The sequence below is a fragment of the Meles meles genome, chromosome 11, assembly GCF_922984935.1.
Source record: "Meles meles chromosome 11, mMelMel3.1 paternal haplotype, whole genome shotgun sequence".
Classification (NCBI taxonomy): Eukaryota; Metazoa; Chordata; class Mammalia; order Carnivora; family Mustelidae; genus Meles; species Meles meles.
The window spans coordinates 91,073,356-91,145,023 of NC_060076.1; the positions used below are offsets into that span (position 1 = coordinate 91,073,356).

The window sequence follows — 71,668 nt, forward strand, 5'->3', positions numbered from 1 at the left end:
TGTTTATAAAAAATTAAAAAATTTAATTTAAAAAAGTAATCAGTTGACTCAATATAAAAATAATACATTTGAAATTATATCGTATGTTAGCCTTTGGCAATTCTTGACCATGAGGCAAAAGGAAGGATCTAGAAGATGTGAAGGAGAAAGAGAAAGTCTGAAGACGAGTAGAGAGTAATTTAAAGGGAGGAAATTATTCTAAAATAATAATGTATTTAAATAAAGTTATTTTTTGAATGAATCAAAGAAAAAATGTTCAGTGTGCCTTTTTTTAAAGCCTGTGACGTAGAGTTCATCAAGAGACCTCACGTAGGTGAAGGCATCTTGCCACGTTTAGCGCCGATGCCCATCTTTCAGTATGTGAGATTTTTAACTCAAACAATCCAGGGACACTGGCTTTAACCCAGAAAGGTGATCTATGCGTGAGCTCCTCCAAACTGCTACACGGGGATTATTCTCCTGAGCGTGGGTCCCCAGTCTCCTCCGGGGAGTAATGATGTCATGTTTGCAGAGTGCTTTGAACCTTCTCAGAAGAAAGGCAGTGTGTGTGTGCAAAGTCAAGACATTCTTCACACACTATGTAAGACAGAGCCTTCATTTTTTCTGTTTCGTACTTTGAACACTGCCCCTCGAGCCAGGCTACGCTATAAAAGAAAGAGAAGATCTTCCGTGACCTTCGCAGATTTTCTCTTGAATGTTCTGAATAGTCTTTATGCCAACCAGCCCTCTCTCCCTCGGCTCTTTGTTCTTTCTTGGCATCTTTGGCAAAGCCGAGAGAGCAATGAAGAAATGCAAAGAGACAAAACTAAACCACTCTCCATCCACCCTGCATCCCAGAAAGCTGCCTCTCTGGAGTTCCCCAAGAGAACCGAAAGAACTGAATTAAAAGATCTGTTTGTATAGTCATTCTAACCCAGTGCATAAACACAGCAGGCCTCCTAAGTATTTGAACCATAATTTTTACCCTTCAAGGTGCTTACTTCTGATGGCAGGAAAGGAGTACATTTTGACTGCAGAGAAGAATGGTGGTGATATTGGTTGGTGATATTGGAGTGTTCGTGTTAAGAAGGTGAAAGATAAACATTCGATCTAGGGAAAATCTCAGGTATGAATCTTCTCCCCAACCCCCTTATCCCAATCCCTGTCACCCTATCACCCTCTCCGTCTCTGCCTCTAAAGACCTCTGATCTGTGCTTCCAAATGGCCATTATCCTCTTCCCAAAGCAAATCCAAGTCAATTTAGGAACAAGTTCTGGCTGGGGTCATCAGCCATCAATCATCCTTCCATTTGGGTAAGCAAGAGCCCCCCCCCCCATCTCTAGAAGAAAGTCCCTCCCAAAGGGTGAAGATTTTTATCTCCTTCACATGCAAGAATTGTCCATCCAGAAAAATCATCAGACCCAGCCCAGAAATCTGCTGTAATAAACACACCTTCTGAGAGAGCTCCATTTCTCCTGGATCAGGGCAAATAGTTCTTAAGATCTCAAAGTAGAATTCTAATCTCTAGGAGGTGCTCATTCTAGTCCCACGGTGGTGGGCACAACCGCAACTGTGCCTTGTGATCCTATCAGATCAGCTGAAATCACGATTCATTTATGTTCAAAAAACATACCTTCTCTCCCACACAATTTATCCAAGGGTTCCTTTAAGATTGCCACGGAAGACCCAGCTCCTGCTGGAAGTGCTTCTCCAAGGACAATGGAATCCCCTTAACATTCTGATCCGTCTGTCCACTCATTCCTGACTTCTGACTCCAGGAATCATTAAGTGGTCTTTCCTCTCTTAGACGGCAAACTCTGTCATGCCGCATAATTGAGTGGGCACTCGATAAATGAATGCTATAGTGCTCTGAGGGATAATGCACTTCCTATTGGCAGCAAATCCGGGAGAAACTTCCTTAGAAGAAAGCACTGTCAATTACCACTTAACAAGCCTGAATTTTGGCTCCCAGAGAAGAAGCAAACAAAACAGTAACAACTCACCCCCAACAGCAGCCGCATCGCTATCTGGTCCCTGCCCTCCAGTCCCCTGGCAAGTGGCTGGCCCCGTAGCAGGGCCTTCTTGGTAGACTGACTCAGAGAGGCGGGAGAACGGCGATATGTAATCCATCACTGATAGGTAGACGCCAGCTGGGTGCCTGACCGTCTGGCTCTGCGGAGCTGCTGACCTCCCGTGGTCTTTGGCTCTCTCGCAGCTCCCACATCGAGCTGGGATGAGAGATGTCAGGCCGGGGAGCAGGAAGTGCAGAGAGGACAGGGAGGCCATTCTGGAACACTAGCAGGGGATTTGCTCTTTCTTCTGCCGAGGCTGCCCCAACTTCCCTGTCTCCCCATGGGGAGGCCTCTTCCAACCCGACGGCACTGCCTGACGTCTACGCTACCCTGGGCCAGGCCGGAGCTTCAGGCTGGACACCAAGTGACTCACAATTAGAATGCGAGTCACCTAGGAAGTTCACACCCAGGCCCCATTTCCAAATTGGTTATCAGATTGGTCTAGAGTAGGATTTCAGTGTGGATATTTTGGAAAGCTCTCCAGGGGATCTGCATGTGCAGGCCCACTGCTCGCCTCCATTCCAACCCTCGGCCCGCCCTGCAATTCCTCTGCCTTTTACAGGGGGCGCTGAAGACAACAACAACAATAAACGTCACTGATGATAATAGTACCTCGCAATTCCTGGCCTTTTTTCTATGCCAGCACTGCTCTAAGCGCTTTACTCATAAGAATGCCCTGAATTCTCATAAGAAGTGGGTGCATTTGTCATTCTTATGTTTCAGGTGAAAACACTGAAGCATAGGAAGAGGTCAAATAATTTGCCTGGAACTTCAGAGCTGGTTGGTGATAGAGGCAGGCTTTGAACCCAGGAAGACTGGCTCCAGCACCTTCTCTCCTAACCATTCACGTACACTGCCTCTCCGTATTCAAAGCACAAAGGCTTTCAGCAATCACAGAGGTGCCCTGGGATCCTGTATGGACATAATCATCTACTCAGAGAACCGTATTTTTTTTTTTTTTAATTTGACAGAGAGAAATCACAACTAGGCAGAGAGGCAGGCAGAGAGAGAGAGGAGGAAGCAGGCTCCCCGTGGAGCAGAGAGCCCAATGCGGGGCTCGATCCCAGGACCATGGGATCATGATCTGAGCCGAAGGCAGAGGTTTTAACCCACTGAGCCACCCAGGCACCCCGAGAACCATATTTCTGAATACACGTATTTGCTCCCACTACCCCGACCAGAAACTTTCCGTGGCTTACTAGCTGTTCACGGGATACAAATCCAAACAACATACAAACACCTTCCTCGACTGCACTGGGCTAACCCTCTGGGATCTCCTCCCCCCTTCAGCCACTCTACCCTCCAACAATAGGCTTGAGAACGAGGACGGCCCCCTCCACACTGCAGATATGGTTGTTATCGGCATTCCCACTCCTCAGGAGTGTGTTTCTGAAACAATTTAGAGATGCTAAGACGAAACCTCCCCCAAGATCAGGGTTGGAAGGAAGCATCATCATTTAGAAACTCAGCCCTTCAAGGGGGTGACCAGCAATCCAACATGAATGTACACCAGACCCACAACAAGAAAACATAAGCTACACCAACTCTCACCTTCACAAAACTTAAAGCTTAAAAATGGAACCATCATGATGACATGATATATACTTACAGACCCTGCTGCATTACTCACAACTTGCAGATTAAAATTCTCACATTCTAATGAGCGTTTCCATTCAGTTGGCTCAGGAGTGCCACAAAGCCCCCATTTCCTTAGCAACCCCTGCTGCAAGAATGTTTTAAATGCTGCGGTGCTGCATCCCCAAACCTCCGTGAATTACAGTTACAGTGAACATGAATGATCCAAATTGGGGCCAGAATCTTAGGAATTAGTTATCACGAGTTCCTGGAAAATAAAGTGAAACTGGTCCAGAATTTCATTCCTTCATTGAAAAACAGGTAAACCCAAACCCAACACTTTGCAAAATCTAGGACGCCCGCCAGTACACAGTGCGACTGGACTGTGGATGTCCTATAGGGGTCTACTACAACTGAAATGCACACTACTTGCAGTTTTCTCTCCTTTTTCCAGGTCTGTAAATCTCCCCACTGCCCTCTGAGCCTGCACTCACATCCGTTTTTCTACTGGGCGAGACCCAGCTTGTGCCTTCTTTGTTCAGAGAGAGAACATCTTTCTGTTGGGCCACCTAAGTTCCAAATCATGTCCCCTGACCCTACTCGTTACGTACGACACGTTACAGAATCACCTGATTTCTCGGTCTAGCTCAGGATGTTTTAACTGTGATACCACTGACATTCTGGACCGATGATTCTTTGTTGTAGGGGCTGTTTGTTTTACAGCAGCCCTGGGCTCTACCCACTGTAAGTCAGCAGCACCTGGGTCATTCCCCCCCACGCCCCAGGCAGGACAACTAAAAAACTTCTCCAGACATTGCCAAATGTTCCCCAAGGGCAGGATTGCTCCCAGTAGGGACCACTGGTCAGGCCTCATGCTGAACCCATTTTGGAGTTTCACTCCAGCTGTAAACACTTTCCCGTGTTTGGCCACATTTTCCCCCTCTTTCTGAAATTGTTCAAAAGCAGCCTGCAAAAACCGTCCTTGGCCTTGGGATTTCTAGGCGATTTTCTTAGAATGTAATCCTCAGTAGGGGCTCCTTTGTACTGAGTCCATAACAAACATTTGATTTCAGATGAGGTTGGGTGGGGAGTTGACTTGGCCATGACTCAAAAGAAAGCAGCTGTTAGGACAGTCCTTCCTGGTACCTGCATTCCTTTTGTGAATTGCCTTCAGGAGGGAGGCGACGGCCATGTTACTTCCACTGGAAGGTCACACCTGAAGCTTTGCCTAATGACTTACAGGACCTACCCTACATCCCTCAAGAGGCCACCTCTCGAAGTCAGATACTTGTTACTAACAGAAAACTCGGTCCAAACGGACATAGACAACAAAGAGAATTTACTGGCTCAGGTAAGCGAGAAGTCCTACAGAATCAGAGCTTGCGGGAGAAGCTGACCTCCAGTCGGGCTGAAGGTCAAGTTTGGGTGCCATCTCTCTGAATCTCTCAGCCTCTTCTCCAGGAGTCCGGTGGCCTTCAAACGGGCTCCCGTTGTCATGGTACAATCACCGTTCAAGTTCTGGTCCAAGGTCGGTATACCACATCGCTTCCGAGAGGGTGCCTTTCTAATGAAGCAGAAGTCCTGAGAAGTCCTTGTAGCTGGACAGGCCTGAGTGAGATGCTTGGGGCTGAGGCGTCCCACCCATGGGGCCAGGACAATCACAGGGGCTGAAGGAGGTTATGCTGGGGACTTCAGAACAGTGGTTCTCAAAGTGTGTTCCCTGACCACTGGCATCAGCATGGTCTGGAGACTGGTAGATACGGATTTTCAGGACCCATCCCAGACTTGCTGAATCCGGCACCACAAGGTGGGGCCCAGCCACCCTTGCTTGAATAAGGCCTCCAGGCGATTCCACGGAAGCTGAAGTTTGTAACCGGCAAGCTGGTTTAAACCATCAAGCCCTCTCCACGAGGTCTGGACGGGGTGAATTTCATGCACTTCACTGGGCTGTCACACCGACAGACAAGGATATAGTGGAGGCATCAGACGTTACAAAATCCTTTAAAAGGGGAAAGTTCATTTCACGTCTTCCTGTGGCACCGCCATGGGGTAAGCAGAAATTCAAACTAGCAACTGACCCGGAGATTACTCCTGCTTCCCTTCCCGGCTGGCAATCGCGGCTTGAGGCAAAGCAACACCCAACATCACACGTGCATTTTCTGTGCGCCCTCCCCTACTCACTCCAGAGAAACCGGACAAACGCACGATTGCATATTTGAGAAAAGTAAAGCTACTTGGCTGTTCAAACTGCATCGAAGAAGGCATTCTCTACAGAAGTTTCTTAGTCATGGCTCATCCTGGGAATCAGCCGGAGTAAGATTACATACGCAGCCCTTTGGTATGATACCCAGAGAGTTACGACCTCCAAGGGAGGAGCTGAGAACCTGCACGTTTTGCAGACACTGCCAGGAAGCCTTATGGATTATGCAGGTTTCTCGTAAACACTATTCTAAGAGATATGTCCAAAGGGCTGGGGGGAAACATCTCACAAAGGAATTCTATGAACATTTCTGAATGCAAATAACAGTTTCTTCCTGGTCCCCTCACTACCACAGCCCCCTAATTGTTCTTGCTCTAGACCTACCTGCTTCCGAACTCCATCATTCTTCATACCACTGCCAGAGTGAATGTTCTAGAATGCACTGGTTATCAGAGCTCCAATCAAAACCTACCACAACCATGGTTTCCTCCAGGGAAGAGAGCTAGATGTGTTCCCAGGGAAGGACTTAGCTAGGTGTTACTGCCAATATTATATTACTTGGAGGCAGCAGTGGGCTCATATATGTACATTTTTTATTTATAGAAATAAATTAGCAAATAAAGAGAGACATAACTGTACCAATTATAGTAATATCAATACAATTCTATGCCCTAAGAATAAAATTAAATACATGTTTTTAAAGTAAAGAAACAGAGTATGTCAATATTTCTGGGTACTCAGAGTATGTTTTTAAAAATTCTTTTTTTGGGGGGGGCGCCTGGGTGGCTCAGTGGGTTAAGCCTCCGCCTTCTGCTCGGGTCATGATCTCAGGGTCCTGGGATCCAGCCCTGCATGGGACTCTCTGCTCAGCGGGGAGCCTGCTTCCTCGTCCCTCTCCACCTGCCTCTCCGCCTGCTTGTGATCTGTCAAATAAATAAATAAAAACTTAAAAAATAAATAAATAAGGGGCACTTGGGTGGCTCAGTGGGTTAAAGCCTCTGCCTTCGGCTCAGGTCATGATCCCAGGGTCCTGGGATTGGGCCCCGCATCAGGCTCTCTGCTAGGCGGGGAGCCTGCTTCCCCCTCTATCTCTCTGCCTACTTGTGATCTGTCAAATAAATAAATAAAATATTTTTTTAAAAAATAGATAAATAAAAATAAAAAATAAAAATTATTTTTAGGGACACCTGGATGGCTCAGTCAGTTAAGCATCTGCCTTCAGCTCAGGTCATGAAGTCAGGGTCCTGGGATCGAGCCCCACATCAGGCTCCTTGCTCGGCAGAGAGCCTGCTTATCCCTCTGCCCGACGCTCCCTGTTTGTGCTAATAAAGAAATAAAATCTTTGTAATTTCTTTTTCTCTGCATTTTATAATTACTCCTTTGTGAATCACATAACTTAATAAATATTTCAAAATTTAAAAGAAGAGCCATTGCCCATCCTCACCGTGGCCTACAGGATGAAGGCAAAGTGTTCTCCTGACATCGCACAGGTCTCCGCATAAGCCCGTCCCGCCTCTCCTTCTTAGCCTTCTTCCCCACCATTAGTCCCCTTGAAACTCACCCTTGAAGAATTCTGCATCTCTTGCATTTTCCTTGAATACTCTTTGGCCTCTGTTCCCTGTGCTCACCCCAGTCTCCCTTCCCCATTCACCCAGCGCATTGGCCAGGTTAATGCCAGGTAAGGCTCAGCTAACAAAATCCCAGGAGATGAACCCGACACAGGTTTATTTTGCATTCACTCTATGTAAAGACGCTTCCAGGTTCTCCTCCAAAGACCCAGGTAGTAAATATCTTAGGCTTCATGAGCAACATAAGATTTCTGCTGCATATTTTTCTTCTTTGTTTTGTTCATTTATTGTTTTTTGGGTGGGTTGTGGGTTTTTTTGTACAATCTTTTAAAAAACATACAAACCATTCTTACACTCATAGGCCATCCAAAAACAGGCCACTGGCCGTTTGCTGACCTCTACTCTCTCTGACCATTGCCAGATACGTGCAGATAGCGCAGAATTACTCATGAAGTCATTCACACTGGGTTCATGAGACCGTCGTATCTTGCCCATTTCTTATCATTAGACAGGACAGCAGACGAAAAGCGAGGGTCTCATTCAAGAAATGAAATGCCCCACTCTGCAAATGACACCCTGTGACTTCTCGCAAATAACTGCCCCAAATTCATCCTTCGGTGGGGCATTTCGACCATAGTGGGGCAGAAAGTACAACACTACCAAGTGATCATGACTTGGTCAAAATGACGACTCTGCTCAGCTCCGAGTCAGCTGCCCTGGGAAGCCTTTTCTGACACCCTAGTTCCCCAGCCAGATGAGTTACCCTCCCCCTATAATCTCACAGAAACTTGAGCATCCCTGGGCTGTGCCTGCCCCTACCAGATCCTGAACTTCCTCCGGTTGGCATCTCCGTATGCCCACTGCAGAGCACAGGGCTACCTCCCAGGGATGCCTGAAGCCTGTTGCCTCCACAAAAAAATGAATGTGACGGACTGTGGGAGTGAACGCTTGCCTCTGCATTTCCCTGAAGGCTTCTGAATTGAGCGGCGTCAACCTTCCTGAGGCCGGCTGGTTCAACCACACCCATCTCCTCTCATGATAAATTTCTTGTTTTGGTTACACGGTTATTTTCTGTATTAATTAAGTTCATTTCTTCTTATAATTGTTTTCTCCTATCACTGCTTTGCAGAGAGCTGGTCCTTGAGGCCACAGAGCGCTCTGACCTTATGTGGCTTAGTTTTGTTCTCGGCTCACAGGTCAGAGGGCAGGCACAGAGAGGCACAGTGATTTTCCTAAGTTACACAGCCAATTAGAGGTCCAGCTAAAAGTTATGGTTTGGTTTAAACAACGAACATACCAGATTGAACATATAGCTTCAGCTAAGTTCACCAACAGTTTATTTATATCCCTTGGAGGGGCAGAAAGCATAATACATGTTCGTCAACTGTAAGTCTATTGTACTATATCAGGGTTTAGCTTGTAGTACCCATGCATTGATCTCTGAGAAAAATATGAAATGCAAGCCACACGGACTGTTTATTAACACTGTGCTTTTCCATATGGATTCTACTCACCTCTCTACCACCTTTCCTCATCTGCAGATCTTTCGGAACCCTGAGAATACTGAAGGCAACGTGCCCCAAAGGTTTTATCATCACACCTTAATGCCTGTTAGGAGAACAACACCTACATGCATTTTCGCTACCCAACGGCGTAAAACAAATCTGAATTCAATTTCACACGCAGCATGTGCACGGCTCTGTGGTTGGAACTAAATGTACAATCACGGAGTGGGCAAAACAGCATTCGGAATGAGCGATAGTGTAACCCTCCACCAAAACAGAGTTAAGCCCCTTAATGTTTATCAGTTAGCAATCCTGATGCCCCCTGTCCCCACTAAAATGTATCCTGATCTGCAATTTTCCTTTTCTTGCCATCTCCTGGATACAGTGAGGTCCTCATAAACATCCCCTCTGATGGCTAGCCTTGACAAATGCCTAGAAGCACCAGGGCAAAGAGAATACAGATAAGCATTTCCCACCACATCTCAGATCACCAACAGAACACCTCCAGAACACGGTCCTACAGAAACTGGCAAAGTTCGGGTTATTTTCAATCTGAAAATAACTTAAAAATAAAAGAAAAAGGGAAAGAATAAGAAAATATGTAAACTCTTTATTAAGATGGAGAAATGGCTCATCGTGCCCTCCAACTCTTGCTCGGTGCATAATAGACCACCCGAGACAATGCACCTCAGCCAGGCGAAAGTGTGCTAGAAAACTGAAGTAAACACACACACAAAACAAATTACAGGCTCAGGTCCTGCCAGGCACAAAACAAGAATCAGTCCTTAATAGGAATCTTGCCGCTACTTCCTTTTTCCCCAAGCCTTATAATTAAATGTTACAAAGTGTATCTAGAAGAATAAACCTAGGTTCCCCCTCCCCCCAAACAAGAAAAGGTTAAGCTTTTAATTACAGGCCCTCAAACTATCATTTTGTGCAATTAGCAATTAACTCTAATCGTTGATGAGTGAAGGCAGGGCTGGGCTGGCAATCTCCCTCCTCCCAGCCTGGGTTATTTCAGTCCCGTTCTAGCCCAGAGAACAAGCCACACACTCACACACACACACTCTCTCATTGAAAAACACATTCAATTTTTAGCGAAAACGGCATCTCAAAAAAAAAAAAAAAAGAAAAAGAAAACGGCATCTCGGCGTGCGACTGAGACAGGCACCCCGAACCCCACCTCGGAGCAGCCCAAAGGTCTCGAGCCCGTCAGCTCCATCACTTTGAGGTGGAGGGAGGAGGCCTGAGGAAGCCGCTACCTACCAGCCTCACAGTACCAGCCTGCCTTTGGGGCGCAGGAGAGGGTAGCAGAGAGGGAGAGAGAGAGATGCCTGCTGCCTTTGGAAGCCGCGGGTCCCCCGGCCGCCGGCCCCGTTAGCGGACAGGCGGTGGCAAGAGCAGCGCGAGTTGCATCAGCGCTAACCGCTGCTGCCGCTGCATTCGCGGCCGGCGGCCGGGAGGGTACAGTGAGGACTGTAGGGAGCGCACAGCTGCTGCGGCGGCAGGTTCCCGAGATCAGGAAATTAGGGCAGGCACCGGGGATTGGAGGCGAGGGCGGCGCGCGAGCCAACCAGCGGCCGCCCCGGGCCCCCGTGAGCCCCGGGCGGACGCGCGGAGCAGCCGGGCCCCAGGAGCAGCCCGGGTGGCAGCGGCGGCCGCGGCCACTCACGCACGCACACACCCTCCCGCACCCCCGCGCAGGCACCTGGCTGCCCAGAGCTCACAAGAGCAGCGCGTCGGGGGGCAAAGGAGGGCTGAAGCCGCCGCTCCCCCCACCCCCCCCCACCCGTCGCTGACCACTCCCCCTCCTGCCCCCTCCTCGCCGCTCACCCCGCGCTCCTGCAGCCGCCGGTGTGGGTGCTCCGCGGCCGGCTCCGCTCTCTTCTGCCTTCTCCTCCGCTCTCGGCTCCCCACCCCCTCTCCCTCCCTCCCCTCCCCTTCCCTCCCCTCCTCTGCAGCGCCTGCATTATTTTCTGCCGGCAGGCTCCGCTTGCAGAGCTGCTGCGGCCCGGGGAGGTGGGTGGGTGGGTGGGTTGGCTGGTGGGGAGGAGATTGTGCAAGTTGTAGGGGAGGGGGTGCCCTCTTCTTCCCTGCTCCCTTTCCCCCTTTCCTAACTCCTTCCCCTCCTCCTCCCCCTCCCCCCCTCCCCGCCCCCACCTCCTTCCTCCTTTGCGAAGGGCTGGTAACTTGTTGTGCGGAGCTAGCGAGCGGCGGCGGCGGCACCATCCAGGCGGGCACCATGGGCACGTCCGCGCGCTGGGCGCTCTGGCTGCTGCTCGCGCTGTGCTGGGCGCCCCGGGAAAGCCGCGCCACCGGAGCGGGTGAGTGAGGACGCGCCCCTCCGCCGGCTGCCCGGACCCAGCCGGGGCGCCAGGGGGCCCCGAGACGCGGGTCTCCTTTTGCCCACCCCCCTCCTAGGAGGCGCCTCTCCGCTCTGCTCGCCTTCTTTCCCTCCCAACCCTGGTGGCGCCTCTGAGCTGACTGTCAGCGCCGCGGCCACGGGGAGCCGGGCTTGGGGGACAGCGGGATTTGGGGTGTCCTAAAGCCTCGCCTGAACTAGTCTTCATTCCCTTACACTCTGTCCCCCAAAGCCACTGTTTTGCCCCGTTTTTCACCCCGCTTGGCCGGGGCTGGGCAATGTGGGCTTCTGAGCCTCTGAACAATGGTTCTGTCTGCTCTGCCAGGCGGAGTGTTAGGAAGGAGGCAGAGGGCCGGGTCGGGCCGAGCGGGGCGCGGGAGCCCGGGGCACGCTCCTGGGACTCGAGGGAAGGTGGGAGTGTTTGGCGGACGAGGGGGGGCGCCCCCGGGGACGCGGGGCGCCGGGTGCGGGTCCCGGCGGCGAGTCCCGGGTGACGGTGAGCGGGCGCACGTTCGATGGGCGGCAGCCGGGAGGCTCCAGGGAGCCACTTCAAGTGCGCAGCCTGCGCACCCGGACTGCGACTCCCCGGGCGCCGGTGGTCTCTCTGGAGTAGGGGTTAGAGGACGAGTGCGGTCTCAAACAGGACTCCCCGCTGGGTGTTTCGCCTCTTCTGCCCGCTCCCCCCCCCCGCCCCCCTCGCGCCGTGTTTGTAAACCTCTCGGGTCTCCAGTGTAGCTGAGCGGGGGGGGAGGGGAGCGCGAGGAAGTCTTAATCAGGTTAGTTTGCTGATCTTCGTTCCCGGTGAGATTTCCTCGAGGAATTGAGTCCTAATCTAGTGACTGTGTAATTAGCCTTCATTCCAAACAATAGATCAAAGGGAGTAGCGCGAGAGAGCTGGTGTGTGGCGCTGGGGACTACTGCCGAGTGCCCCGGGTCTGCCGCACTGGGCCCGGGGGCCCCGTCCTCGGCCACTCTCCCAGTTGGAGCCGCACAACTTTCCTGGGCAGAGGACAGGAAGCCCTTCTGACGGATTCGGTCAGAGTCCCGGCGCGTCCCTGAAGTGATCTTGACAGGACGCGCTGGGCCCTGCTGGCCAGCTCCGGGGAAGTGGACAGAAAGCTGCCCCCGATCCGAGCACCCACTCCAGAGTCCTAGCTCCTACCGCCCGGTGGCTCCGGAGGCCCGCCTGCCTGCAGTCACGTGGCTCCTGAAGTGAGCCAACTTTAAAGTGTGCGGTCAAGCAGTCTCAGGCCATACCTGGGGGTCTGAAGCCTCCCAGTGCCCCCCCTGCCCTTTGGCTCAGACTCTCCCCAGCGAGCGTGTGAAGCTGGGAAGGGCTTTTCTGCCCTTTGCGATTGGCTGGCCGCCCGATCACGTTTGGGTCGGTCACATGGCTCCGCGAACTCAGCACATAGCAGCCTGAGAAGTGTGATCAGTGAGGGAACTTGTAACACACCGGACAGGCTCCCTCGCACTGTTCTCCCAAAAGCCTTCCCTGACCTGGACTCCTGGAAAAAGGCGAGTCGTGGAGACAGCCTCTGATGGGTAACAAACCTCAGAGCCTGGAAAAGGCCTGCCTACAAGAATTTTCAGACTGGAACATTAATCATTAATGGATGAGCAATACTAACTTATTAAACTAAACGATTTCTCAGAATAGTACCATGACTTGTATTATACTTTTCATAACATTTCAAAAGACTAAGGTATACCAGAAACTCTTGATAACCAACCTTCCTGGAGGTGAGAGAAAGGGTTTTTTGCTGCATGTTTTCTTTTAATGTAACATGTAATAACTTTCCCTTGGAGGTTAACTTTATTCTATAGAACGCTGCGAATGCCCTTGTACTGCTGAAATGAGTTAGTTGGCCTTGTATGAGGTAGGTGAGGGTCCCTTCGACTCCCCTGTGTCACATGTGAAATGTGACATGCTTGTGAATAGTGAGAAACAAAAGCCCATGCAAGACATAAATTGTCAAAAGAAAGGGAGCACATCATTTTCCCACCAGATTGAATCTGGGACTGGCTGAGGAGGTACTGATCTTACACCAACCCAGACTGACTCCTCTCTGAAGTTCAAAGCCCCAGGGTGTGTGAGTTGACCTTTTGATCCTGGTTTTGTATACATCCCTTCTTCCCACTCCACTTCAAAATCCCCCCCCCCCCCCCCTGCCAAATATGCTCATGGTACTGGTCTAAAATACTCTAGGATGGGGCAGGAATGTTCTCAGATTCTGACCAAAAACTTCAACCAGGCTAACAAGACAAGCTGAAATTCAGGAGTGGAGTTGCACTCCTGCTTGCAAATCCTTGGGGATTCTAGTACATTTCTAGCACATTTCCTCCAGCCTAAGGTAGTCAAGATTAGGATGTGGGCTACCACATACTCATTAAAGCCAGAGCCTAGAAGAACCAAGGTTTGAGGAGGGCTGTTCAGAAATGGTTAGCAACTAGCAAAAGAAGGGGCGCCTGGGTGGCTCAGTGGGTTAAAGCCTCTGCCTTCAGCTCAGGTCATGATCTCAGGGTCCTGGGATCGATTCAGCTCAGGTCATGATCTCAGGATCCTGGGATCGAGCCCCACAGCGGGCTCTCTGCTTGGCAGGGAGCCTGCTTCCTTCTCTCTCTCTGCCTGCCTCTCTGCCTACTTGTGATCTCTGTCTGTCAAATAAATAAATAAAATCTTAAAAGAAAAGAAAAGAAATGGCTAGCAACTAGCTGAAGAGGAGACAGAAACTTCTCTGACTGTGGGGAAAGTTTCGTGAAGCTAGCAGTACTAGCCAGCTTAACCCAGAGGGAGAAGAGAAAATAAACTTAACTTCCACCCCCTTGCAGCAAGGGAAACTGTGACAGTGATCCTAATCCTCATTCAGACCAAAGAACAAGCATGGGAACCCAAATTATTTAAAGGAGGATCACCAGGCAAGTGACAGCTTCCTGAAGTCTGAGTGCACCTCCCTCCCGTGAATGGGCCTGTTGCTCCTTTCACATGACATTTAGCTAGAATGTCCATCCTGTGTTGTTTTGATTCTCGGCTTTTACTGCTTGTGTCCCCAGATTTCTCGTGCGTGTATAAAGGCCAGGTTCGGCAGTGCAGCCCAGGATTGCAACTGTGCCATGATCAATTGCATGCTGAAGCACTTAGCATTTCTAGCAGGGTTAATTATGGCAGTCTCCATGCTTCAAAGAAGTGAGGCCCTGATTTAAGTGTTTCTGCCTTTTATAAAGTTGAATAACCATAAATTCGATTTCACTTGAGCAGTTTTACTACCATTTTAGAAGGGATGAAAAGTAGCTCCAAGCCCCTTCGATTCCGGAATTATCAACCTGGTAACTTCACAAGAACTCCCAGAGTAGAACATGGCCATAATCAAGGGAACAGGGAGCCCCCAGACACATGGCGTTGGGTTTCCATCCAAAGGCCGAAAGACTCAGAGCACAGCATACACGTACAGATAACTCATGTTAAATACCTAGACTGTTTTCTATTTCTTACAGGATGTGAGTGATGCTGTCCTTTTTGGTAGAAGGAAGAATGATCAAGGATAGGCAGTCACCTCTTTGACCTTAAGTCACAGTTAAATTTACTTTGGATCCTGACTGTTCTTTGGAAAGCTACCTTCCCATTCTAGCCTATGAGAAACCAAATGCCTCCAAGGGCTATGATAAGGTCTGCAATGATGTTTATGATAAATGTACCTGCCTTAGGAGAGCATCTCAGGGTGGGCTGCTCTCCAGATGATTAACTGATAGACTCAAAATTGCTTACTATGTTCCCTTCTCCTCTACGTCCATCTCAGAAGAATTCTTAGGGCACAACACGGACAGTACTTCCAAGACAAAGGGTCCAAACGTACCTTCTGCACAGGTGATGGGCAGGATGTACCTGTTGAACAGAAGCAGCCAGGGACAATTTTTTGTGCCCAGCTAAAGAATTTTTAGCTAGCAGATTTGAGGACTGACAGCTTTTTAGCTTTCAGGCTCAGTGTGACTTACCTCTATCAGAATCCTGCTTGATAATTTCACTCTGCATTTTTCAGTTAGAATCAGTGTCTCTTTGCTAAGCTCTTCTGTTGGCTTAGCAATAAAAACTCTAAGCCTGGTTAATACCACCTGGTTAGACACACTAGCCATGCTGCAGGAACTAAAGCAGATGGCAGGGGATACCGTAAAGTTAGCATACTTCTCCCTTCATGTGATGTGTCCTAGGAAAGCTTGGGCCTGCTGGTTATTCAGGGGCTCTAAGTTAAGCAAGAGCATGCATGCCTCCCAGGTGCCATGAGATTAAGGACAGAGATTATGCAAAAAATAAAAGTGGGGGGGGGAGCTTAATGTTTGCTTGGAGAGCCTTGGATGACTTTAAATTTTAGAAATGCTTCAGAGCCAGTGGAGAAGGGGAAGGCTATGCACACTCTTGCATTAAGAAGTAACTTTGGGGGCACCTGGGTGGCTCAGTGGGTTAAGTCTCCGCCTTCCGCTCAGGTCATGATCTCAGGGTCCTGGGATCGAGCCCCACATTGGACTCTCTGCTCAGCAGGGAGTCTGCTTCCCTATCTCTCTGCCTACTTGTGCTCTCTGTCAATTAAAAAAAAAAAAAAGAAGTAACTTTGGAGGCAGAAACTTTAAGAAACTGGCTGGAGTGGTTGATCTTGCCACCAACTTGGGTTCTGGGTTGGCCCTACTGGCTAGGAGCCTTTATGTATACAGATGTGGTTCGTGGGGCTTGCAATTTGCCAAGCAAGAGAGATGATAAAACCTCAGTTGATAGATAACATTTGCAAACTACTTCACCTGTTAGATCTCAATTCTTTTCCCCCCAAACACTGGGTTAGCGCGGTTCCTATTTTATAGACTGCCTCTAATCTTTCCTTTTCTAAAGAAGCCTTCCCAAGATCTCGGTTATTAACTGATCTGTAGGTTCACGAAGTAGGTGGTAGATTGACGCCGACATTCCTCATATTCTGCTTAAAACACTTGACATCCATCTGCGGAGCACCTACCGTGCGCCATTTGGCACCAGCAGGCATGGCGGTGGGCGTGGACACAGTGACTAGGGAGTTGGTCCTTTCTTTCATGGCATTTGGTCTAGTGGGGAAGTCAAATCAGGAAATCAGTGCTCCAACTACAGCCTGGTGCAGAAGCTCTGGAGAGGAGTGAGCAGACCCAACATTGAAGCCTTAATCATAAAATCACAAAAGAGGCATCAAAGATAGCAGGTGAAGGTTGCTGGAGTTCCCACCTGCTCCCTCTGTTACACAAGACGATGTTTCCCAGTTGTCACCAAGAACATAGACTCTAATGCGACAAAGCTAGGTACGCTTCCATCTCCTCAGATGACCTTACGAAAGTGATCGGATTGGAGCAGGAACGGGTTGCGGCCAACATTCCCAAAGAGCATGAAAGCGTGTCCCAAGTGAAATCCAATTCCCACGTATCAGATTTACGACACTACCAGTTAGCTGCCACTACTGTTCCCTGCGTCCCGGAAGCTCGGTCCTCACAGGAAAATGAGGCTGGCACGCCCACACTAACACACTCGCTCTGACAGAGCAATACGGGAAAGCACACGGGTTTTAAATGACCAAGTGCCATAAGGATAATGCACTTCTGTGGGCACAGGGAACTGGACTCTGTAACGCAGAGTCTTCCAGAGTATTCTAGCTGGTCAGACAACAGGTCACAAGCTTCAGGTTCAGAAAAGCTGGAAAGAATGCTTCAGAAAAAGCCTAAAATTCAAACCAGCTTTATTAGTGAATTAGTAAATCAGCTGAGCCATCCAGGAACACTCATGAGCGCCCTAAGACTCTTGAGACATCAGGAACCTGGTCCCAAGCTACAAAGATACATTCTAGGCCCTTCCTTAGGGGGGATCCCCATGTGTAGAAACAGAAACGGGCAGATAGGGCAAGCGTCTCCGGACATGGCTGCTGTGTGACCAGCGGGAAGGAGCCAGACCACACTGGTGGGGCAAGAAAAGACTGGAGGGCCTCCTTCAAGGGGAGACCTTGGTGCCCACTCCAGTAGAGAAGTACACAGCAGGGACAGGAGCAAACCAAGACCAAGCAAGAGTGAGCGCACAGGCCTGGGGATCCCTGGGTGTACTCGGAGCGGAAAGCTGGTGGGCACCAATTGGGAAAAGTTGGGGGAAGGGGGAAGTAGGTGGGGAACTGAACTCAGCCCTGGGGCCAGGGAGAAGCCAAGACGTGATCCCATCCTGGGCCCTTCAAGCCACTCTAGGTTGCTTGAATCGCCATCTTGATATGGGACCAAGGGTTTAGAGGAAGTGATGGAGCCCCTCAAGGATAGGGGCTTCTGGCAAAGAGAAACATCTTTTAGAAGAACCTCTTCACTGTGCATGCCTGTTAAGACATCTAGATTTTACCTACCTAATGGGTACAGATGTTTCGCCTCACACTGTCACCATAACGTCTGTTGCAAGTGTGGCATTTACGCCCCATGCCCATCCGGCGATGGGCGTGTGGCTTATGGGGCCAGGATGACATATTCCAACCCTGAAATTGACCCAGTCATTTCCATGGTGGGCTGGATCGTAGCCTCTTCTCCTTCAGGCAGTGGTTTCAAAGTATGGTCGGAACCAGCAGCGGTCAGTACCATCTGGGAGTACAGGAAGGCAAGCTTGGGCCCCACTCTGCTCCTGCTGAACCTGAAATTCTGGGAGGAGGGGCCCAGCACAGGTTCTAACAAGCCCTGTGGGGACTCGGGTGCAAATGAGAACAGGAGCGCCCCCGACCCAGCACTAGCCGTCTACCACCCACAGGAACGAATAACTTGCCAATATGCTCCGACTTGACCAATGTTCCCTAGACTAGAAAGCCAAGCCCTGGCGTCCTTCTAGGAAAAACCCTGCTGAGGACACTCGAGTAGCTTTTTTTTTTTTTTTTCCCTTATGAAAATGGGGCAGGGAGGAAATGCTGCCTTGTCTTTCAATAGTAAGACTGTGTTAGGATAGTATCATCTTGGCAGATGAAACGGCCTAATTCTGGATCGATTTAAACAGACTCTACTACCCAAATTACCAAAAGCAGAAGTGACAGAATATTCTAGCAGGAAGTTGTCCTGAGTTCGAGGTGCTCTAGGCTGTGTGCATGCTCAGTGCCGAGGCTTCTGGAACCAGACTGCCCAGCGTTCAATTTCGCTTTCTGCGCAGGCTGATCTCGGGGAAGAACCACTCTACCCCTGTCCATACTCCTCTTTCCCGATACATTAAAGGCAGAGTCGTAGCGCTCAGAGTGTAGAATTTAGAATTTAGACAAATTGAAAGTCTTAGAGGCGTGTTTGGCCAACAATTTTAAGAACTTGTTTACCCAGGGTTCTTAAGATCATCTCACCGATGTGCGTGGAGAAACTGACAAGTGAACGGTTAAGATTCACTTCTTTCAGCGAATCAGAAGGATGAACCGAAGTGTTTAACAGCTTCTAGCTGGTTCTTCCAAGTGCTTTAGAGGCTTACGTGAAGGCCAGAGCACAGCCTTTGTGCCTGACCGCCGGGGCCGTCTTCCTTCCTCCCTCTCACTCACTAACCTCTCCAGAGAGAAAACCACTCTGCTGACTCGCAAGTCTGCTTGTCCTGAAGTGAGTTTTAGCCTATGAATAGAAAGATTGGCATGAAAGTAGCAGCAGTAGTGAGCCTGACTAAAAATAAATGCCCTTGGCGGCCCCGAAGTGGCAAACCAAGTGGACTGAAGAAATTCCTCTAGATAACAGCCTTGTGATCCGGCAAGGAGGAGAGGGAGAGCCGTCGGACTCCTTGGGCCTGCTGGTCCCCGTGGAGCGGCAGCCGGAGCCTCTGGGTGCAAGTTCAAGTTCAGGTCTGCGCCTGATACCCAGAACCTCCCTGTAGTCTGGGCAGCTCCGAGCCCTCTAGGGAAATGCGTAGCCCACGTGGAAGGCTGGGTATTTACTAGAAGGTCTATGCAGTTCTCCACTGAAGCTTCCCTATTGCTCTTCCCTGTTAACCCTCTCAGGGACAGTCAGACAGTAGCAGACTGACTTCTCTATGCATGTAAACCCCCGAGTTTCTTGGAGCCGGTGACCTGCCAACATGGCTGGGTAGCAGCGCTCACTCCTTAAGTAAGCAAGGCTCCTGGGACAAGGCACCTTGACGTCAAAAGTGGCAGCATCTGATTCTCCCCGTGCAAGGGACAGAATTAGCAAGTTAGCCTCTGACACTCCTGGGCCTTCATTCATTACAAATGCAAACAGCTGTGACGAGGTACATGTGTGTCAAGGTGCCAGCGACATCCAACCCCCCCCCCCCCACACTGACCCAGAGGGGCAGGGATATTTGTTCTAAGTATTAGAGCTTAAAGAAAACCCAGATCGAGGCCAAGAGTTCGATTTCTTAAAGCGATAGAAAGAACCCTTTCCAAATGCTTACACAAAACCCTAGTATTGAAAAAGAAAGCCTTCCTGGTTGAAACAGGCAAAACACACAGGGTTCTCCACAGTCACGGTCTTTCTCCCCCAACTTCAACCACACTTTTGGTGCTAAGGCATTCCTATGGAACCCTGTGGCTTGGAGGAACCTGCTAAAAATCACATTTTCCCCACTGTTCACCTTTCTGAGCAGATAGGTCTGGGGATACCGGCTGCCTAGAGCTTCTACTTCTAGGGTCATTTTTTGAGGCATTGGTGGTTTAGCTTAGTCTAAGAATTAAAATCACCAGGGGAGGGGGCAGGTGTCTGGGTGACCCAGTCAGCTGAGCATTATCCCACTCTTGGTTTAGGCTTAGGTTGTCATCTCGGGGTCATGAGATCGAGCCCCACGTCAGGCTTCAAGCTCAGTGCAGAGTCTGCTTAGAACTCTCTCTCCCCCACCCTCTCCCCCCTCCTCCCTTCCTACCCTCTCTCTAAAATAAATAAGTCTTGGGGGAAAAAAAATCCACAAAAGCACCTCGGGGGGATATGATTTCAAGCTCAGCCTGTTCCCTTTATGAAAGGAGAATGCTGAACCTGAGATCTAACTGTCATGGATGAAAATAGACTTTGGGTCCACAACCCTGTAATCCCCCAAAGCTCTGGAAACCCAAAGCTTCTTAACTTGTTTGGTGTTGTCGGTCCTCCTGGAGGCTCTGTAAAACGGCATTCCCAGCTGAGCCCCCGCCGAGGTGTGAGGGAGAATCTCCCCGAACCTTGGACAGAAGACGCACAGCCCTGCAGTCTGGCTGAGGTTCCAGTACCGGGGGGGGGGGGGGGGGGTTCTGGCCACTTTGCAAGGCGGGGAGTTAACGGAACCACGAGCGCTTTCTGCCCGGGAGCAGTCTGTCATAACAGAGTACTTAGATAACAAGGAACTGAAGCACAGCCATCAGGCCTATAGTCTTTACTCATCTCTCTTTAAAGAGAGGGTCCTTTAGAAAGGCAGCCAGATAGCCCCTGTGACCCCCACCCGCTCATCTAATCAAGGAGAAGCAACATGCAGTATCCTTCTTCCCTTCTCCCCCGCACCGTTCTCCCTGGTAATGCAGAGCCCTGCGTGTGTCCTGGCGAAAACACAGCTTTAGGGTAACTGGGCAGAGGCTTTAGGACAATCAGGCCGAAGTGGCAGTATCTCAGATACGCAAAGGTAGAAATGTCTTACGGTATTTTGTCTTTTTGTCTTACGGTATTGGAATAAGCACCGAGAGCATGCTTGTCTCTCTGTCCTGAATCTGCTCAGTATTGACTTGGAAGCAATGCTTCTGGGATTTTAATATCATTGATTATTGCGCACAATTAGTTTGCTACAACTAGGTTCAGAGACCCTCTTGGAGGTGCTAGTGAGCCGAACGCCAGCCTTATTTTACCTGTGTGCCTGTATTTGATGGCAGGCTGGCTTGAGTGTCTAGGAAATCTGTAGCTTCCGAAGTCACTTTTAAGATCTTCAGTGCCTAACCCTGAAGGGGAAAACCATCATTTGACACCTAATTTTATGCCCCTGTCCAAGCCTGATTATGCTCCTACTTTTCTGATATCAGTATCTGAATTTCTGTCTCTTTTTCACTGAGCAAACTTTGGCACTGAAAACCTTTAAAAATAATTCAGAGCCAAAGATCCAGACGTAGTGAAAAGAAGGACCACATGCAGCCCAATGTTCATAGCAGCAATGCCACAGTCGCCAAACTGTGGAAGAGAGTAGCGATGCGCTTCAGCAGACGAATGGATGAAGATGATGTGGTCCACATACACAATGGAATATTACTCAGCCATCAGAAAAGATGAATATCCAACTTTTGAGTCAACATGGATGGGATTAGAGGAGATGATGCTGAGTGAAATAAGTCAAGCAGAGAGAGAGTCCATTATCATATGGTTTCATTTATATGTGGAACATAAGGAATAGCATAGAGGACATTAGGAGGAGGAAAGGAAAAGTGAGTTGGGGGGAATCAGAGGCGGAGATGAAGCATGAGAGACTATGGACTCTGGGAAACAAACTGAGGGTTTCAGAGGGGCAGGAGGTGGGGGGATGGGTGAGCCCAGTGATGGGTATTAAGGAGGGCACGGATTGCGTGGAGCGCTGGGTGTTACACGCAGACAATGAATCATGGAGCACTGCATCAAAAACTGATGATGTACTGTATGGTGACTACCATACACAATAAAAAAAAATAAACTTCAGAGCCTCCTAACGGCAGCCTGACTGTTCTCTCCAACTAGATTTCCATCGGTGTTGTCTGACGACAAATCGCTCGCTTGCTTCTTTTTAAATGAAGTGTTCTAAGTAGGTTCTTAGCACAGCCCTCAAAAGGTCAGGGGATAGAGAACTGAAGCCGGGGTCCTGCTGCAGCTTGCCCCAGCACTGAGAACACGGAGAAGCTCTTGGGATTACAGGGATGGGTGGGGGGAGGCAGCCGCTTCTCCTATTCAGTTGAACGGTATTAAAACCAGCCCCTGACATTTCCTGCCAACCTCTGTCCTCCTCAATCCCTGATATCTTAAGCCCAGTAAGATACTTGTGGAATGAACAAATGTATGAAACAGAGGTAAGAAATGCCACCGAAATCTACTGCTTTCTATCTGGGTCCCAGCTTCACTGGACTCTTGGGAGCAGAGTGGCACACACGGTTTAAGAAAACACTGCGTTCCCGAGAACACCACCACCCCCGTATGGCAACCCTGACTTGGACCGCATTCTCATCTCCTGGGAGTTAGCCACAAAGCATAGGCTGCCCCCGGAGAGCCGGGAGTAGCTGACAGTCGGGAGGCCAACGGGAGTGTTGTGTGCCCAGCACAAGAGTTCCAGCCCGTGCCTGTCACTGGCGCGTCTGCTCTTAAACCAGCTGCCGATGCTGGAAGGTGGCAGGAAGTCGGAAGGCTTTCTGCTTAGAAGGCCTCCCTCTGTCATCTGCAAGAGCTCTGGGGCACCCGAATATTTGCAGTCTATGTCTGTTAAGCAGCTAGACCCTTGCCTTGTCACTCAAAGAAATCACCCCCTCCAGACGGGCACACGTGCTCATGATAGGAAACACCCGAACGGTAGGTGTCCCGTGCCAGGCAAGAACAAAAAATGAAACTAAGTGCTCTGCTTACAAGGATTCGTTCATGCCACCCTGTGAATTAAACATCCATACATCGAGCATAGGAACGCGGAGAGTTAGAGGAACAGAATCCAGTCTGTGGCTCTCCCTCGCTTTTTTTCTCTTCCGTCGCTAAGAAGGGTCTCCCTTTACCTCTCAACTGTCCCTTCTTCATTTTTATCCCCAAGGCATTAGAAAAGCAAATCTTTTTCTAATTAGACCTCAAAATCGAAGACAAGGAGCCAAGAATTCTACCTCTATTCTGCCCCCTCCTTGTGGCCCCTTGTAAATCTCCCTCAGTTTGCCTATAATGGGAACCTCATCCATAACCATATAGAACGTGGCCAAGAAATGCTATGAAAGGATTCGGATTTGGCTGTATTATAGCTACACACATGAGTTCAACAAATGAGGGAAATGAGGCCACGGGCAGGTGAGTCCCACCCAACTCCCCATGGCCTCTGGGCCATTGAGGTGCCTTCTCTCTTGGTCTGGCTCCATTGGCCCAGAATCACTACTCCAGCCACCATGACCAGTTTTCAGGAGTCAGAAAGGAATGAAGGAAAATGGGCCCCCATCCCTTTGACAATATTTCCCAGAAGTTCTATCTTACCATTCCTATTTTTATTCCACTAGCCAGACCTTAGCCCCATCCCAGGCTGTGCCCCACTGCAGGAGAGGCTGGGAAATCTAGTCTTCTCCAGATGGCGTTTGCCCCGCTAAGAACTCAATTCCTGTCCATCACTGCCCCTGTGCCCACCCAGCCCTGGCGACTAGAATGTCCTACCCTGCTGAGTCTGCAGCTGTCCCTCCGAGAGGGACCGTATCCACGGGTTTTGGGTAACTTGCATCTCTAACTTCCCATGCTTGCTTCCCAGCTTAGCTAAGTGCTCCCTCTTGATTTTAGGAAGAAAAGCCAAATGTGAACCCTCCCAATTCCAGTGCACAAACGGCCGCTGTATTACGTTGCTGTGGAAATGCGACGGGGACGAAGACTGCGCTGACGGCAGTGACGAGAAGAACTGTGGTGAGTAAGGAGCCCAACAGCGTCCCGGGCCACCTCACGAGGGTGCGTGCACGTCACTGAACGTGATGCTCTTATCTTAGCTTCTCAAATGTATCGGGATTCTGAAAATAAGAGGCCGCTCGTAAGAACTGCTTTGAACCAGGGTCCGGAGAGTCTATACACCCTGGTCTAGAGCAGTCTGGTTTAGTGTTTGACACGGGACTACCAGCCTGAGTGTGGAATGTTGACCATCGAGTGCGGGTCCTTGGAAATGGCAGGACCTGGTTTATCGTAGTTCAGGCAGACATTCGGTATGGGAAGCTAGGAGAAGGGATGGGAGGACTAGAAGTAGAGACAGAAGCTTGCGTAGAACAGACTTTCTTTTTATAATTCTCAAGTAGCCCTGATCCCCCCTCCCAAAAGAAAGCATCTATTGTAGGCAGAGACTTTTTAAGTCATGAATAGTAAGAAATCCCCTTAGGTTTCAGCAGGTTCATAAACTCCTGACATAGAAACTCCAGGCCAGGACAGATCACAGATCAGATAAGGATTTTTTAAAAAGTCTCTGCCTATAATAGATGCTAATTCTAAAGCTTTAGACAGGGCGGAAGACAATCTTTCCCCAAGAGAATGGGGATAGACCGTCATGCCCACTGGTATGCACATACCCACAATGATCAAAAGACCATGGTGAGAGATGCCTTACGTTGAGCCACAACAGCTGAGAACTGCATGTCAACATGGCCTTTAGGTTCCCTTGAATACACGATGAAGGTTATTTTATATCCTTTTGTTCTATGGTGTAAAAATCCTGAAACAAGATTGTATGGATGTCAGTGACAACATGGTCATTTGCCATCTAAAGGATGTTATATAAAGATGTCCCCTCTACAGACTAGAAATACAGGAGAAAAATAGAAGGTAAATGTAGACAGCTCCAAGTGCCTTCTCGTTTCGCCCTTATCTGCTTCTTCGTGTGTCTACGAAAATGGCAGCGCGTCAGCATCATGGTACTTGTCTTATGCTGAGCAACATCATGGGTGCTCACAATGAGAAAACCCATTGTTCTTAGAAAGTAATTATTCTCCTCATGTTTCAGAAGCCTGCTTTGGCCATCTGACTACCTTAGTAGCAGCTAACCTGGGTCATCTTAGGGATCACCGCTGGCTCTTCCTAAAATAGTCTCCACATAAATAACTTCTAGACACATGGCAGAAGGGTTTGGAAGAGATAAGAGGGTAAATATATGTACTCGAAATCCCATGAAATGGGAAGAATTAAATATATTCTTGGCCAGCATTGGTCTCTGCCTCCTGGGTATGCAGGTAGAGAAGGAGAGTGGGAACATTGCTCAGGGAAGCTCTGCAAGTTTATTTTGAGATGTTCCTCCCTGGAAGGGAAAAGGGTGCACAGTTGCTTAAAACTCATAAAGCCGCTTAGTATTTTTCCTGTTCGCCGTCTTGATATTGAACTGGGCTATAGTTTCAGCAGAGCTGTTTCTGTCAAGCATGTCAACCAGCATTTTTAGTCAACTGCAGCTTAGAATTCACAGGTCATATGTTTCCATCAGCACCCTCCTCCCCAACTCAGTCTCTTACAAGCGCGAGGCTCGCCGGATTGATGAGTAACTAGACCCTCTGAGCGGGTAATTGGTAGACCTCTTCCCCCGTGGCACACCCACATTTCTATCCATCTCTTAAGGCCCAATTCAAACAGCCTTTCTTTAACCTCCCAGTCTGTGTTCAGAATGGAGAGATTGGAACTCTGGCAAGTGGCCGCTTAGGGAGACCCTCCCTGCGGTCTCTGACTACTTGGTGGGCAGGTGACCAAGCTGCCGAGATGGCTTAGGAGAGTCCGGATTGATGCCTGTCTTCCCGGCATACTTCTCAGTGTCCCCACTCCGCTGATTGCCCCAGTTTGGACAAGTTGCCTGGTCACCAGAATCAGAGGAGAAAAGGCCTGCCCTCGTTGGAATTAGTAGCAGAATTGATACCTTTCTCAGGTGATTTGTCCCTCTAGCCCTCATGTGGGGACACTGGCAGCCCCACAGCATCTTCTGTGACTTTTAGCTGATGTTACTCCGTCTCTTGGATTCTAAATGCGACCTCGTTTATACCCGGGTTTAAACGTTCTCCCTGGGTTGTACGGTAAGGAGCAACCCCTGTCTTACCATGACTTCCATATCTCCCAACTCTCTCAAATGACCATTTTGCTCCTCTGGAGAAAAACAAAAAACAAAAAAAAACACTAGATTTTTCTAGTGTCCGCCTGGATATTGGCAGTTTAGCGTGGCGGGCTCCATTCCGTTGTTGGAGTAAAACGTGTCAACAGGCAATTTCACCCCCAGTGGGGACATCAGCCCTCGGGTGCCTACGACTTTAACCGATGAACTTTCGTAGTGAAGAAGACGTGTGCCGAGTCCGACTTTGTGTGCAACAATGGCCAGTGCGTCCCCAGCCGGTGGCAGTGTGACGGGGATCCCGACTGTGAAGACGGCTCTGATGAAAACCCAGAACAGTGCCGTGAGTGATTTGCTTTGGACCGTAACTCTCCCAGGCTGTTTCGTGTTTTGTAGCTCTACGTCTTATTTCATCCAAAACTTGGTTGTAATTTCCCTTGGCCTGCCCTGATGTGTGGGCCAGTGGACTCCGAGGTCAGTTCAGTCATTAACAAGTTGATGAGTGTCTTTGAAAGAATAGTGTCCCTAGTCTAACAAGACTGACATTCTCTTGGGTAGCTTCTCTATTGAATGTTGAAGACCAAAGCCAGCCAATTTGATTAAGAACTCCTTGACTAGGTGCATAGATTTCAAATATTTGGTAATCATGACTCCAAGCAGATGGTACTCTGGTCCTGGAAGCTAAGTTGAGGTAGGAGGTTCCCCGCTTTGGGCCCAGGATAAGCTTTTAGATGTACAGCTTATGTTATACACACACACACACACACACACACACACACACACATATACACACATACGTACACGCACACACACACATATATATAGTCCATTACTGAAGGGGTAAGGTGGCTAGAAATAGGGTGACATCGTGATTTTTTAACAGACCTCTTACCTAAGGTTATTAAAGTAGGGTAAAGCTTATAGCTTATTCTTAAATAAGAAAAATGTTATAGGTATGCCACTGCATATCTGTGTCCTTAGGCAGATAGCCAGGAAAAGGTCTGTGACATCACAGAGGATGAGGATTTGGGACAGGTAAATTAGGATCCTTTGAATGTCATGGTGAAGAAAGTCTTGGAATTCATTTCGAAGCTGCCGAGAGCTGTTGAAACACGAAAAGTGCCAATCTCGTGGGAACCAGGTTTAGGTCTGAAATAAGGATGACAAAACTCAGTGGAGCAGAAAGGAAGATAAATGCATCAATTTCAGTTTTCGAGGCACGGAATCAGGGGAGCGATAAGAACACTGGTCACGGCAGGTCCAGTCACCCCCGGGGAAAGCGCGGTTGCCCAGAGACACGGCCCTGAGTTTTAGCGGAGGGTGACCCAGTGAGGTCAGGAACCAGGAGGGGGTCCCCGTTTCGGCAAAGCTCATGTAAGTCACCAGGAACCTTTAAAGGAATCTAGTCAGGAGGCTTCCCAGGTGTTAGGTCATCTAGCCTTTTGGGAAGTGGCCATTAGGTGACCTTATGTGGTATCTGACAGATAACAAACAAGCAAAAAAAGGTCAAGGAGCAGGCCCGCCAATAAGCCTAACTGTGCCAAATAAAACAGAAGCCAGAGCTAAGCACGCCACGGAACCTTGAAGGAGTAACGCGGTCGAGGCTCTCCGGGGTCCCGCCGGGCGGCACCAGCTGGCATGGCTTCCACTAGTAGGTCGCATCTCACCCCTTCGCCAGGCCACCGAGGGACAGGTGTGAGCCCGGGCAGGCAGCGCGGGAGCAGCTGTGTGGCACGGAGGCGTGGGGGAGGCTCTTTTGAGACTGTGTATCATCAACAGATATGAGAACATGCCGCATAAACGAAATCAGCTGTGGCGCCCGGTCCACTCAGTGTATCCCCGTGTCCTGGCGGTGTGATGGCGAAAATGACTGTGACAGTGGCGAAGACGAAGAGAACTGTGGTAAGAAGACTGGCGTCGAGTGGCTTATCCCCGAGACCCTTTTGCTCAAGGAGAAGGGTGGGCAGGGGGAGAAGCTCCCTCGAGTGTGAAGATGCGGTTCCGGTGACTCGCTTTTCGGTGACTTCGCTGTGCGCTCAGCTGCTTGGCCTTCGTTACTGCCCTAAAACTCTGGCAGGAGTGCCCCGGTGACTGGCTACTGCCTGCTCTGGCGTTCCTCCTAGGCAGATAGACGGGAGACGGTAAGTCGTTCAGGGCACTGCCACCCAGCATAGGTCAGTGAAGCCACAGCGGTGTGACGTCTGTGTCTGTTAGGACAGGGGGACCCAGGCCTTCCTCACATGGGCTCAGCACAGCCGCAAGGGGACTAGGGCCAGCAAGCTCACGCCGAGGTCTCAAGCGGGTCTGCTTCTTGGAATACATGACCTGAGTAGCCTACGAGGAACTTGCGCTTGCCTCCGAGCTAGATTCTCTTTGAGCCTCTCCAAAGGTTAACCTGGCCCCGAAGCGTTAGCTCTCATCTTGCCAGCGGAGACCCAGAGGAAACCCTGCCCAGCCGATGGTCCTTTCTGGTCTCTCCTCATAGCTCCTGCCTGTAAATACGAGCTCTGTTTCATAGGCTTTCATGTTTCTGTTCCTGGGAAATGTGTAATAAAGGGCCGCGCGTTCCAGGCAAGGCCCTGGGAATTATCTGGGTTGAACAAACATTGCTGTGAGCGCTCTTTCAAGCTACCGCCCTTTTATAGGGCTCCCAGAGCGAGAGCTCCCAGGGCGGACAAGCACGGGCCTCCCGCTGCAGCAGAGTACTAGCGAGCTGAGCATGCTTGTACTCCGAGCACCAGTCTCGTGAGAAGTCGACTTCCGACATCAATGCCACTGCACCTAGTCCAATGAGTTTCGGTTCGATCTTAGAATTGAGCTGCGTGTATTGGTAAGCCCCAGAGCTGCCAAGTGTCTCCCTCCTAAACCGAGACTTTGCTTCCCAAGAGAGTCGTGGTCTCTACCCGAATTACCAGCAAACTGTGACCTTGATTCATTCGGCAGGAATTTGAGTCCGAGTACAAACTGGCTGGTCTGCCTGGTTTATCATCATTCGCGTATCGGGCGGTGAGGACTGAGAGAGATTCCAGCCCAAGCAGTGACTTTCTAACACTTGAAAATATTTAAGATCTGTTATTCCTGATCCTGGTTTGAGGGACCAACAGAGAAGGAACCACGTACGGCAGCGTAACATAATGGCTGGTTTGGGTTAATCGTGTCATAATGCTTCTGAGGAGTCCACGTTGGCCTGCGTGCCGGATACGGGATGTTCTCAGCTGGTAACCTGGACCGACGAGCTGTCTGTCCATTTAGAGGTAGCTCAGTCTTTGCCACTCCGAATGGGATGTCCCGGTCAGGTTGAAGTTCTTCATCGCTGTCCCTTTAGGAATCGGTCGTGGTTCTCACTTCAAATTAACTTCTAAGCCTTCAGCTGTTCTCTTGGTCCTTTCTTCCCCTTCTTACTCGAGAGCCGCGGTGTCTTGTCCATACTGAGACTGCATGCAAGTACTCCAGGAGCTCCGATTCGAACAGAATGCCGCCTTAGCTTTTAAGTGAGGCTGGGAGAGCTGGCTAGGGGGCGTGTTGAGGCCCCGCGCACCGCGCTGTGGGGCGAGCGTCGGGAAGCCAGGACTAGTCCCACGCGGGCTCAGCGGGGTCTGCCCTCTCCCCGCTGCAGGCAACATTACGTGCAGCCCCGACGAGTTCACCTGCTCCAGCGGCCGCTGCATCTCCAGGAATTTCGTCTGCAACGGCCAGGACGACTGCAGCGACGGCAGCGACGAGCTGGCGTGCGCGCCCCCCACGTGCAGCGCGCACGAGTTCCAGTGCGGCACCTCGTCCTGCATCCCCCTCAGCTGGGTGTGCGACGACGACGCCGACTGCTCCGACCAGTCCGACGAGTCCCTGGAGCAGTGCGGCCGCCAGCCCGTGATGCACGCCAAGTGCCCGGCCAGCGAGACCCAGTGCGGCTCCGGCGAGTGCATCCACAAAAAGTGGCGCTGCGATGGGGACCCCGACTGCAAAGACGGCAGTGACGAGGTCAACTGTCGTAAGTAGCCTTCTCAGCGGTCCGCTCCGGGCCCGCTGCGGGGGTCCGCCTGGACCGTGTGGCTGACCCTCCCCCTTCCTCCCCCGCCCCCACCGCAGCTTCGCGCACCTGCCGCCCTGACCAGTTCGAGTGCGAGGACGGGAGCTGCATCCACGGCAGCAGGCAGTGCAACGGCATCCGGGACTGCGTGGACGGCTCTGACGAGGTCAACTGCAAAAACGGTGAGGGGCTCCTCCTGGGGGAGGGAGTCAGAGGACGGCTGGGGCAGCCCCACCAATGGACTCTTCGCTTTTGTGTTTCTCCTTGTAGTCAATCAGTGCTTGGGCCCTGGCAAGTTCAAGTGCAGAAGCGGGGAGTGCATAGAGATCGGTAAAGTATGTAACCAGGAGCAGGACTGCAGGGACTGGAGTGACGAGCCCCTGAAAGAATGTCGTAAGTGGAGGGCTTGCCTGAGCACAGAGTGGGGAAGGTTCACCCCATTGCCCCTAGCTAATGCCGTGGGGACCTCGCGCAGGGCCTGTCACACCCCTTCTAAGGAACCGAGTTCTGTGGTTGGGCTTCAGAGTGGCATTTTTATGCCTTCAGAGTTGAAGCAGTCACAAACTGGCTCACAGCTTCACCTCCTTAAAGATAACTGATCAGCTGTAGGACACTTGACTCCTACGACTCAGCCAGCTGGTAACCTGCCAAGCAGACGGGGTTTACTCTTCCCCCAAACACTCTGAGATGCGTATCTTAAAAGCAAATTATTAGACCTTAGGAAAGTCATGGGTTTGACCAGACTATCTAGATAAGTTATCGCAAAAAGCCCAGAGTTTAAACGTTAACAGGGGCAAAAATCGATTTGAAATAAGCTACGGGGTAACTCTGGTCCCTTTTTCTTCCAGATGTAAACGAATGCTTGGTTAATAATGGCGGCTGTTCTCACATCTGCAAAGACCTCGTGATAGGCTACGAATGTGACTGCGCAGCTGGGTTTGAACTGATAGATAAGAAAATCTGCGGAGGTTAGTCCGGGAGGGAGCCTCAGCCCTGGGGGGGTGAGGGGGGCGGGGAGAAGCGCGGAAAGGACGGTATCTTGCTGTAGGTCATCTAGGCACAAAAGACTAATCCTAATTTCCCTCCTAGATATTGATGAATGCCAAAACCCGGGAATCTGCAGCCAAATTTGTATCAACCTAAAAGGCGGTTACAAGTGTGAATGCAGTCGGGGCTACCAGATGGATCTTGCCACTGGCGTGTGCAAGGCAGTAGGTAAATGGACTTGGACTGCTGTTGCTCTGGTCCCTTCAGGAGTCAGCGCTTACAACACGCACAGCCACTGACCCCAAGAGTCAGCTCAATTACAGAATTAAAGTAGTACAGCTCCCCCCTGACTTAGGATGGGGTCACAACCCAATAAACCCGTTGTAAGTTGAAAATATCCCAAGTCAAAAATGCATTTAATATACCCAGCCTACCAAATACCACGGTTTAGCTAAGCCTGCCTTCAATACACTCAGAACTCTTAACATCAGCGCATAGCTGGGCAACGTCATCTAACACAAAGCCCATCAAGTATGGAATGTCTCATGTAACTTACCGAGTACCGTACTGAAAGGGAGAAGCCGAATGGCTGTATAGGTACAGATGGGTGTCAGCGCCTCGGGACTCACGTCCCTGTGATCATGGGGCTGCAAGGAGCTTCGGCTCGCTGCTACTGCCCAGCATCGTGAGAGACGATCACAAGAGAGGATGGTAGCACGTGTCCCTGGCCTGGGAAAAGATCCCAACTCTGAATTCGATGTGTGGTTTCTACGAAAGCAAACTGCTTTTGTACCATCATAAAGTTGAAAAATCCTAAATCGACTCATCCCAAGTCCGGGACTGTCTGTTCTTGAGATCAGTGCTACTTACCTCCCAGTGCAGTATCACAAAAAAAGCATTTCGCCGGACACCTGCCTTGGTCAGTTTCTTTTGCGTATGATACCGTGAATGCCTACCAGGTTCACTTACTTCCTGCTTCCAAAACTTGAATGCAATCCCAGGAAGTAACTTAGTCAAGAGCTGCTCAGAGACTGTTCCCGGCTGATCCTCCAACCTACTTTTGAGTGCTGTTTCCGCAGGACTGCCTTCTTGAACAGTGGGAGGTGCTTAGAGTGCCCCAGGGGCACAGACTGCAGCTAGCCTACTCCTCAGATGTTGGGCTGTGCCTTTCCTTTTTAAGTGCTCCCTCCTGAATTAGAAGGACCTTGCCTTCTTACAGGGACACTCAACGAACCTGACTCCTGTCTTGCAGGCAAAGAGCCAAGCCTGATCTTCACAAATCGAAGAGACATCCGGAAGATTGGCTTGGAGAGGAAGGAATATATCCAACTAGTGGAACAGCTTAGAAACACTGTAGCGCTTGATGCCGACATTGGGGCTCAGAAACTGTTCTGGGCTGATCTAAGTCAGAAGGCCATCTTCAGGTAACTTCAGTTCTCTGCTTAGCCTCTCAGCCTAAGCCCTTGGTCTTTGTGAAGGCTTGGAGGAATTTCTAGCTCCACACTAGCATCTAATTAGCTGGGACTCTTAAATCTGGACACTGATTGATTCTTCAACTATTAAGTTACTATCAGTTCCTCATTAGAGACTAACAATGGTGTATGGAGTACAAGGTGTCCGTAGCTGTAGGAGTATAGGAAAGGACATCTCACTTAGCAGTGTGTCAGTCCTGCTTATCAAGTACCTCCCAGCAACTCAATAATGGACACTGTTATTTAGGATCAGTAAGAAGCATGGTTAAATGATGTGAGGGGTGAGCTATGGTGTGACTCGAGTTTCTTCTGCACAAAGTTGTTGACCATTTTGTAAACAGCAAGCCCATTCTCCAGGCTCTGGTGGTGTCAAACTCTTAAATGTCTTGTGACCTATTCTGTTTCAGTGCCTCAGTTGATGACAAGGTTGGTAGACATGTTAAAATGATCGACAATGTCTATAATCCTGCAGCCATCGCTGTTGATTGGGTGTACAAAACCATCTACTGGACTGATGTGGCTTCTAAGACTATTTCAGTAGCTACCTTGGATGGAACCAAGAGGAAGTTCCTGTTTAACTCGGACTTGCGGGAGCCCGCCTCCCTCGCTCTGGACCCACTGTCTGGGTGTGTAGTCTGTTTTTTCTAGCCTTTCGGTTGCTGTTCCTCCTGGCTGAGACAGAACTGAAACCCCAAGACTTATAGCTCCCCACAACAAAGAATTATCCAGTTCACGGTCCAGCAAGTCCACACTCTTCCAGCCCCCCCCCCCCCCCGGCAGGATGAGCGCTGACTGACGTGAAGGAAACACGTCTGACTTGACGTACACACAGAAGCGGTGTCTGAACCCTTATGGCCACCGGCTTCTCTGCAAGTGATTTTTAATGTTTGTCCAAATGCTTTGCCCAACCTAAGGACTAGCACGCGTGGTGAGGATTCTGGTAGCTCAATTACCTCAAGGCTTTCATCTAAATGTCCAAGTCGTCTGAAAGTCCAGTGGAAGCAAATGGATCTCTCTAGCAACATTTCACCAAGAGGCTCCCCTATGTGGGTGCTAAAGGCTATAGAAAAGCAGCTTAGGAAGTTGACGGAGGCTCAGGCAATGACACCTGACCCCCACAATCCTCGCAAGAACGGTCAGCCAACCCCCTCGATAAAGCGTAACATATAGTCAACTTTCAGTCCTCTGAAAGAATTGGCCTTTTGTAAAGGAAATATATAACCTGCGTCTTGGGGTTGAAATATAATTCTCACACTTACGTAGATTAATAGTGTTCATGATGAGCTTGTCGATTCTTAGTGTTACCTTTTGTTTATCCGGAACGTAATTTAGACCGTTACCTGTTACTGTCAGTCTCCAGAGCTTTCCTGTCGTCGTTTAAATGTGTATCTCAAACTACAAGTTTATTCCTTCTAAACCACTGAGGCTTCTTTCTCATTTAATTCTTCCTAGCTTTGTGTACTGGTCAGACTGGGGAGAACCGGCTAAAATAGAAAAAGCAGGAATGAATGGATTTGATAGGCGGCCCCTGGTGACAGTGGACATCCAGTGGCCTAATGGAATTACACTCGGTAAGTCTGCCCTCCCTTCCTTGGCTACCACCAAGGTGGCCACCACCTTGGCCACCGGTCTCCACAGCATTCGCTTCCCTCCATAGTTTATTCTGGACTACAGCAGACGAGCTCCCGTGGTTCCTCGATAGCAGGAATTTGGGATGAGAGGAACTGAGCAGTGCAGATCGAATGCTGGGGCTTTCACAAATTAGACGCTCTATCGTTACTAGCTTTTCCGTCCATTTGGGCCTAATACCGGATATAAAGTCAACGTGTCTCGGGCCTTAAGAACTCTCATCCATCGGGAAGAACAGCACACTCACCTCTCTTAACGCTTCTCTAACGTGAGCACCATTTCTCAAGTCAGCTCCTTGGAGAATCTCTGGTGCTCCTTTAATCCCCTGGGAGTGTGGGTCCAGACCCCGCATGCTGCCTCACAAGGTTTGTGGGACCCCCCACCACCACTTTAGGAACCCGTGCTGGAGAAGGAACCATGAGAATAGAATATTGGATTCCCTGGATGTTTTCAGTGGAAACCAGGGCGGTGATGGCGTCCCGTGCGCTGACCATTCTTTTCCTCCCCAGACCTTATAAAGAGTCGTCTCTACTGGCTTGACTCCAAGTTGCACATGTTGTCCAGTGTGGACTTGAATGGCCAAGATCGCAGGATTGTCCTCAGGTCTCTGGAGTTCCTAGCTCACCCTCTCGCGCTGACCATATTTGAGGTGAGATGTGTTAGCTCCAAGCACCTACCTCTGGGTTACTAGAGCGCCTCCGGGGAGAAAGGACAGGACAGGTGTGGGACAAGGAGGGAGGGGGGCAGAGGAGCATGACCCCAGAAACTGCTTTCACCTCAGACATGGGGTAAAGTCAATGCTCACTCGAAGAAGCCTGAACTTGCATCTCCAGTGGTGTGACATCTAACCTCCCAGACCGATGTGCAATAAGTTTGCGCCATGACATTGCCAGCCAGGAAGGATGACCTTAGATACGGACTTGTGTTAATCCCGCTAATCTGGGGGTTCTGTTTTAGGATCGTGTCTACTGGATAGATGGAGAAAACGAAGCCGTCTATGGCGCCAATAAATTCACTGGGTCAGAGCTGGCCACTCTGGTCAACAACCTTAACGATGCCCAAGACATCATTGTGTATCACGAACTCGTGCAGCCATCAGGTAACGGGGACAAGCACAGCCCTCCATCCATAAGGCCGCTGTAGGGACAGCAGCACGGCCTAGTACCTGCCGGGCTACCAGGAGCTCTTTAACATGTCATCCTGCCCTACAACAGGACTCTTCCCACCAGTCCCCTACCTCAAACACATCAAACATGGTTTTTCGTTTTGTTTTGTTTGCATTTCTGACTTCCTAGTGAAAGAGCTTTCAGAACTTCGGCTCTCCCTTCCCACCCCCAAGCAGTCTTTTATTCCAGCCTTTTCCATACCTCCTGGACTTGATTCCCTTGTACGCAGACTCTTGCACTATCCTCCCAAGGAGCTTTTGTGCCACAAGCTTTCCATACCTCCCGCTCATGACACATCTTCTGTGTAGATCCCCAAACCCATCTATCCGGTCACACCAGCTCCTGCTCGAACTACTTGACTGGTTCTTTCTAAAGGAAACCCGTCAGCCTCCCTCTGGTTGGGTTCTGCAAGGCCAAGTGAAGACCAAGGAGGACGTGCTCTTCTCCTTCCCCTGAGTCTTCACTCTAAGCTTTGGGTCCGTAATGGGTGCCTCCTGCCCCCTCACCCCACCCCTATTCCAGGCATCATCCCGATGCCGCTTTCCAGAAATTTCTTTGGGTCTGTGGTATCCTGAGGGCATGTTGCCTGTCCCTGTACTTCTTCATTGTACTGAACTTGAAGGTTGGACAGAGGAGACAAGCGTCATCTCCCTGGGGACAAGGACTCGTGTCTCCAGCATCTAGAAGAGGGCTTTATGTACAGTAGGCACCAGAATCCCTCTTTTAAAGGACTTTTATCTCCGAACAGGTAAAAACTGGTGTGAAGAGGACATGCCGAATGGAGGCTGTGAATACCTATGCCTGCCGGCCCCGCAGATTAACGATCACTCTCCGAAGTACACCTGTTCCTGTCCCAATGGGTACAGTCTGGAGGAGAACGGCCGGGAGTGCCACAGTAAGGCTTTTTACTTTTCGGCCACAAGCAGGGCCTAACGACAGGCAGAAGGGCAAGGCACTAGCCGAAAAACTAGCCCAGATGTTAAGAATTCTGCTTTCACCGATGCTTGGAATAGACTTGAGAGCGTATCTGCTGCCATTTCTGGCCAGGCTGTTGCCGTCATTCCTTCCCAACTACTTCTCACCCACTGGGGCACTGGGGAGTCAGTAGGTGACCACAGTGTGAACGGGACCCGCCTGACGTGTCCCGGCAAGTCCCGCAACAGCACTGAGCTGGCCGACGTGCAGAAAATTGAAGTCTTAGTGTTTCTCCTCCAGAGCGAGAGGGGCCACGGGTACAGGAAGCCTTATGGCCCCCATGGGCGACACCGTCCTAAACTCACACTTAAAGCCACCTTGATTTTCATCTTCTGTTCTTAGCTTTTGATTGAGTGGCCAATTAAACACCCCTGTTGTGAGCAAGGAGCTCCTCGGTGAGGTTTTTATTAGCTTAATGCAGCGTCCCTGCAGGGATGAGCTCGGTTTACTGAGGAAGTAATTGCTGAGACCATCTGACAGTAAGACTGTGTGTCTGATCCTCTGTTGTTGAGAGCATTTCTGGTAACTTCCAGGACGGTGCCAGGAGGGGTAATCGTGGCCGTGCACCTTTTTGAATTGTCAGATTCCACATGCTCACTGTTCGGTCCCAAATCTCGTGTGTCTCTGGTTTTGCATGAAGACTTCCTTTCGGCTCTGAGCACGCAACTTAGCTCAGCAGTGATCTGTCTGTTTCCCGTGGGTTGACATAACCTGTCGAGTGGTTTCTCTGGATGAAACTGCTAGCCGCCCCGGAACCTTGGCCTTAACCAGGTTCTCGGTCTCTGTAATTCAGGTTCTGCCACCCCTGTGACTTACAGTGAGACAAGAGGGATCCACACAACAGAAATTTCACCAACTAGTGGACTAGTTCCTGGAGGTACTGGGACCAGTACTGCACACTGTGAATCTCAACTAACGGCCACACTTTCTGTATTTATTGCTTCAGTAATTCATGCAGCCCTGCGACCACTAGCTCTTCCCCTAGCTGGTGACCTACACTTCAGCTCCAAAGCCCGAAAGTCTGACATTCTTCGTCTGACCCGACTTAACGAAGGTTTCTACTAGAAACGCTGTTTGAGCATGTGACTCTCCAATCCTTCTGGACTGGTTGTGCCATGACCCGCAGTCATGGGTGCCAGGGGCATGAGGTGCTCAATCGGATGGGTCCGTTTCTAACTCTGAATTCATATCTGTCTACATGGACTTCTTTCATTCTCCTATAGGGATCAATGTGACCACAGCAGTATCTGAGGCCACTGTCCCCCCGAGAGGCACTTCTGCAGCCTGGGCCATCCTTCCTCTCTGTAAGTACCTCCCCACATATCTGGATAGACTTGCTAGATGCCCAGCCGACGGGCGTCTCGAATCCATCTAGAGACTCCGCTCCCACGGTCACAGGGTCCGTGACCCTGATTACGTTCGCCCCCTCCCCAGCCTGGCATGGAGTTGAGTCCAAACCTTGCTCTTTGGTGGCATCCTTGGCACCGTGAGGTGCAGTGATAAACGCTCACGTATTACACGAAAGGTGCCGACTACACTCTAGACCAGGGTGTTTAGTCTGACTCAGTACATTCCTTTAGGTAAAGAGCACTGTTCTCTTCCCCTTAGAAAGGTGTAGAATGCCTCCTACAGAGGAGACACTCAAGTGCTTCAATGCTTTCTTGAGGAGTTGTAGGACTTGCAGAGGGTAAATTAAAAGTAGGAAAGAATCCTCAAACCCAGGGGAAAGAACCTCTAGAGCGGTTACTGGGCAATGGGGATTCTAAGGCCCTGTGCTGTAACGGCCACTTTGTCCTGGAAGACTGGAGTCCAAGAACTTCACTAATGCACCTGGCGGGCGGGGGGGGGGGGGGGGGGCATTTGAAAAGCTCTCCAGAAACTTCTGAAATTTTCATTCAGTTGGCCTGTACTGGGGCCCGGGACTCTACACTCACCCAAAGGGACACTGTTGAGTTTAGCACCAGGCCACAGAACAATACTTGACCACAGGTCTGAACTTGTTTTAAGCTCCTGGCCCATTTATAGTTTAACACCTAGTTACGCTGGCTTCCTACAACATGAAATACTTATTGATGTCAAGTCTCATGGATTCCTGACCATGACCTCTTTTTGTATGTTTTGAGACTAGACCCTGCTTAGTCAACCTTCTCACTTTTTCTCAGTGCTCTTGGCAATGGCAGCAGTAGGCGGCTACTTGATGTGGCGAAATTGGCAGCACAAGAACATGAAAAGCATGAACTTTGACAATCCTGTGTACTTGAAGACTACCGAAGAGGACCTGTCAATCGACATTGGGAGACACAGTGCTTCTGTTGGACACACGTACCCAGCAGTAAGTCAGCTTCGGGTCTTGATACACTCTGGCTTGCAGAAGAACGTTCTGGAAAGGAGACTACTAACTCAAGCTATAGCTTCTTGGGCTAGGAAGAGCCATTAGGATCACAGAGCCACCAAATAAATCTACCACCCTGGAGATTAGACAGTCTAGCCTGTTGGGACACGTGTCAGTCAGTTGATAAGCATCTGTCCCAGAATGACAAGTAAGTCAACCTAAGGTCACCACTATACTATTGGAGATATTTTTGGTTATAGAAATTATGTGTGAATAATAGGAGGAACCAAGTGGCTCCTACTTCGACTGTCAAGTCAGCTATCTCCTGGACACTTAAAAGTTTGCATATAGGTTTGCATATCCTCCTGTACAGGGGAGTTGGCTTCAAGTCAGTGTACTGATCAAGATTCCGTGAGCCATCATTACCAAATGCTTGAAAGTGGCCTATCCTGCCCACTGTAGCTCACTTCCTTTCGGCAGGAGAGTTCGTCCCCTGTTCTTCAGTTGAAACCCAACTGGAGTATTTGGCCTTCCCTTAGGGAACAGTCTGAAAAAACCAAGAGCTCAGCACTCCCTCTCAAGCTGTCTGGTGAAACAAAGAACAGTGGTCCATTCATGGCCCGCATGGGTCTTTCCCCATTTTTCTCCAGGATTTAAGATCATTCGGTGGAATGGCAGCATCAGCTCCAGGATTTTCTCTCCCCCCCCCCCCCCCCAAGTAGATACCATTGAATTCAAGTGAAAATGCATCAGTGACACAACGCAGTACTGCTCTAGATCTGACTTCCCTTCCCTGTCCCTTTGGTCTTTGGATGACCAACCCAGAAGCAAGGTCCATTTGGGAGACTGGAGTTCCCATTACCCGTGAATGGTCACCGAGCTCATCCTGTACTTTTTCTCTTCCACAGATATCAGTTGTAAGCACAGACGATGACCTAGCTTGACTTCAGAGACGAGTCTGGACCTCTGAGGTCTAAAACCAATAACCCTCCACTTCGAAATGGTAACCGAGCCAGCACCTGAAGTCTTTCTTCCTCCATTCTGGAAGAACATCAAGATGTCTTTACGTGGATCAAGCTTGTATACTTGACCATTTTTATATTACTTTTGTCAATATTCCTGTCCACATTCTACTTCAGCTTTGGATATGGTTACCAAGTATCTAACCTTGAGTTTCTAGACAGTATTGCCACATCTGGCCAAATATGCACTTTCCCTAGAAAGCCATAGTCCAGCAATGACCCTTGTGCTATAAGCGTACACCATCTGTACAGACGTCGTATAGGCCATCTGTAAATATCCCAGAGAACAATCACTATTCTTAAGCACTTTGAAAATATTTCTATGTAAATTATTGTAAACTTTTTCAATGGTTGGGACAATGGCAATAGGATAAAACGGGTTACTAAGATGAAATTGCCAAAAAATTTGTAAACTAATTTTGTACGTATGAATGAAATCTTTGACCTCCGTGGAGGTTAGTAAAGACTGAGTGTTCAAACTACTGTACATTTCTTTTTCAAGTGCTAAAACAATTAAACCAAGCAGCTTAACCATGGTTTCTGCCTATTCCTCCAGGATAAACTTCTGTCGATGGCCTGAGTAGTAGCAAGCATTCTAAGTCATTCTAAGTATGTGAGCTAGATAAGACAGACCTTGATGTTGCATAACTAGGCCTAGAAATTGGCTAGTTTCTCTTAGAACCAAGTACTAAAAGAACAAAGTACCATTTAATATTCGCTCCTGAAATATTTATTTTTGGTTAAAGAAGCTAGCTTAGCCTGTACCTAGAATTCCTCTAGGAGGAATTGAGAGGCAAGTTCCTTTTCTGACTCATTTGTTTCCTGACCTAGAAACCCATGCTAAGATTTCTAGCCATTCTGCTTCTTCATTCCTAAGTCTCTGTTTTCCATGTTCTGTCATTATATATAGCTCCAGGACAGCGGAAATTTCATAGAAATGGAAATTTCATGGAAAATCTGTAGTAGCTTCCCATTTTTCAGTCTGGCTGGCATGCGATCCTTCTGTGGACAATGTCTGAAACTCTTAGTATGAAGAATAGATAAGAAATCTGGGTAGAAGAAATAGGAGCACAGGGCTTTAAATAAGTTTTCCATCAGATTGGCCATTACCGCCTTTCCCTAAAATCTCGGGATGTGAGCAAACAAGGGAAGACATGAGATTTGGAGCCCTGGGAAGATGCTTTAATTTCAACGAGAGGGGATAGGGATTCTGCTGTAGATGTGACTCCTCTTGGGACTCACTGACCCATGCAGGATCAAAAGGATGAAGAGATCTTCTGAGTAACCAGATGGTTGGGTGGGTGACTCCTATTCTGCTTGGGCGTGGAATGTAAGTAAGGCAGTTGACACCTTGCTTGTGGTGGAGACCAATGATCTTAGAGGAAGTTGCTTCTGCCATATTGTTTCACAAAATACCCTGCTGTGATTTTGGTCAAATGGATGAAAGTGAAAGAATAGGCATGGTTTCGGTTTTTTGGGGGTTGGGGGGCAGCGTGTGCAAGTCGGGCGTATAGCTGTGAAGGAAGGGCTCTATGTTGTCCCCCTTTTGCTTCCTTTTCAAAAAGTCATTACACGAAACAGGTTGTGGCCTGCTGATACAGGGTATCAGAAGTGCCCGTGTGGTAAGTAGGTTCATGTTCATTGAATCTCAACTCTGAAGGCCATTTGGTTGACTAGTACTTTGACCCCCTGCTCTGAAACAAAACCCACCTATTTCTTTTTTTAATTGGAGTAACACAGAGTTCCCACCTAGGAAGCTTGAAGATAGCAGTGCATTCCCCCATTACAAGGACTGTATAGTATTAATGTCAAGGCCCAAAGCCATAGTTTTTAAGAATAAAACCAAGCATTATTCTCTACCATCTTCTCTTAGATTCCAGCCCCTGCTGTGTTCTTTTAAGTTCTAGGTCCCACTCTCCAACCTTCAAAGAGTCTCAAGTATTTCCTTCTTTGATCTTGCCCTATACCAAGTAGCTAAGAACAGAAACTCTATCTGAAGAGTTGAAAAAATCAAGTAACTAGATATTTCTACTGAAATCAGAACAGGTAAGACGACTAGTTAATTCAGCATGTACTAATAGTTCATGATGAACTACAGCCTTGGGCTTCAGTATCCAAATAATAACTATGAGAATCCTACATGAAACATACAGGTATAAATTTGTTGTATCTGTAGAGTTTACTAGAGAAGATGAGAATTGGTTAAGAGGTAGAATAGGAAGCTTGTCTAAGACTAAAAGAGGGTGTTTGGTTAAATGTGTTATACAAAGTCACTGAAAGTGGGTCCTCCAGGGACTTTAGGAATTCCTACAAAGTTTGATAAAAGATGAGTACACAAATTTGTGACACCTGGTAAAGAAATCCTGCCGAGTCCCTGAGTCCAAACTGTTAAGTGACATTTACAAGCTATCTATTTGGCAAAAAAGAATCCCAGCTCCCTGAAGACATTTTTACAGCTAAATTTGACCCGTGGCATCATCCTTGAGCCTATGGTGTTCTAGTCTTGATGAACACAAGGCGAAAAAGAAAGAGACAGAGACTTCAACTTTGGCACCTACTTATGTTCCTTGTATCTTTGGAAGTCAGATAGCCCTTCTCAAAAAAAAAGAAAAAAACGACAAGACAGGCTTTGAATAGCAAAGCCATAGGACAATTAAAGAACTAACTCTTTAGTTTAACACTGAGAAATGGGAGAACTGAAGTACACCTTTTAACTATCCTCACCCCCAAAGCAAAAGATTCTGGGGGAGCATTCTGTGTCATGGAGCGTGACTCGAGGAATTTCCTAGAATTCGTACCTAGTGAAGACCCCAAACAGAAGCTGGAATCCTTGATTTCAGCAGCAGGGAAACTTACAAGAGGCATACGCACTTTTGCTCTGATAACTTACGTCCAAGAATTTAGAATACAACCTGCTAGTCTTGATCACTCAATTTGAGCTCCTCAGTTTCATCATCAAGGATCCAGCCTGACTCTTGGGAAAATTTTGGAATTCTGTGTTCACCATGGACCTAAACTGTGGAAGTTCAGGAATACACAGAAGTAGAAAAGTCTTCAAATATACCTTGTTTCCAAATATAGGGGACGTTTTTGTGCATACACCACCCTTGTCTGCTCTCATAGATCAAAAGCTGAATGAGAGTTTTCAGTGGGGGTCCACAGTTATTAAGCCCTATAAACCTTCCACCCAGGGTTGTAGAAGCCAGCACCAAACAGGCTGAAGGTGGGGTGCAGGCTCTTCAGGGGACCCTGGGCCTGTCGATAGTTTTCTTTTTCATTGTGCTTATGGGGCAAGTGAGATTATCAGCAAGGAAGTTCCCAAGCATGGACTCTGGTGTCAGGCTTGATGTGGTAGCTTGGGCAAGCTCCTGATCCCCTCAGTAAATGGACCTGATGGGGACTGTGTTGCCGTGCTGCAGCGAGGGTTAAGGAGAACGCAGACAAGTGCTCAGCCCGGTGTCTGGCATCTAGTGGGTCCAAAGCAAGTCTTAACTGCTGGAGATCACTCTCCAGGCCATGCCTCTCTCTGTATTCATTGTGGCACGACCTAGAAACTGGCATGTGACTTTACCAGTGAGAGTTACAGTAACCTGACTCATTATTGAGCGTAGCATGCATTAGACCTTGTCCCAAGGGTTTTCCGCTACACCTGTCTGATAGGATCTCAGTGTGACATTCAGGTAGTGACATCACCTTTATATGGTTAAAAAAAAAAAAGGTTCAAGGGTTACATGATTTAAACCCTAGATATGTAGCCGGTGTGTTTCTGTCCCAACCTTTGACTTTACTGCCTGGAACATGGAAACAAATATTTGGTGGCCTACAAAGTCTTTGGATGGCAGCTAAAGCATCTCAAATCTCCCTTAATTTCTTAATAGTTTAATAGTGTGCTAAATAAATGCTGGCGTGTATTTTATTTTATCTTCACAACAACCCAAATAGGTAAGTGTCTTCATTTTCTAGATGTGAAAAATGAGACCACAGATGGCATGGGGATTCCAAACCCTACGTGCTTACTGCCGCTACCTCTCAGAAAAGGAGGCAGAGCTGTGTAAAGGTTAAGCTGGACATCACACCACATGTTTGCGGAGTCCCCTTCACTACTGATGGAAGCGTCCTTCAGCAGTCTCCCTGTGTCTCAGATGCCTTCAATGGCTGGCATCCAATATGGCGGCTCACTGAAAGACTAACACCAGCACTACATCAGGTCGGCGCAGAAGAACGTTGTTGGTTCTGTGCCCATGCCTCGAGATGCCAGAAGTTCCAGAACTGTTTTCTTTGTGAAGTAGAAGTAGACTACTGGATTGCAGAGTAAAAGAAGATCCCCTGATGGAGCTGATGGACATGCTACATCCCTCCTGTATACAAAGATATTGGGGAAACAGGCTGTATCACGACCAGTCCTCCATCCTAAAGCTCTCGTAAGGAAAGACGTGCCCAAGAAGACAGGGAGAACTGTGACTTGGGTCAAGTGATAAATGGATCTTAGCTATTCTGGAATCGACCCCTGAGACCTGCTTATCTCTCAGTTATACACATGTGCAGGGGAAAAGAATTCTTCGCGCCAAATGACTGGCTTTGAAAAACTATCTGGCCCCTTTTAAAATGTCACTCGCTACCAAAATGTGATTTCAGGGCACGCAATGCCTCAGGAGCCCAGAGCCTACAACCACACTACCGTGCTCAGGATCTTCAGAATTCTAGAAACATACGTTGGAATGTGTCTAGTCCTGCTGACCTGTAGATAAGCACTTTTCTTTCATTAATGAACTGTACATGTAACTTAAATAAAAGTTTATTTTTGAGATGACTGCCATAAGCCTTTCCTTTTTCTACACAACTTTTCACAAAAAGCTCTTCCTTAAATTATTTTTCCTCTTTGCAATTGAATCACTGAAGATGGCTCAGTCACCCCTTTCTAGAAAATAGCTCAGGTCATCTAGATCTGGACTCGTCAAGACGAAAGGATGGGAGATGTCCCTTTCCTGCCATACTTAGAAGTACAGTTAGTGTCTCGCTAGAGGTAGCCAAAACATCACCATCCCATACTCTTCCTGTCCACTCCTCCCACGGAGGGAAGGCAAACTGAAGCTACTATTATCAGGCAATGTGAGGCCAGAGGCTCCTCCCTGCTCCCTGCGGGTGATAGAGTCCAAAACACGCTTCCTGGCCAAAGGGAGGAAGCTCCAAAGGCAGGACAAGACAGGCCTTGACAAGCCAGTAAAATCATTTTGATACTTTCCCCTCATCAGTTCTTAATGGCTTTGTGTTGAAATTCACATAGGAGATTGGGAGGAGAGAAGTGAGTTGGGGGAAATCGGAGGGAAGACATGAGAGACTGTGGACTCTGAGAAACAAACTGAGGGCTTTGGAGGGGAGGGGGGTAAGTGTTGGGCCAGCCTGGTGGTGGTATTAAGGAGGGGACGTATTGCATGGAGCAGTGGGTGCGGTGCATAAACAACGAATCTTGGAACACTGAAAAAATAAAATAAAGTTTAAAAAAAAAAAAGAAATTCATGTAGGAGAAGCCTAAATGTGTGTGAGCCTTAGCGATAATCCCTCTGAAACTTGTCCAAGCAGTAGCCCCACTTGTTGGAACCACGTTGCGTGGTTGGTGCAGGAAATCCACAGAAGGTGTGGGAGGAAAGGAAGTTGAGTGAAAGAGAAACCGTCAAAAAAAGGAAAAGAAAAATCTTGGAAAGCTCCAGGGTGAGTCTTTGCTTAATGAGTAGGCAATGATTTGCTTAATGAGTGAAACGGTGGGTGAATACCAGCCATACAGTAACAGGAAGGCAGTGAACTTGGATGTGTCCCTCTACTTCTTCACTGGCTGAGATTACAGGTAAGCTGTGATGCAGGGATACAAGCCCTGTCCTCCTATGGCAATCAGAATATCCCCCTGCACAGGGTTCTCATGAGAGAAAGAAGCAACATCTATAAATTCCTTCTTTCAAATAAATCCTACCTTCCTCTCTAGTGCCCAAAAGTCATGACTCATTAAAAAAAAAAAAAAAAGTTAAAATGTTTTATTATGCTTTCTTGGAGATGTGATTTTAGTCTGCACGCTCCCATTAAATCCCACCTGTCAGTGTCCCACCTCCGGTGTCCCCACAAAATGCTAGCATGTGGCGATCTGTTTTTACTCCAAGAAATGAAGAGGAATCCTCCCGCACCTGTAAATTTGGCAGGGGGCCTTGTGTGTGCAGACCCTCTGCTGATCCAAGGGCATAGGTTCAAATTCAAGGTCACCAATTATACAGACAAGTCTATTTAATCAGTAGATGAGGAAGCTGCTGAACTTCGTACACTCCAGAAGGTCAGGTTAGCATGCTTTTTGGATTCCACATGCTCAGCAAATGTGATGTGCCTACAATCTAGGAAACGGAGGACGCTCAATTTTGACTCTGAACATTTAACTAATGTTGTCGTCTCTCTTTCGGAGGCATTTTTGCCTACCTGTTGACTGAGGACAGTCCGTATTTTTAAACCCAGAGTCCCTCTGGTTTTCTTAAATTCACCCATTTACATGTGAAGTTTGCTGAGGATTAGTTTTTTGAAGCCAAAAGCAAATTTGCCTTTTGGTCTGACCCCAAAGGAATAGGCCTGTGATTTCCTGAGTACAGATTCTAAATGCTGGCGGATGACTTCCTGTAACCAGTTAAAAACTGGCATTCCTTCTCAGGCACCCCTGCTCATTCTAGCTGAGCTTCGGGCACAGAACAGACATTTAATATGTCAGACAGTGCTAAGAGCTACAAAGAAAACCAGAACAAGAGTGGGGGATAGAGAATGGTAGAAGGCGCTATTTTAGGTGCCATCATCAAGGAAGCCCTCGAAGGAAGTGACTTGGGCAGAGAACCCAGACCAGAAAGTGTGGGAGTGAGCCTGCTGAGGACACCGCAGGGGTGGAAGTCTGGAGGCAGAACATGCTTCGTTCCTCCATCACAAAGCAAGGCAGCCGCCTAGCTGGGAGTGGCCGTGGCAGAGAAGGAGGAGAGAGGAGTAAAGACCGAGTGACGTAGATGTCAAGGGTGGTGGTTAGGGATTTAGGATTATATGTGATGCGATATCTGTAGAGGGTTCGGGAGCAACAGAATGACTTCCCGTCTTGAAAGAATCATGCTGGGGGCGCCTGGGTGGCTCAGTGGGTTAAGCTGCTGCCTTCGGCTCAGGTCATGATCTCAGGGTCCTGGGATCGAGTCCCGCATCGGGCTCTCTGCTCAACAAGGGGCCTGCTTCCCTCTCTCTCTCTCTGCCTGCCTCTCTGCCTACTTGTGATCTCTTTCTGTCAAGTAAATAAATAAAATCTTTAAAAAAAAAAAAAAGAATCATGCTGACTGCTTTGCTGGCGGTAGACTGCAGGGATGCAAGGTGAAAACAGGGAAATATATCAGTTGACTATCGCACGGGGTGGATGACCATGACTGGGGCTGGGCTGGTGGGGAGGCAAGACAGCTCTCCTCCACCTCTGGCCTGTCATGCCAGGCAGGCGCATGCCCAAGCATTCTCCAGGAGTGGCCAGTGGGTCGGGATAGACGGTCTGCTCATTCAGGAGAACGGAGCTGTTTCCTACCTCAGCTGTGCTCGCCATCTATAGGGTATCCGCTAGGCTGCCCTCAGACTAGGCAGGGATGACAGGCCCGAGCCCAGCACTGGTGGGAAAACTCCACAAGGCTGCTTGGAAGCCAGGAAGAAAGCCACCCTTCTCCTCCCTAACAAAGGATGTCTGAATCTAGAAGGAAAGAAGAACCTGGACGGTAATTCCCAGTCCACACAAGTGCGAGCCTTCCCCCATCCAAAGGGAGCTCTTTCCTACGTTCAAGATAGAGCCTGTCCAGGTACACATCTGGGCAGAGTCATTCCAGTACAGACGTCTGTGCCAGCTCTGAAGTCGTGTCGTCTAGACGCATATTTTCTACAGGCAACACCACACACACACACACACACACAACACACACGTACGTATACACGTATAATGGCTTTAGACAGGACCAAGACTTTTTCCTCTATCCAACCACTGTCTATTTCCTATATTACCTCCCTTCTCCTTAAAGACATTGGAGAATTATCCAAACCATTTTCCCTAAGAAACTTTAGGGTCCTGGGTTCAAAGAGACCCCAAGGTCATAGAGTCTGGTAATTTCCTGATTAAGCTGGTCACAGGCCCCAGCTGGGGAAGCAGAACATGTCTGCCTGGAGTTAACCCAGCGAGAAGACCCCGGTTCACCAGACCACACCCAAGTCAGCCACAGAGTAACATTCACTCTCTTCGGAAGCCTTGGAATTCAGCAACAGCTTGTGAGCCTTTAGTATAAAAAAACAAAAGAGAACACTGTTTCGGAAAGTAAGAGCCTCCTAGAACTCAAAAAATTGAGGAAAGGGCTTTTTTTTTTTTTTTTTTTTTTTTAATGAATTAGAAGTGAGGTAAGGTTCTGAACGGCACCCAGGCACATCACAGCACAGAAGCCAAATACGAACAAACAGCTTTAAACAGAAAAAGCAGCCTCTTCTCAGACGTCAACCCCAGTACCTGCTTCCGTTCAGGAGAGAAAAGCAAAAGCTTCTGTATCTGGGGATCTGGGACCCTCCTGAGAGAAGGCTGAGGAGAGAGGCTACGTGCATTTCCCCTCGCTTCTCCATCCCCTGCAGCCGGCACCGTGCTCCGGCCCTCTGCGAACTGTCTCCATTAGGAGGCAGGTAAGATTTCAATGGGCCCAATTAATCGTGCGGTTTGCCAGAATTGGCCAACCAGCTGGCCCAGAACCCCATGTTCGCTCAGAAATCCAAGGAAACTGGGCTGGAAAAAGATTACTTAATACCCAAACCTACTGTATGTAGCTCCTTTTGCCCTGGTGGGAGGGCTGCCCATGCCCCTGGAAGGGAAATTTCTATATTGCCACAAGAAAAGGAAAACCTTTGGATTTGCCAAGAGAGCGCCGGACTGAGTCCAGGGAGTGGGATACAGAGGGCTGAATGGCACCGCACCCCAAGGAGAGAGGGCGAGGGTCGGGGGTGGGGAGGTGCTGGGAAGGAGCAAGGCGGCGCACACACAGTGGACCCTGGGTCTCGAGCTGGTGGATGACAGGAATGTGTCCTCTGAGACGGTGGACCAGTCCCATTCTCCGTGCGCTCAGGGTTCTTTCCTCTCCAGTGCTTTGGCTGAGTGTACGGCACCCCGAGAGCTGGTATGACTGGCTTTTGATCAAAGTCCCAGAAGGAAGCCCAGTCCTAGGTCTGGACTTGACGTGGCACAGCAAGGAAGGAACTTACAGAACAATCCGGAAACTCAACCAGACTAGCTCAGTGGCTGCAAGAGCTCAGATCCACAGAGTGTGAGCTCTCCGAACGCTGCGGCTAGGACGGGACTGTCCACAGGACGGAGAAGGCCCGTTCCAGCCCGTACTATCCCGTGCTTAGATGGCAGAGCGACTCCATACGATGTCACGAAAATTTATTAGGTGAGGTCCAGTGGCTTTTTAGATGTTATGTACCCACCATTCTGCTAGTTAGTCAGTGTGGAGAATTTACTACAGCAATGGCCTGTAGGGCCTGGAGTATTTCAAACTATGGAATCATCTTCCCAAAGTACAAAGAGGACACTGTCACCCCCCATCTTAGATGACTTCGTTCTGCCTACGGCACAAAAGCCAAGGTCCTTGGACTCGGGCTCAAGACCACCATGACCAGGTACCTGCTTACTCAGTTCTCCTATATTCTGCCTCCCTGAGCCCAGACTCCATGCTCTGCTAATGCTAAACTGTTAGTAATTCCCCCTCAAACATTGCCCCACCACCAACCTCCCACCCAGGGCTGCTTCCTACACAAAGCTGTCCCTTTGCCCATACTCAGAGTGTCTCCTCATCTTTCTTGCTTGGCTCTTACTCTTCTTCCAAAATATCTTCAGGTATCGCCTCTTCCAGGAAGGCTTCCCTGTTGCCCTAATTTGAGTCATGTGTCTCTTGCCTATCCAGAATTCTGGAACATGCTCATCATTATATTGAGATCATCTATTTTTTATGTGTGGAGCTCCCTAAATGAAATACAACTTCTTTAATCCAAGACTTGAGTCTCAGTAAACTTTGTGCCCCACCTCTCATGCACGCACACAAAGTGAAGCACTTTTCAAGGGCTTGAACACGATTTGCTAAACTACGTTGAGACCATGAATGCATGCAGTATTTTGTTATCAGGCGTACCAGACCTTATACCCTCAACTGCACATTGTCTCTTGAAAGAAGTTCCCTTAAGAACTCATTTGTCAGTTTTAATGACATCCCACACCCCACACCAGCTGGAGGTCCTATTGTGAATTCACTTTCAGGGAACACAGCTCTTTACGTTTCAGACCGTCATAGCAAACCTTACATCTTTGAGAGGAGACTTGATATTTTCAAAAAGCAAAAAAATCACTGAGTGTTCCGCCAGGGAACAGAGTAATTTAACAGGCCAGTTAATACCATTTTGAGACCCTCCAAGGCTGTCCTCACAAGGAACTCTTACAGAACATCCTGGGAACCAAAGGTACCATCTTTGAAATAAACACGCGGCCAGCTAAGGGACTTGCAATCAATGAGGTAGCCCTCATCTAGATTCCTATGTACTGCTGAGACCACTTAAAAGTTACCCTGTAACTTGAAAAGCACACCTGTTAACTTCATTTTTGTATTCGGAATGGATGTGGAAACAGAGTACCTTACAAAGCATGGCTTTAAGAAGTCTTGATCCCTCTGGAGCCTCCATGTGCACTAGGACAGGAATTGGAAAGGTTCGAGCTCCAATCTTCATTTTGCCACTTACTCGCCTAAGAATCTTATAAATGCTCTCCATCTCCCTGCTTTCGTTCCTTCATCTGCAAAATGAGTCAATGATAACATGTGACTTAGTGATCAAATGGCTGAAAGCCCACATCCTGAATCTGTGATTTATTAAACGTCTGTTCCATCCCGGGACCCTGAAACACACACAGGGGACTGAGATGCAGCACCGCTCACTTACACATACAGTTAAGTAGCAAGGCAAAGCCATGCTCAGTGGGCACCAGATCAATGCAGCAGACGGACAATAAGCTCGCAGAAAAGATGGAAAGATCTTTGCAGGCTGTGTTGGTGGGAGAAAGAAGGAATGGTTTGTGTGTCCATCAGAGTAAGTCATGAAAAGTTCTTCATGAAACAGGCCTCTCTTTGAAAGTCTAGCAGAGGGGCACATGGGTGGCTCAGTGGGTTAAAGCCTCTGCCTTTGACTCAGGTCACGATCCCAGGGTCCTGGGATCAAGCCCCGCATTAGGCTCTCTGCTCGGCGGGGAGCCTGCTTCCTCCTGCCTCTGCCTGCTTGTGATTTCTGTCTGTCAAATAAATCAATAAAATCTTTTTTTTTTTTTAATTTGACAGAGATCACAAGCAGGCAGAGAGGCAGGCAGAGAGACAGAAAGGGGGAAGTAGGCTCCCTGTTAAGCAGAGAGCCGGATGCAGGACTCGATTCCAAGACCCTAAGATCATGACCTGAGCTGAAGGCAGAGGCTTAATCCACGGAGCCACCCAGGCGTCCCAATAAATAAAATCTTTTTAAATAAATAAATAAATAAATAAATAAATAAATAAAAGTCTAGCAGAACCAAAGAATACTCCCAGAAAAAAAAAATGCATACTCATAAATTTTTATATTTAATTTCAGGGAACCCTGGATCTCCTGGTGCCTATCTATGGATTAAAAACATGTCCACACCCCCAAATTAGGAATTTCTAATTTATACATTTAAATATATTCACATTTTCTAGGACTGTCTCCTTTTCCCTACGATTCTATACATACATTCTCTGAAATGCCAACAAAATAGTGCATTCATGGACAGAATTAGTATTTCACTTAATAGAAAAACACAACAGCTCTTTCTCTAGGGGGATGAAACGTTTGGGAGTTCATTTGTGAAATGTTCACCTCCGGGGGTGTCATACTGGCTTGTCTGGAGTTACATACCAGATGTGTGTATTTTGAGTCCTGCAAACTGGTAAGCTCTTCATCACCATATCCGGATTTCCAGTCTGGGGAGGCAACGTTCCATGATGGTAAAAGTGTGGAAGCCAGACTTGAGAGATTTGAATTCCAATCTCTGCTTTGCCATTTACTTCCTTTATAATCCTGGTAACTTCTCTTCATCTCCAAGCCTCCATTTCTTCAACTATAAAATAAGTCATTGGTAAAATTTGACTGAGTCACTTTCCCATGGATGTTATAGGGACCAGATGGGAGAGCAGATGTGTACTATTCAAATGGGAGGTGTTTTGTTTTTTTCTCAACCCCCCTTCTCCCCAGGGCTGTTTGAAAAAAAAAAAAAAAAAAAAAAAAAAAAGACTTTTACCTTGTGTACATTTTGCAGGTTCACTTCCCAGAAAGAAATTTTATGGAAACGTGACATCATGGACTTCTGGTTTACAATGAAAATCACTGGACAGGATGTTCTCTGTTTAAAGTAACACCACCCATATTGACAATACTAAGTCATTCACACTGATGCCAAGGGAAAGTCATTCCCTAAGCCATTGAATTTTCCATTGATGTCACCGGTGCGTCCTTCCCAACAGCACAGTCGCTTATTAGAAAGCTGCACTTGCTTTACTCATAGGCATGCGTTGCTTGAGCTGCAATGCAAAAGAAAATGTGGAAGATGTTTTCCTACGACTTAAATCTTGGGGAACATGCCCACTCATGAGCGGGGTTAAAGAACTTACAGAATACAATGGTTTCAGTCTTAAATTCCTGTTGCTTGTTCTGCAGCTTTGTTGCCAAGCTCTTTGGCTGGCGCTGGGCTCGCCTCGCCTCGCCCCGCCCCCGAGCTAAAATGCAACTCCCCCAGCTGCAGTCAGATGATCAAGTTGGAATATTGTTCTAAACTAATCAGTAGGGCAGAAGGGGCTGGGGACACTACCCGGCCCGGAACAGGAGGCTGTGCCTGTTCAAAATGATACACACCCAGTGGGGAGTGGGGGGCAGGGGGCAGGGCGGGGCGCGGGGTGGGGGGCAACCTGACCGAGTTATGTTATCAGCAAGTCCTTAAGATGTGTGTTTCTTTTCTGACTCTTAAAACCTGTAAAGAAAATCTGAAAGAATTGCTTCCCTTAAAAGGGACGCCTGGGTGGCTCAGTTGGTTAAGCAGCTGCCTTCGGCTCAGGTCATGATCCCGGTGTCCTGAGATCGAGTCCCACATCGGGTTCCTTGCTGGGCGGGGAGCCTGCTTCTCCCTCTGCCTCTGCCTGCCACTCTGTCTGCCTGTGTTCACTCTCTCTCTCTTTCTCTAACAAATAAATAAATAAAATCTTTAAAAAAAAAAAAAATCACTTACAAACACTGCCATCTAAGTGTGGTCTCCACAGTTCACAAAGCAAGTGTCCAGCTGGGGTAGATTTATTTAACTGAACCGGAAACCCTGACCACTCAGGGTCATTTCTAAGTGATGATAGTCACAGCCCCCTTAGAGCCTCCTTATCAAAAATAGCATCTTCTAGTTGATTTCCAACAAGTGGAGTCACTTTTCTTTCTGGGTGGGGAATTCCCTCCACTCTGTTAAAGACTGAGCAAAGCTTTATCTGCAGGAATTTTGGAAGAATTTAATATTGTTTCTGGTACTTATAGCTAGGCCCTCATTGCCAACATATCTCCTGCCCATAGCTGCCAGACTCAGCTTCCCCAAACACACTTTGTAGCCATCATTTTTTTACTATGGGAACTTGTGAAGGTTTCAGAGCAAAGACAAAGCCCTTGGACCTGGCATTCAAGGTCCTCCAAATGGCTTTCCCAGTAATTTCTACCAAACATTTAAGAAAGAAAGAATACCATTTCTGCCCAATATCTTCCAGAATATGGAAAAGGAGAGAGTCTTTCCTAACTCATTCCAGTAGACTCTGATACCACAGCCAGAGAGAGGCATCACAAGAAAACAGATTAATATTCCTCATGACCATGGATGTAAAAAATTCTGAACAAAATGTTAGCCAATCAACCTCAACAATATATAATCAGGACCACATGGGGTTTACCAAAAAGATGCAGGGCTGGTTTAACATGTGAAAATAAATCAATGTAATTTATAATATTAATAGATTAAAAAAGAAAAGCTATATGATTGTTCTAATAGATCCAGATGTAGAATTTGACAAAATACATCTGAACGTGGTAAAAATTCTCAGCAAACCAGAAAAAGAACTTCCTCAACCTCATAGAGAGCGCTTTCCAAATGCGTATAGCTAATAGCACCCTTAGTAATGACAGACTTGAATGCTTTCCCCCTAAATAAGGAACAAGATATTTTCTCTCGCCATTTCTATTCACTAATATATTGGGGAGTCTAGACAGTGCAATAAGGCAAGAAAAAATGAACAAAATGCATCCATATTGGAAAGGAAGAATTAAACTTTCTTTATTCACAGATAACATGATTATCTGTATAGAAAATCCTATGAAAATTATCATTTTAAAAAAAACCACTAAGATCAGGAAGTATATTTAGCAAGATGCGGGATACAAATGCAATCTACAAATATTGTCTTTCTATACACCGGCAACCATTGGAAATTGAAATTTAAAATAATGATACTTTTTATATCCTCAAAATTATGAAACACTTGGGGATAAACCTGATGAATATATTAAGATCTAAACACAAGAGTCCAGTCCATCTTTATAAAGGTCACATGTGCATAAAAAGGCTGTGTATTCTGCTCTTGTTAGGTGGACCATTCCATTTATGTCAGATCGAATTGGTAGATAGTGTTGTTCAAATTTTCTGCATCTTGGCAGATCTTCTGTCTTATCAATGATGGAGAGAAAAATGTCATGAAATCTCTAAGTGTACACTTCTCTGTTTTTTTTTCATGCATTTGATGCTCTGCTTATAGGTAAAATCATCCTGTTCTACAGCGGACAGTGATGATTTGCGTGCATGCATACACAAGTGCATTCATGCCCCTGTAGATCACTGCTATGAATGCAGATGGAAAAAAAATTCCATATCAAATACCACCAAATCAAATTCAGTGATATAGAGGACATAACTCACCACGACCAAGTCATCATCCTCAAGCTATGTTAGGATAATTTAATATTAAATAATCTAATGTGGCACATCAATGGATCAAATGAGACAAGTCTGATGATTTAAAAAAACCGAGAAGGCGTTCTGTAAAATTCATCAGGCATTTTTTAAATAAAAATTATTTGAAAACCAGGATTACAAGGCCACGTCTTTAATATGATAAAAACATACAGCAATGGGGTGCCTGGGTGGCTCAGTGGGTTAAAGCCTCTGCCTTCAGCTCAGGTCATGATCTCAGGGTCCTGGGATCGAGCCCCACATCGGGCTCTCTGCTCAGCAGAGATCCTGCTTCCTCCTCTCTCTGCCTGCCTCTCTGCCTACTTGTGATCCTTATCTGTCAAATAAATAAAATAAAAACTTAAAAAAAAAAAACATACAGCAATGGTATTACCAATAGCCATTTTGTACCTAATGATGAAATAAACTAGAAGCATTCCCTTTATGGTCAGGAATAAAACAAAAATGATCATTTTCTTTTCCCAAAGATGTTTGCAACTTGCTCACTTTCACTCTTCATTTTATATGTCTCCTGGCCCCAGGGTCCTTCAATTTCCTGAGTTCCTGCCAGAGATATTTGCTGCGGGGTATTGGATAACTTGACGTCATAGGGCTTGCATCCCACTTCCTAATTTGGTCAAATAATCATGCAAAAACATCCGTGAGCCATACAGATTAAAATATTAGAAGTAGAAAATAAATAGCCAGAAAGATTGGGAAAACTATTTCCTTATAGCTGTATGAGATGGAGAAATTCTTTTCAAAAAGAAAAATTTTTAGTCCTTATTTCTAAAGAGTTCTGTCCTTTAGAGTATATTATCAACACATCCCTTGTCTTACTACTGAAATGGTTGTGGAGACAGAAATAATTGAGGAAATTCTTCTTTTTCCCCCATTAAAATACACAATCCCATTACACATATCTTATACCCTGCACTTTTTTTGGCCATATGTAATGACCATTTTCCTACATAATGTTTGTATAAATCATGATTTTATAGACTTCATAATATGTCTGATATAGCTGCACCACAGTTTACTTAAACTTGTCCCTACTAATGGGAATTCATTTTGCATCCATTTTTTTAAATTCAGCATTTTAAAGACTATTTCCACCACCTCCCACCCAAACAACACATAAGAAACCCCTTAGACTTTCCTCCAAGTCCAGATGATGTTTCCCCCCTAATCCTGATAGAAATCTGCAAGTTTACGCTCTGGAAGTAATAAACCAGAAAGACTGGATGAAAATAAAGCAAACACGTTGGGATTCTATTTTGTCCATTTTAAGAGCTCCAATCCTGTTAGTTTCCAGAATGATTCAGCCAGATTTATAGTTCTATCTTCATACACACACAACCAGAATTTGGAGGTTTTGATGTAACCGAGAAAAAAGATCTTTAGTAACCGATGGTTGGAATTTCCACCAAAAATGACCAGATCCTGGGCCAAATCTTGGGTAGGAAAAACCACCAGTCACCGAGCCCTGCTCATGCACAGAGTTTTAATCATCATTTCAGTCTGTTATTCTTAGATAGGAACAAACAGCCAAGGATCACTCAAAATTATAGAAAAACATTCCACAAAGAAAAATAGACTAAATTAAACAAAGAGAAATAAAAACTTCAAAAGAATGTCCATGGGAAAAAAAACAAAACAGAAGGACTTGTCCAAAAAAATCTTTATAATTCATGCTTGGAAACAAAAGATACTGCATGTATAAAATAAGAACAGGATGCTCTTAAAAGAAACATTCAAAGAACAAGAAAAGCTCTTGAAAGGAAATACCATAACCAAAATATGGGTACATATGTACTTATTGGCATCCCATTAATTTTTTTGTAGCTGTTTTAATCTCTGTTCCTTTTCTCTCTCGCTTTCTTGTGGTATGATGACTTTCTTTAGTAGTATGCTTGTATTTCTTTTTCTTATTCTTTGTGTATGTATTATAGGTTTTTGTTTTGTGGTTACCACGAGGCTTACATATAACAACTTGCATGTTTAACCATTTATTTGAAGTTGTTAACATTCTAAACCTCAGTATTTTCACTCTCCCCACCACCACATTTTAGTCTTTTGATGTAACACTTTACAGCTTTGTATCTTCTGTATTCCTTAACTAATTGCTGCAATTATAGTTCTCTTACTCCTTTTGCTTTGCTTATCTTACTCCTTTGCTTCACACTAGCTTTGTGACTAATTACCTTCACTATGCATTTACTTTTCCTGTGAGATTTATTCTTTCACATGGTTCCTTGTTACTAATCAGGGCCCTTTCCTTTAAGCCTAAAGAGGTCCCTTTAACATTTCTTCTAAGGCTGGTTTGCTGGATGAACTCCTTTAGCTTTTGCAGCTCTCACTGGGTGTGTCCCAGCCAGTCTTTGAGTTGACTGATCCTTTCTTCTGCTTCATCTGGTTTGCTGTTGAACCTCTCTAGTGTATATTTCAATTATTGAATTATTTCAATAACTTTTGTTACGGTGGCCTTCAGCTATGTGACTTCTATTTGGTACTTTATTATTCTCCTTCTCTTTGTTGAGGTTCTCATCCCTTTTGCTCCCCAGTTGAGAGAGCATCCTTAGGACAATTACTTAGAACTCTTTGGGTAAATTACTTATGTCCATTTTGTTATGGTTTTATTTTCTGTTTTATCTTATTATTTCACTTGGAACATATTTCAAATATGGTTCTTCATTTTGCTTGACTCTTCTGGTTGGTTTCGTACAATAGATGAAACAACTACCTCTCCCAGTCTTGAAGGAATGGCCTTGTGTGGGATATGAATCTTGCCATTCAACCTTATCTCAGCAATTTGTTTTTTAACCTTTGTACTTGTCCAAGCAACCTATTTTTAATAGCTCCCAGTATTTGAGGATATGCCTACCAAGAAATGTCAGTATCCCAAAGGGGAGGATCTCAGCAGTTAAATTTAGGCTGATTGGAAGCCAGACCCTTAAAAGGAGCTTTTAAAGTATGCAAATATATACAATCTTGTGGGACTACAAGCATAAATCCCGCTAGCCACCAGAGTGAGGCAATCTTCAGGTGTCCCTTGGGTAGTAGCACAAAAATTGGAGTTCAAGCTAAGTGTATAATCTCTTTTCTGGGAGATACCAGTGAGCTGTAACAAGGCAGAAGGAGAGCACCAAGATGGGGCCCATAGTCTATATTCTTTAAGAGCAGTACATACCTATTAATAATTATTTTAAATATAAAAGGACTGGGGCGCCTGGGTGACTCAATAGGTTAAAGCCTCTGCCTTCGGCTCAGGTCATGATCTCAGGGTCCTGGGATCGAGCCCCGCATTGGGCTCTCTGCTCAGCAGGGAGCCTGCTTCTTCCCTCTCTCTCTGCCTGCCTCTCTGCCTACTTGTGATATCTCTATCAAATAAATAAAATATTTTAAAAAAATATATAAAAGGACTAAATTCTCCAATTAAAAACACCAAATGTTTAAAGGGTTAAAAACAAACAAACAAACAAGAACCAAGATCCACCTTTAGGCTACCCATAAAGACTTAATTTAGATGTAAGGACATAAACAGATTGAAAGTAAAGATATGGAAAAAATTATTCTATGCAAATGAAGACTAAAAGCTAGCAGCTATAATTATATCAGACAAAACAGACTTTAAAGCAAAGATTGTACTAAGAAACACAGTTGGGTGTCACATAATAATAAAGGGTCAACACAGCAGCAGAATATAACATTCATAATTATGTACACACCCAACAAAGGAGCATTGGTATGTATAAGGCAAATATTAACAGACCTAAAGAGAAACAGGCAGAAATAGAGAGCAGGGCAATAATCATAGGAGACTTTAGTACTCTACTTACAAGGGCACCTGTATCTCAGGGTCCTGGAATCAAGCCCCACATCAGGTTCAGTGGGAAGCCTGCTTCTCCCTCTCCTTTCTGTCCATGCTCTCTCTTGCTATCTCTCTCTCAAACTAATTAAAATATTCTACTTACATCAATGGATAGATCATCCAGACAGAAAAATCAGTAAGAAAACATCAGCCTTAAATGACATATTGGACCAAAAGGATTTGACAGATATATACAGAATATTCCATCCAGAAGCAACAGAACACACCTTCTTCTCAAATGCACATAAAACATTTTCAAGAATAGATCATATATTAGGCCACAAAAAACTCTTAATAAATTGAAGAGGACTGAAATCATATCAAGCATCTTTATTAAATTTTTAACTTTAATTCCAGTATAGTTAACATATAGAGTTATATTAGTTTCAGGTGTACAATATAGGGAATTAACAATTTAACCCTTTGTTGTGTAGACTATCTTTTCTCATTGTTATTCTTTCCTCCTTTTTCTAAATTTATTGACCATATGAATTGGGTTTAACTCTGGGTTTTATATTCTATTCCATTGACCTAATTGTCTACTTTTTGTGCCAGTATTATACTGTTTTGATAACTGCAGCTTTGTAATAAAACTGGAGGTCTAGAATTGTGATACCTCCATATCAAGAATCTTTTCTGACCATAATAGTATGACACTAGAAATTAGTCACATGGAGAGTACTGGAAAATTCACAAATATGTGGACATTAAACAACATGCTACTGAACAACCAATAGGTCAAAGAGGAAATCTAAAGAGAAGTTAAAAGAAAATACCTTCAGACAAATGAAAATGGAACAATAACATACCAAAATTTGTGGGATGCAGTAAAAGTGGTTCTAAGAGGGAAATTCATAGTGATAAATGCCGACTGCAAGAAACAAGAAAAGTCTCAAATAAACAGCCTAACTTTATACCTCAAGGAAGAAGAAAAAGAACAAATGAAGCTCAAATTTAGTAGAAGGAAGAAAATAACAAAGGTTAGAACAGAAATAGAGACTAAAAGAAAAAAAAGATGATCAATGAAGAAACTAACAGCTGATTCTTTGAAGAGTTAAACAACATTGACAAGCCTTTACCTGGAGTCACCAAGAAAAAAGGAGAGAAGACTCAAAATCAGAAATGTAAGAGATGTTACAACTCTTATCACAGAAATTCAAAGGATCATAAGAGACTTCTATGAACAATTATACACCAAGAAGCTGGACAACCTAGAAGAAAGGGATAAATTCCTACCAAGACTGAATCTTGATGAAACAGAAAATCGAAACAGACCAGTTACTAGTAGGGAAATTAAATCAGTAATCAAAAATCTCCCAATAAACAAAAGTCTAAGACATGAGGACTTCTCTGGTGAACTCTACCAAACATTCAAAGAAGAGCTAATACCAATACTTCTCAACCCTATTTAAAAAACAGAAGCGGAGTGAACTCTTCAAAACTCATTTTATGAGGCCAACATCACAAAAGCAGACAAGGACACAGCAAGAAAAGAAAGTTACAGGTCAACACCCCATTGAAAATAGATGCAAAAGTCCTCAACAAAATATTAGCAAACCACATTCAACAAAACATTTAAAAAGTCACACACTATGATCAAGTGAGATTTATTCCAAAAATGCAAGGAAGGTTCAACATCCACAAATCAATGTGATACACCACATTCAAAAAATGGATGAGAATCATATGACCATCTTCAGAGATGCAGAAAAAGCATTTGGCAAAATTCAACATCCATTTATGATAAAAACTCTCGACAAAGCCAATATAGAAGAAATATACCTCAGCATAATGAAGGTCATATATGACAAGCTCACAGCTAACATTATATTCCCTGATGAAAGACTGAAAACTTTTCCTCTAAGACGAGGAACCAGACAAGGATGCCTACTCTTGCCATTTTTTAAACAAAGTATTCTAAATCCTAGCCAGAACAATATGGCAAGAGAAGGGAAGGGAAGGTATGGAAAGAAAAGAAAAGAAATACAAGGCATCCAAATAGGGAAAAAAAAGATGTAAAATGTAAAATGGTCACTATTTGTAGATGACATGATTATATCATATATAGAAAACCCCAAAGACTCCATCAAAAAACTGCTCGAAGTAATAAACAGATTCAGGATACAAAGTTGGGATACAAATTCAGGACGCAAAAGTTGCAGAATGCAAAATCAATACACACAAATCTCTTGCATTTCTCCACACGAATAAATAACTATCAGAAAGAGAAATTTAAAAAGCAATCTCATTTACAATTGCACAAAAAGAATACAATACCTAGGAATAAATTTAACAAAGGAGGTAAAGACATATATATTGGTAACTATAACACATTAATGAAAGAAGCTGAAGAAGACACAAATAAGTGGAAGGACATAACCAAAAGAGAAAGATGCACAGAAGGCCTCAAAAACAAAGTTGAAAAATATTTTCCAAAATACAGAACAAAAAGCAAAGAAGGAGAAAAAAGCAGACAAAATACATGCAACTAGAATATCCGCCTCAGAAATCATTCAAAAAGAGTGTTCCAGAAAAAGAGTTCAGAGAAAATGAAGTAAAGAATATTGTCAAATAAATAACTGGAGTGTTTAGTCAATGAGAAAGATAAGAGTTTCTAGGCTTGAAAAGGCCCAATGAAGTTCCAACATAGTAAACACACACACACACACACACACACACACACACCCCACCACCACACCAACATTTCAGAAAGTTGACAAAGTGAAGATAATTAATACTTTCAAGAAAAAAAGAAATCACAAATAAAATACCAGGTATTATCAGACTTCTTTCAGTAATGGCTTCAATATTCTGGAGAAAGATTAATGTAACCTAGAATTCCATACTCAAGCTACTAATCAAATGGGAAGTAGAGTAAATCCATTTTCAGACATGCGAGATCTTAAAAAGTTTAACAAAAAACGAAACCAAACCACTTCAGCAATTATTACTTCGAAGGAAATAAAAGTGAGTTGTACAAGAAAAATAATACAAATATTACACATTTTACCAAAAACAAAACAAAACAAAACACTGTAGTTGGGAAGAAGATTTTTATCTTTTTAAAAAATAAACACCAACGATTAATATGATCCCAAAATGTGTAATAGAAGCATGTAGGGAGAGAATGCGGAGAAAGCTAGCAGTGAAAGATTGTTAAGTGAGGAAAATTTTCATCTTTTATTCTACGAAGTCAGTTGGTAATATCTGACTCAAGAAAAAACAAGGTCTCGCAATCCAATCTTCCCATGAAGAAAGTGGAGTGAGTGAAAGATGAGTATTGAGGACAGTGGCAATTAATGGCACCTGTCTTCGGGTAGCCAGGATCAGGGATGAGCAGGAAGACTAAGTTTTTTCATTATCATCATTGTAGAACTCTTATGACTTTTCAAACTACACCTACATAATTTTTCAATAAAAGTAACTATAAAAGAGAGAGTGAAAGCAAGTACTTCACTGGCATCCACCCATGGAGTCGAGGAAAGTCCTTTAATGCTTTGGTATAAGGAAAATAAGATGCTGTTCCAAGAAAGAGGTTGGACTGTGGATTCCATGGTGCCCTGAAATGTGTAGGCTGAGCTGGGAACGAACGCCAGAAGCACAACGAGAAGAACATGAGCTCTAACTGACATGGCTTTTCAAAACACACACCTGGACAGGGCACTACTTTCTCTCTGGGAACACTTCCCTGAGCCCCGCCAGAGAGAACACCATCTGGTAGAAATCCTGATCCAGATCAGGGAACATAATTTTGCAAAATAGAAGAAGAAAATCCAAGAGATGGGGAAGGGTGTTGGGCAGGCTGGGGAGGATTGGGAATGGGGGAGCCAGTGGGAGAGAAATGAACGGGCCATTTGTTACCTGCCTCCCTTGTGGTCAGGTACTGTGTGAAGGCATTTGACATACATGATGTTTTTTCTCACATCATAATAATTCAGTATTTCTACCATCTCCATTTTATCAATGAGAAAGCTAGGCCTCTGAGAGGTCACCTAGTTTGACCAAAGCCCCCCTTCAGGAGGTAAGTGGTGGCTCTGAATCTGAGCCAACTCTGTCTGATGTCACAGTCCTCTCTGCCGGAGAGAGTCACAGAGAGAAAAAAAGATGGAGTCGCCTTTGCTCTGTGGGCCTATCAGAATTTCAGTGGTTGTGATTTATTTTTAAACAAAGCAATATATATATATCACAAAGTTTACTACGTTAACCATCTTTAACTATGCAATTTAGCAGCATTAAGTACATTCACATTATTGTACGACCATCACCATTACCAATTCCCAGAACTTTTCCATCATCCCAAACAGAAACTCTGTGCTCATTAAACAACAACATCCTGGGCGCCTGGGTGGCTCAGTGGGTTAAAGCCTCTGCCTTCAGCTCAGGTCATGATCCCAGGGTCCTGGGATCGAGCCCCGCATCGGGCTCTCTGCTCAGCAGGGAGCCTGCTTCCTTCTCTCTCTGCCTGCCTCTCTGCCTACTTGTGATCTCTGTCTCTGTCAAATAAATAAATAAATAAAATATATATTTAAAAAAAAATAAACAACAACATCCCCTTTCTCCTTCCCCAGCCCCTGGTAACCTCTAGTTTTGCTCTCTGTCCCTGTGAATTTGTCTGCTCTAACCCACGTAAGTGAAATCATACAGTATGTTCCTTTGTTTATAACTTATTTCACTTAGTATAATGCTTTCAAGGTTCATACATGTTTTGGAATATATCAGAGATACATTCTTCTAAAGGCTGAATGCTAGGCCATGTTTTATCTATCCCCTGTTGATAGACATCTGAGTTGCTTCCATCGTTTGGCTATTGTAAAAATGCTACTAGGAACACTGATGTACTGTTTCTGTTCAAGTCTATGCTTTCAATTCTTTTTTTTTTTTTAAATAGATTTTATTTATTTATTTGACAGAGACAGAGAGATCACAAGCAGGCAGAGGGGCAGGCAGAGAGAGAGGAGGAAGCAGGCCCCCCACTGAGCAGAGAACCCGATGTGCGGCTCGATCCCAGGACCCTGGGATCATGACCTGAGCCGAAGGCAGAGGCTTAACCCACTGAGCCACCCAGGCGTCCCTATGCTTTCAGTTCTTTTCTTTTTCTTTCTTTCTTTTTTTTTTTTTTTTTTGACAGAGAGAAATCACAACTAGGCAGAGAGGCAGGCAGAGAGAGAGGAGGAATATGCTTTCAATTCTTTAGGGCATACATAGTTTGTTCATTTTTAAGCTTTTCTTCTCCTTTAATCAACATTGTTCTCTAAAAGTTCCAAGTTTTCTTGAACCCTTCCACAACCCATTCTCCACTCCCACCCCATGCTTCAAACCTCTTCAGTCCATGAGGAAAGGATAGAGGAGTATCCACGTTTCCTATAGCTCCTTGTACCATCTGGAGCTGCTGACTTAACGACCAACATACTTGCATCCTTATTCATTCATTCTTTCACTATTCCTCAAATATTTTGAGCGCTTATTCTGTGCCTGACACCGTTCTAAGTGTTTGGAACATTTCAATGAACAAAACAAAGAGATCTGCCAGCATGAAGCTTCCATTCTACCTGTTGGTTTTCTGACCCAAGTTTATCAGATCTTTTCCAAATCACAGAAATGGGTTTTATAGGAACAGGAGAAGAGAGGGAGTGTTAGTCATTCAAGAATGCAATTCTCAACTGGGAGTGAACTGACAGAGGACATGGCCTGTCTGAAGAAGTTTCAGAAGGAGGAAAATGGTTATTGACGAACACGCTCCCCCCCTTTCTCCACCCTAAGGAACTGTGAAAAAAGCAGAAAAGCAGGAGAAGGAAAGAAAAGAGGATGAAGCAAGAGTCTCCATTATAGATTTTGCTCTGTTAAGTCCCATTTCCAAGACAAGCTGTGACGGTATCTATATGTAATCATCATGACATCTGAAAGTTTCGAGTTTATGTACGTATGTTTGTAATCTCTATGCCCAAAGTGGGGCTTGAACTCACAAGCCTGAGATCAGGAGTCACATGCTGTTCCAACTAAGCGAGCCAGGCATGCCTGCACCGGAAAGTTCAGAGCCCCCAGTAGTTTTACTGGATCGCTTGGTAGATGACAGGCTGCATTTAATGCAGGACTCAAAGTCCCTGAGGATTCTCAAAGAAGTTTCTGGTCTCCAACAAATTGGAAATGATGACTTTCACAACTCTGCTCCATATAAAGGCATAGCCTTTTACCCTTTAGATTTTAAAAAAATTCCTGGTGCCCCCATATATGGTATGCTGCTGAATCTTCAAACTATTTTATAAAGAAATGTGTCTTTTCTTGGCTCTCCACTAACTTGAAAAGAATCAGTGCCGATGCCAACTGGAGCATTAGGCTTTTCCCCAAAGGGCATAGGTTTAGGGTTCAGTAACCGGCATCAACCCAAACTCAAGTCTTGGATGAGTGTAGCCCTATTTAGTCTGTGGGTAGTGCAGTGCAAGTTCTCCCCAATCATTTCAGGGAATCAGCTAGAATTCAATGTATTCATTTCCAAGTTGAAATGAAGACGATGTACTGATACTGAGAAATGACCTTGAAGAGCTCCTCTAGTTTGGGCAAGAGGAGCTAGAGGAATAAGAACTAGTTATTTTCGGTGACACATACTAACGTTAATCCCTCCACCGAAAGCAAGCCAAGATTGCCAAAATTGGACCATTATGTTCTAATACCCAAACAACTTGACTGGAAATAACCCCAGTAAAGCAAATGGATCAGGTTTAACTGTAAGACCTACTTGAAAGCATCCACTGGATTTGCCTTCAAGCCGAGAAGTAGCTGGAATGTCCTCTTACCTTCTTCCTTCCGCCATCTTGTCCCTAAATGTGCATTCTCTCTAGCCTGATTCTTCTGGAACGATGACATTCTTTAAGATACCATGGTGGTAAAATGTTCTCAGGCAGGGGAGTTTCGACAAATGAATACTTAAACTAATTTTAAAGCCTGGGTTATCCACCAGTATATGTTTAGAAGGTACACGTTCAACGGCACCCTCTTTTTAGAGGGCCTTAGGACATACTATAAAAAACACATGCTAAGATAGCAAGGGAAGGAACCAGAAAGCACCCTCCACGGGACATGAAAAGGATATCCTGCAAAGGTGATCTCAGTAATCAGGGATGGGCTCAGTTACAACTTGGTTTTTGTACCAACTCTGTGCATTGAACAAGGGTGACTAGCTCATGCACCCTCTCTGCGGCCAGAGGTTATAAAAACCCTAACAAGAACAAAGGCGTTTGAGCCTCCCAGCCCTGGTTATGAAGAGGACCCTGAACCCTCACCTGTCTCTTTGCCATCTTAACTCCTGTTTTCCTACTCTGTAACCTGTGTTAACCTATTGCTTGACCCATGAGCATCGGCCTCCATTCCTAGCCCTCAATTTTGGATGGGCTTCCCACCTTCTGTTGGTCTTTTCTAGCAACTGATCTCGGAATCCCTCTGCTTTCGAAGCGGCACGCTAACTCTGCCCATGCTTCCCACTGACCCTTCAGCCAACACCCTCAGCAGATCTCCAGTGCCTCCCCACCCCAACGTGGAACTTGAACATTACCTTCCACATTCTCGAATCCAGAGTCTTGCATGATGGGTGACCCCTGCAGGCACTGCAGGTAAGGTCACCATGTGAAGGGCCCCTACTGGAGGAGACAGAGGCTACAATGGAGAACATGGCAGCCCTAGATTTGGGCAATTTGAGCTCCACCCTAGAGCCACCTACCAATCACAGGCTACAGGACCAAGTGACCTGGGTAAGTCCAAGCTTTACATGGGAGCACACAAGGCCCTTCACTGTGGGATTCTCGACAAATTCTCTGGTTTTATCTCCTATGACTAACTCCATCACTCCTTTCCATTCAGCCCCACTGGTAACTCCTCGCACCTTTTATCTATGGATTGCCGAAAGGTGACTTTGGTTCTCTTGAAAGGTAAAATTCCCGCCCCATCAAACCTCCAAGAAAGAGAGAGGGCGAACGATTAGGGGCAGAAGACTTGGGGGAGGTGGTGCAGAAAGCAAAATAAAGGAAATAATAGTGGTTATAAGGTCATGAAAGTTGTAACAGCTCATGACTAAGAATCTTGTGATCCTGTAACTTAATGGAAAGGCTCCTTTGCTGCACCTGGTAGAACCTGTCAATCAAGGTTCCAAGGGCCTTTTCTTCTAGCACAATCATCCAGTTGCTATTTTTCTGGAATGACGTCATTTGTGTGGCTTTGGAATTCTATGCTTAGAGCTCTCGGGTCCCTCCTCCAAACAAAGCAATCTCTGGAATAAGCATAAAACAGGGTTTCGGACACCTATCACCAGAATCCTGGAAAAATGCATTTTAGCCTAAAGCAGGGTCTGTAAAAGGAGTGCACAATCGGCCACCACTGCTGTGGTTCGAAGTAGATGTGTGTAGGAGGGGGGCGTGCTTAAGAGAGAGAGAGAGAGACCCTGTGTTGAGGGAGAGAGGAGATGTATGTATTATCCAGCAATTAACGAATATTGACAGGGCTAATAATAGTTTATCCTCAGCTAATCCTATGATTTGCTCCCATAATACTATAGCTAATCATGTAGAGGCCTGATTTTCCAGCAAGCCGCCTCAGCACCCAATTTCCCGCTGGGGTGGGACCCCCCCTTAAACACTGAATTGACATTTCTCTATTTTAAAGATACTGACACAGCTGTGGGGGCCTTGCCTGTGTTTCATCAATCGGGTTATTAATGCGAGCATCTTATTCTTGCCATGAATTTCACGTAAAATATGGAACACATTGCCTTTGCCTACAGCCTTAAAAAAAAAAAAAATCAAAGCCAAAAAAAATCTCTGTAACCAACTGCAAATGTTAAACTATTTTAAATTGGAAATATTCTACTATAGCTATCCTGACAAACAATTTTTAAAATTGCTCAATTCTGTAATGAATCTACAAGATTTACAAAAGTTGCCAAGGGTGTATTTTTTTTTTATCAGTACTAGAAATTTTCTCTATTTTAACAGTTTTTGCTTCCTCCAATTTTCCCTAGCATATGAAACAAGAAAAATGCATCTTTATTTTCTACCTATTAAGCTGTAAGTTACAAGCAATGAAGACTCGTTCGCACCAAAATCATCTTCATAACAGCCATACAAGCGGCATTATTTGGATGAATGAAACTTGACTGTCTAGGTTACGAAGACTTCATCATTTCACAATCCAGAAGCAGAGATGCTCCACAGTTGGTCTCTTCAAGGATTCAACACTGTCATCATGGACTCACATTCTTTGCATATTTCTGCTCTATCATCCTGGGCTTCCCAGCTTGTGCACACCTGTCTCTCCCCTACTTGCAAGATGGCCACAACAGTTCCAGGAGTCAAGTGGACATGGCAACAACGAGCAGAACATCCTATTCAAGGAGTGTCTTCTTATCGATGAGGAAACTTCCCTAGAGTTTGGCAGTAATTTTCCCAACTTACCATTGGCCAGAATTACATCACATGACCATGCTGAAACCCACCACAGGCAAAATCAATGAAATCATTGATTCGCCAGCGCTGCCTTGTAGCATGGGGTGTGAAACTACCCCCGTCCCTGAAACTTACACTAATGTGGAGAAGGGGAGGCATTTAAACACCAGCTTTCTATCACCGAGGAGGAAGAGGAAGGGCAGTTGAGGAAGACAAGAATCACCAACAAATGCAAAAACACAAGTTTCTGCGATATAGGAATTGGAAATATTCATTTTTTATTCAGTTAACAAACGTTTCTGGGTGCCCATTATACGCCATATGCTATTCAAAGTAGCAGGAGAACATTGTAGTAAGGAAAAAAAAATGGCACATACCCCCGCCTACCTGGACCAACTGATCTACTGAGAATTTCTTGGAAGTCCACATTTTGCATAGTAGTGAAGCCGGAAGGAAGCACAGAGAGCAAATATCCCAACCCTCTTATTTTAGAGGTGAAGAAACAGAACCTGGGAGTGTCTAAGTCATTGCTGGACCGAGGATGCGCCTGATTTTGGATTATAAGCTACTTGTATTTTTTAAGGTACCAATTATCTTGGGTGCTTTTTATATGTGCAAATATAACTGCCATATGCCAGTCCAAAATATGATTTATCATCAAACAAATCACTTTAGGGGAAACAATTCACTCTAGGAAATGAATCCCACAAGATTCATATAGATGATATCTGCCATTAAAATAAAATTTATAAAATTAGTTCATCATCTTTTCTGGAGGTCATCTCTTTGTACATCATCAAAATTCAAATTTCTCTCATAGCCTGCCCCAAAGCCCATCATTCTCTCCTCTCTGGCTCTGGGCAGTACCACTCAACCCCTATGGGAGGTAAAGGAGCCTCTAATCTGCACCCTAGGAGCCTCTAATCTGCACCCTAACGGGTTATCTGGAGTCTACCAAGTGCCCTGAGGACGGTCCACTGTACACTTCCTCCTCCCCTACTCTGCACAGTGGTAGTTAAGACATACTTGAACCTGCAAACTTAGGCCACGTTTTCTGGGACCCATATTAAAAAGTGCCTCCTGAAAGATTCAGAACCACCCAGGGATTTGGTGTGGTGTGGACATGACCTGTAATGAACTATAACAAAAGCTGCCATGTCTCTGCCTGGAAACTTGACCCAGAAATTGATGCTGAATGGTTCATTCTGATTCCTCCTTTGTGTACGTATTCAGACAGAATCGCACAGGTGCATAGATGTGCAAGGATAGTCACCGCGGCACTACTTGTAGAAGGCGAAGATCAGAAAGAATCTCAATGCCTCTCACGACAGCAGAGCAGGGGCCTGGGCATCACGTGCCTGAGGAAACGGAAGTAATTCTATGAATGGATATGGAGTGGCCACCAGGAAACTCTAACAGGAAAAGCTCAGTGCAGGCAATCACATCTAGCAGGGAGCCTATTCGTGATACATATTCAAAGAAACAGAAGGAGTATGTGATTGAATGGGCATGGGATGTCTCTAGAACAGGGGTGACTGAACTACGGCCCCGAGACCAAATCCAGCCAACCCTCTGGTTTCGTATGCTAGGAGTGGTTTTTATACTTTTTTTTTGGTGATAAAACAAAAAAATCAATAGGAGAATATAATTTCATGAAAATGACATGAAATGCACATTTCAGCATCCGTATATAAGCTTTCTTGGAACACAGACATACCCTCTGTATTGTCTATGGCTGCTTTTGGACGATAGCAAGAGGGTTGAATCATTGCTCACAAAGAGTACAATTCACTATTTGGCCCTTTACGCCTGCTTGGAAGAATAACTGTAGTGTCCTCTTGGGAAGGGTACTGGAATATAAAGACAAGGGCAGGAAGAAATGGTTTTACATTATACAGTCTTGTACATTTTTGATTTTTATATAATGAGCAAGAATTACCCACTGCAGGGAAATATACGCTCTTTTTATTAATAATTTTCCTGTTATTTAATAATTCAATACATTTTTAAACTGTCTGCTCTCAATCAACGCCATGTCACTGACATGGCATTCTGTCACAGGCACAATGACTCCCCAAGATGGTCCTTGTGAGTGTCAGGAAGACCAGGGAGTTGGACATGTATGGTTTTATAACTGGACAAGTGGTGGGTGTGTCTTGTACTATTTTACCATTATATCTAAAGTTTTTTTTAAGATTTTATTTATTTATTTGACAGAAAGAGATCACAAGTAGGCAGAGAGGCAGGCTCAGAGAGAGAGAGAGAGAGGGAAGCAGGCTCCCCGCGGAGCAGAGAGCCCGATGCGGGACTCGATCCCAGGACCCCGAGACCACGACCGAGCCAAAGGCAGCGGCCCAACCCACTGAGCCACCCAGACGCCCCTTACCATTATATCTAAAATAACCAACTCTGCTATGGGGGGGGGTGGGAATGTATTTTCTTATTTTTTCTCATGGAGAATACAGAAAGCTGTTTTACTGCTTCATGCGGTATCACACAACTTCATGATCACTTTCTCTGTAGCTACATTGAAAAAGGAAATTAAAATCTTCCCAGTGATTGGCTGGACCAGGCTACGCAGACATAGACATAACTCTGTCTCCCCTGGTGGAGGAAGGGAAGGCATTTGAGAACCCAGAAAGGAACCATCTGGGCAGCTCTGACCTGTAGCAGGGCCTGGAGATTCAAAAGAAACCCCAGGAAGGTCCCCAACGACAGTGTGTTGCTGGTAGAAATGGTAACAATTGCTACATGCCTTATATTGTTTTTCAGGTGAACTTTTTTTTTTTTTTTTAAGAATATTCCAGAAGTGGGGCGCCTGGGTGGCTCAGTGGGTTAAAGCCTCTGCCTTCGGCTCGGGTCATGATCTCAGGGTCCTGGGATCGAGCCCCACATCGGGTTCTCTGCTCCGCAGGGAGCCTGCTTCCTTTCCTCTCTCTCTGCCTGCCTCTCTGCCTAGTTGTGATTTCTCTGTCAAATAAAAAAAAAAAAAAAAAAAAAATTCCAGAAGAATGGCTTGAACTTGACTATGAATTGCTGGGGATGGCGTTCCTTAAATGATTCTAGATGACATCCAGGGTTAGGGACCATTACTCTGAAAGAGCATCTTAAAAGTTAGTGCTAGCATAATTCAAAAGAAAATATAATATGAAAATAAAATACAATTCATGATCATAATGAAGTATCTGAAAACAACCTTGATGAAAAGAAGTATGTGACTTTATACACAGAAAACAAGCAAACTTTAAAAAAATCTTTGAATATAGAACCCGAGCCCCTATGACTCCATACCTAAAAGATGCCAATTCATTCCCTCAAAGACCCACAGAATTTTTTAAACGTGACTAAGTGATTCCATATTATAGTGTAGAATACCGGAGCTGAAGCGTCAAAAGCAATGGTGGGTGACACAGCATCAGAAATTTTGGAAAGATAGTGCATTAATGCATCCTGCCTTTCCTACATACACAAGTCCACACCTGACTATCTCACATTTCTGGTGCCTGGCATCTGTCTGGACAGAGAACAGGTGAACTGACGCTAGTGGGGTACTCTAACCTCTGGGCCAGGTGGGCATCCAGAGTGGGCAAGGAGTAGCAGAAGATAATCCTAGGGCAAGGATCTGAAGCAGTCAGCTTTTAGGAAGAGCATGATCCACAGGGATCCCGGAACCCTCGTGGGGAAAACTGACATTGGCCAACCTGAGCTCCAAACA

The 71,668-nt window shown here is 46.3% G+C and overlaps 1 protein-coding gene across 3 annotated transcripts; it reads left to right on the plus strand.

Moving 5' to 3' along the window:
• The first annotated feature begins 10,506 nt into the window (after positions 1-10,506).
• Positions 10,507-40,108, plus strand: VLDLR (very low density lipoprotein receptor). Of its 3 annotated transcripts, XM_046023197.1 has the most exons (19): positions 10,507-11,223; positions 23,685-23,804; positions 26,183-26,305; positions 27,742-27,864; positions 29,579-29,950; positions 30,049-30,171; positions 30,260-30,382; positions 30,838-30,957; positions 31,079-31,204; positions 32,229-32,400; positions 32,856-33,074; positions 33,901-34,019; positions 34,587-34,726; positions 35,035-35,176; positions 35,992-36,138; positions 37,012-37,095; positions 37,442-37,522; positions 38,381-38,550; positions 39,459-40,108. In XM_046023197.1, exons 1-19 carry the CDS (start codon positions 11,142-11,144, stop codon positions 39,492-39,494), a joined length of 2,622 nt encoding a protein of 873 aa, XP_045879153.1. In that variant the 5' UTR covers positions 10,507-11,141; the 3' UTR covers positions 39,495-40,108. The 3 variants fall into 3 exon arrangements, with proteins under 3 accessions (XP_045879153.1, XP_045879152.1, XP_045879151.1); XM_046023195.1 differs by lacking the exon at positions 37,012-37,095 and having other exon boundaries at positions 10,509-11,223; XM_046023196.1 differs by lacking the exons at positions 27,742-27,864; positions 37,012-37,095 and having other exon boundaries at positions 10,508-11,223.
• Positions 40,109-71,668: the final 31,560 nt, after the last annotated feature.

What these genes read in the sequence shown, in the direction of transcription:
- VLDLR (XM_046023197.1), top strand. Translation starts at nt 11,142, where the DNA reads ATGGGCACGTCCGCGCGCTGGGCGCTCTGGCTGCTGCTCGCGCTGTGC. An exon ending in AGATAAGAAAATCTGCGGAG is followed by an intron (nt 30,958 to 31,078) that starts GTTAGTCCGGGA and finishes TTTCCCTCCTAG; the next exon opens with ATATTGATGAATGCCAAAAC. An exon ending in TCGCGCTGACCATATTTGAG is followed by an intron (nt 34,727 to 35,034) that starts GTGAGATGTGTT and finishes GTTCTGTTTTAG; the next exon opens with GATCGTGTCTACTGGATAGA.